General features: G+C 44.0%; 1 protein-coding gene across 1 annotated transcript; it reads right to left on the bottom strand.

Moving 5' to 3' along the window:
* Positions 1–28,436: 28,436 nt before the first annotated feature.
* On the bottom strand, positions 28,437–39,620 carry LOC141100495 (uncharacterized). The gene is made up of 12 exons (XM_073589045.1): positions 39,374–39,620; positions 39,201–39,275; positions 38,964–39,047; positions 38,729–38,749; positions 38,500–38,514; positions 38,322–38,405; positions 37,415–37,462; positions 35,191–35,265; positions 29,733–29,833; positions 29,371–29,542; positions 28,684–28,879; positions 28,437–28,573 (listed from the first exon to the last, which is right to left on the bottom strand). The coding sequence occupies exons 1-12, from the start codon at positions 39,618–39,620 to the stop codon at positions 28,465–28,467; spliced, it is 1,227 nt and encodes a 408-aa protein (XP_073445146.1). The 3' UTR covers positions 28,437–28,464.
* Between the last annotated feature and the right edge of the window lie 32,469 nt (positions 39,621–72,089).

Here is a 72,089-nt window from a genome sequence, read left to right as displayed (position 1 = left end):
CCTGACTGAATCCCACAGTGTCCTAAAGTGTAGAGACATTCCAATTCTCCACAGTCCTCTATACACCCTTCTAACAGCATAGAGAATCTGCCTGTCATATTGCGGTGTTAAATAAACAGGGCCTGACTGAATCCCACAGTGTCCTGAAGTGTAGAGACATTCCAATTCTACACAGTTCTCTATACACCCTTCTAACAGCATAGAGAATCTGCCTGTCATATTGCGGTGTTAAATAAACAGGGCCTGACTGAATCCCACAGTCTCCTGAAATGTAGAGACATTCCAATTCTCCACAGTCCTCTATACACCCTTCTAACAGCATAGTGAATCTGCCTGTCATATTGCGGTGTTAAATAAACAGGGCCTGACTGAATCTCACTGTGTCGTGAATTGTAGAGACATTCCAATTCTAAACAGTCCTCTATACACCCTTCTAACAGCATAGAGAATCTGCCTGTCATATTGCGGTGTTAATTAAACAGGGCCTGACTGAATCCCACAGTGTCCTGAAGTGTAGAGACATTCCAATTCTCCCCAGTCCTATATACACCTTGTACCTTGTTTTACAATACCAGAGAGTTGGTGTAAATTTGGGTAAATTTTTCTAAAAAATGAGGAAGTGTGGTGGAAGAGTCCGTGGAAGTGGGCGGGGGTTGGCAGCTGGTAATGATCGTGTTGGTGTTGGTGGTGGATCTGCTGGTAGTGGCAAAAGCAAAATAGCACCTAATACTGGAGGTGTTGAGGCTGCGTCATCGTCTGGCTCCACAAGGCCTCGAAGGCTCCCTTTTCTGGGAGTAGGTAAACCGTTTCTAAAGCAGGAGCTTCAAGAACAAGTTTTGGCTTACATTGCTGACTCAGCCTCCAGCTCTATCGCCTCCTCTTCTGAAGTTTTAAAAAATAAAAGCACTGAGTCGTCATTGGAGGCTCATGGTCATGAACCACACCTTTCCTTGTGTCCTTCACCCCTAACAAAATTGAAGGATGCGGTAGGCCACACTACAGATTACTCCATGGAGCTGTTTTCACATACCATGCCTGGGTTATCAAGTCAAATCGTGAATTACCCAGGTCAAGATGAATTTGACATGGAGTGCACTGATGCACAGCCACTGCTAGATTTATCTGCTGGTACATTCACTCAGAGCACTACATTGTCCTTGCAGTGTACTGAGCCAGAATCTGACCCTGATGAAACTCAGTTGCCCCCTCCCGCATACTATACAACCATACACGGTGACACAGAGGAAGGTGCACATGACATTGAAGAGGAGGTGATGGATGACCCAGTTGTTGACCCAGATTGGCATCCATTGGGGGTAGAGTGTGCCGCTGCCAATAGCTCAGAAGAGGAGGAGGAGCAGCCGCAGCGGGCATCGACATTGCAACAGTTGTTATCTGGCAGGCCCGGAGCAGTCCAAAAACGGGTTACAAAAACCCAAAAAATTGCAGGACAGCTTGGCCAGACGGTCAAAAAAGCACAGCGTGCAAGGCCTCAAACTGTCTTCCCTAGTAGGAAGAGTGCAGTGTAGCACTTTTTTGAACAAAATCCTATTGATCAGGCAAAGGTAATCTGTAAGAAGTAGGCAAAGACCTTTAGCCGAGGGAAAAATCTGAGAAATTTGAATACCAGTTGCATGCTAAGACATTTAACCACCATGCACTTGCAAGCGTGGATGCACTACCAAAACTCACGTACCACATGTGCTACTGCTCCCAAAGAAGGTAGTCAGCAACGCAACATTGTTTCCCCCACTGTAAGTCCACCGGTTAGCACACCACCAGCAGCAAATGTTGAGTTGTCGTCGCAAGGGCAAATCATTCAGGGAATCACACTGTTGTTGCAACGAAAGACTGAATCTAGGCCATCAGAAAGAACACCAACTCCATCACCATCATCAACCCTCTCTCAGTCCGCCATGTCCACCACTACTTCCACCATATCCAGCTCTCAAGTCCAGCTCACCCTACCAGAGACTATGAGTAGGACAAAAAAGTACTCATCCTCTCATCCGCGTACACTGGCTTTGAACACCCACATTGCCAAACTAATCTCATTAGAGATGATGCCCTATCAATTGGTTGAAAGCGCAGCTTTCCGCGAACTAATGGCCTACACAGTTACACGCTATGAACTACCCAGTCGCCACTTCTTTTCTCGCAAAGCCATCCCAGCCCTCCACCTTCATGTGAAAGACCGCATTGTCCATGCACTCAAGCTGTCAGTGAGTGGAAAGGTGCACCTCACAACTGATGCATGGTCCAGTAGGCATGGCCATGGCCGTTACGTGTCCATCACTGCGCACTGGGTTAATGTGGTGGATGCAGGGTCCACAGGGGACAGCGGTGGTGGCACAGTGCTGCCTAGCCCATGGTATAGGAAACAGTTAGCTGTAGGCGTTCGACCCTCCTCCTCCTCCTCCTCCAGAAGCGAAAGCTGGTCCACAGAGCGCAGTCGCACGAGCACTGCATCCGCAGTTGACAGTGTTGCAAACGAGGTGTCCCCCTATCAGCAAGTGGAAAGCGTCAGCAGGCTGTGTTGCAGATGATGTGTTTGGGCGACAGACACACCGCAGAGGTACTGGCCGACTACTTTCAGCGACAAACTGAGTCATGGCTGGGCAGTCTATATCTTGAGGCAGGCAAGGTAGTAAGTGATAACGGCCAGAATTTTGTGGCAGCCATAGCCCTTTCAAAACTCAGACACATGCCTTGCTTGGCTCACACCTTGAACCTGGTGGTGCAGTGCTTCCTCACTAATTATCTGGATTTAACAGGCCTGCTCCTTAAGGTTCGAAGACTGTGCTCGCACATCCGCCAGTCGCCGGTACACTCCAGTCGTATGCAGAAGCTGCAGCGATTGCTCCACCTTCCCAAGCACCGCCTAATTATCGATGTTGCAACAAGGTGGAAATCCACCCTGCACATGGTTGAGCGGCTGTGCGAACAAAGGCAGGCCGTAATGCATTTGTGGGAGGATACACAGGCAGGCACTTTGAGGGCAGACATGGAGTTGACAGGTGTGCAGTGGTCAAAGCTGAAAGACCTCTGTAAAGTCCTTCAGTGTTTTGAGGAATGCACACGGCTGGTAAGCGCTGACGACGCCATCATAAGCATGAGCATCCCACTTATGCGTCTGCTCATGCAAACTTTGACGCACCTTAAGGAGCAGGCGTCTGCAGCCAAGGTTGATGAGGAGGAAGAGGAGGGAAGCCTTGATGACAGTCAGCCATTGTCTGGTCAGGGAACTGTCGTGGACGAGGTGGAGGAAGAAGAAGAGGAGGAGGATGATGATGGGGATGATTATTTAGGGGAGGAGGATGCTTCTCGTGGGGCAAGAGAAAATGTTGGCTTTGCAAGGTCTGGTACAGGGTTTGTGCGTGACTGGAGGGATGTGGATTTGCCAGAAAGTGCTCCTCCACCCAGCACTCGCAGTGCATCATTGACACCGGGAACATTGGCCCACATGTCAGATTATGCCTTGCAGATCCTAAAAAGGGACATTGCCAAAATGATGAACGATGATGACTACTGGTTGGCCAGCATCCTGGATCCACGCTATAAAGGCAAATTCCAAAACATCATGCCACAGGAGAACCTTGACCTAATATTGGCTAACAAACAAGCTACTCTGGTAAACCGGTTGGTTGAGGCATTCCCAGCACACAGCAGCGGTGATGGTTCTCACATGAGCCGTAGGGGTCGGGGGCAACTTGGAAGCAGTGTTGGTGGTGGACACATCAGAAGTGGCGTTGGAGACAGGGGTTTCATGACCATGTTGTGGACTGATTTTTCAAGTCCCGCTCACACGACTGGTAATACTGCATCGATTGAAAGTGACAGAAGACAGCACTTGTCAAGTACTGTTACAAACTACTTTTCCTCCCATATCGATGTTCTCCCTCACAGGTCATTCCCATTTGACTATTGTGCAGCTAAACTGGACACCTGGCCTGAATTGGCACAATATGCCTTACAGGAGCTCGCATGCCCAGCTGCTAGTGTGCTATCGGAAAGAGTCTTCAGTGCTGCTGGATCAATACTGACAGAAAAAAGGACCCGTCTGTCGACCCAAAATGTGGATGATCTAACCTTCATTAAAATGAACTATGCATGGGTTTCCAAGGATTTTGTCCCACCTTACCCTGATGACACATAGGTTGCCAGAAAAATTGTTTTCTTTGGTCCGCCTGTTCCTGGGACTTGACCAATTTCGCCTTTAGCAGCAGGTGAATGTCCCACATCAACATATGCCATTTTGTAAACCTCCCTAACTGGTCAGCCTCCTCCCCCAAATGGCCGGGGTCACCACCGAGCTCACCAACCGTACGAGTGCCATTGACCTGGACCGGTGGGTGGGCCGACTCATGGGCGCGGGCACTGGCACAGGGTCCCTCATAGTGCAATCAAGTGTCTCTGACCGTGGTGGTGCACACCCGCCATCAGACACACCGCCGTACTATGAGGGGCCCAGTGCCAGTGCCGACACCCACGAGTGGGCCCCCTGGCTTGGGTAAGGCCCCAGCATTTGCAATGTTTACCTCTCCCTGCTCCTCCGCTGTGTAGTCTGGGCTGTCAAATCCATCACTGGGACTGACACTTCAAATTTGGTGAACTGATAGAAGATGATGGTTAAGACGTAGCGATGCCCTGTCCCGCTGGCCGGGATCCAGCTTCAGATGATCAATGGCTTCCATTTCATATGGACGTCGACTCATAATGAGATGCAGTGGTGGTTTCTCATCAGCTTTAACAGTTTTCCTACCCACAGATGTGTGACATTCCAGCGCACATTTTTAAATGTGCCCTCCCTCTCATGCCAATCCAATTGAATCGCCTACGGCCTGTGGCTTCTGTGTTTTGCACTCCAAAGTTACGTGACAGATCATGATAGGCAGTGAGCACCATGTTTACATATCTCCCTGTGATCAAAATTGGATGGATATGAGAATAACGCCGCCCGATCGCGAGTTGCCATAATTTATTGGTGGGAAGTACGACGGTATATGATCGTGTTCGTTTTCAGATTTTGGTTTTTTGGGTTTGGTTTTTACATTTTTAGTCCAGACTTTCTTGACTTCATAAGGGCATGACAAGCCTAGATCTGTGTCTCCTCCACCTCCTCCTTTTACTCCTCCACCTCTTTTGTAAATGTAGTTGCCCTTTTCCATATCTTATTTTTGGCTTCTGAGCATTTTGTCGGCTTTGGGACACCTTTTAAGGTGTTTTGTAATTGTTTTGTATGTGTTAGTATGTGTTTGTGTTTGCCTGCCATTGTTTTCAGTGTGGTTCGACGAACATTCGACGAACTTGCCTCCTGTGCGACGAACCAAAACACTAGTGGGGTGACTCAACACTACTCATGATATATAGACGTACATTGTTAATGTTTAAACTATGCTATATATACCTGCTATCTGATGATACTGTACACTTTGTCTACTTTTTATATTCTTGTCTAATCCATACTGAGCCTGGGAGTGTCTCTCTGTGACTGATGGAATATATATGGAGATTGACAATTATCCTTTGACTGAATAGAGCTGTACGCTTCTGATACAGTACCATATATGTGATGTTATTTTGTGTCTATTTTGTGCTAAATTTGGAAGTTTGGTGGAAGAGGCTGCGGACGTGGGCGTGGGGGGGCCAGCTGGTGCTGATGGTGGTGGTGCATCTGCTGGTAGTGGCAAAAGCACAATAGCAGCTAAGGCAGGAGGTGTTGATCCTGCGTCATGGTCTGTCTATGGAACGCCTGGAAGGCTACCTTTTCTGGGAGTAGGTTAACCGTTTTTAAAGCCGGAGCATGAGGAACTGGTTTGGGCTTACATTGCCGAAACAGACTCCAGCAAATATGCCCTCCTCTTCTGAAGTTTCAAAAAATGCAAGCACTGAGTCGTCAAGTGCTGGCTCCTGGTCAGGAAGAACCCCTTTCCTTGTTTCCTACACCCCCACCCAAAGTGAATGATGCAGCAGGCCACACTTCACATTAGTCCATGTAGCTCTTTCTATCATACCATGCATGGGTTATCAAGTCAAATCGTGAATTCCCCAGTCCAAGAAGAATCTGACATGGAGTGTGGGTGGCCAGGCAGGGCAGTGAGGTTAATCGGTACCGGGACGGTGTCTCCCTGGGATGTGTCACAGTGGTGGTGACCCGTTCCGTGGCCCTTGGCGTCCATGCAAAGGGGTGAATTACGTTTATAGGTGAATGATACTTGACGCCACCTAGAATCATAGAATCGTAGAGTTGGAAGGGACCTCCTGGGCCATCTGGTCCAACCCCATGCTCAAAGCAGGATTCGCTAAATCTTTCCAGTCAGATATCTGTCCAGCCTCTGTTTGAACACTTCCATTGAAGGAGAACTCACCACTTCTCGTGGCAGCTTGTTCCACTCATTGATCACTCTGTCAAAAAGTTTTTTCTAATATCTAATCTGTGTCTCCTCCCATTCAGTTTCATCCCATTGCTTCTAGTCTTTCCTTGTGCAAATGAGAATAAAGTTGATCCTTCTACAATGTGACAGCCCTTTAGATATTTGTAGACAGCAATAAAGTCTCCTCTCAGTCTTCTCTTTTGCAAACTAAACATTCCCAAATCCTGCAACCTTTCCTCATAAGACAGGGTTTGCAGACCGGTCACCATTCATAGAATCATAGAATCATAGAATCGTAGAGTTGGAAGGGACCTCCTGGGCCATCTGGTCCAACCCCCTGCTCAAAGCAGGATTCGCTAAATCATCCCAGTCAGATGTCTGTCCAGCCTCTGTTTGAAGACTTCCATTGAAGGAGAACTCACCACTTCTCGTGGCAGCCTGTTCCACTCATTGATCACTCTAACTGTCAAAAAGTTTTTTCTAATATCTAATCTGTGTCTCCTCCCATTCAGTTTCATCCCATTGCTTCTAGTCTTTCCTTGTGCAAATGAGAATAAAGTTGATCCTTCTACAATGTGACAGCCCTTTAGATATTTGTAGACAGCTATTAAGTCTCCTCTCAGTCTTCTCTTTTGCAAACTAAACATTCCCAAATCCTGCAACCTTTCCTCATAAGACAGGGTTTGCAGACCGGTCACCATTCTGGTCGCTCTTTTCTGAACTTGCTCCAGTTTGTTGATGTCTTTTTTAAAATGTGGTGCCCAAAACTGGACACAATATTCCAGATGAGGTCTGACCAAAGAGGAGTAGAGGGAAATAATGACTTCACGTGATCTAGACTGTATGCTTCTGTTAATACATCCTAGAATTGCATTTGCCTTTTTTGCTGCTGCATCACACTGTTGACTCATATTCAGTCTGTGATCTATTAGTATACCAAAGTCTTTTTCACATGTGCTGTCACTTAGCCCTATTCCTCCCATTCTATATATGCTTTTTCCATTTTTATTGCCCAGATGTAGTACTTTGCATTTCTCATTTGCATTTGCGGTTTTTCCGATTTCCTCTTTTCAGCTGCAACGGCCAAAACCCAGTGATCGTTGAGCTCGCGGAGACTCTTCACTTATCCCAGAAGGCACTGGGAATATGCAAATGATCTCCTCAAGACTCTTCCCCTGGTTTTCCGATTTCCTCTTTTCAGCTGCAACGGCCAAAACCCAGTGATCGTTGAGCTCGCGGAGACTCTTCACTTATCCCAGAAGGCACTGGGAATATGCAAATGATCTCCTCAAGACTCTTCCCCTGGTTTTCCGATTTCCTCTTTTCAGCTGCAACGGCCAAAACCCAGTGATCGTTGAGCTCGCGGAGACTCTTCACTTATCCCAGAAGGCACTGGGAATATGCAAATGATCTCCTCAAGACTCTTCCCCTGGTTTTCCGATTTCCTCTTTTCAGCTGCAACGGCCAAAACCCAGTGATCGTTGAGCTCGCGGAGACTCTTCACTTATCCCAGAAGGCACTGGGAATATGCAAATGATCTCCTCAAGACTCTTCCCCTGGTTTTCCGATTTCCTCTTTTCAGCTGCAACGGCCAAAACCCAGTGATCGTTGAGCTCGCGGAGACTCTTCACTTATCCAAGAAGGCACTGGGAATATGCAAATGATCTCCTCAAGACTCTTCCCCTGGTTTTCCGATTTCCTCTTTTCAGCTGCAACGGCCAAAACCCAGTGATCGTTGAGCTCGCGGAGACTCTTCACTTATCCCAGAAGGCACTGGGAATATGCAAATGATCTCCTCAAGACTCTTCCCCTGGTTTTCCGATTTCCTCTTTTCAGCTGCAACGGCCAAAACCCAGTGATCGTTGAGCTCGCGGAGACTCTTCACTTATCCCAGAAGGCACTGGGAATATGCAAATGATCTCCTCAAGACTCTTCCCCTGGTTTTCCGATTTCCTCTTTTCAGCTGCAACGGCCAAAACCCAGTGATCGTTGAGCTCGCGGAGACTCTTCACTTATCCCAGAAGGCACTGGGAATATGCAAATGATCTCCTCAAGACTCTTCCCCTGGTTTTCCGATTTCCTCTTTTCAGCTGCAACGGCCAAAACCCAGTGATCGTTGAGCTCGCGGAGACTCTTCACTTATCCCAGAAGGCACTGGGAATATGCAAATGATCTCCTCATTCTGGTCGCTCTTTTCTGAACTTGCTCCAGTTGGTTGATGTCTTTTTTAAAATGTGGTGCCCAAAACTGGACACAATATTCCAGATGAGGTCTGACCAAAGAGGAGTAGAGGGAAATAATGACTTCACATGATCTAGACTGTATGCTTCTGTTAATACATCCTAGAATTGCATTTGCCTTTTTTGCTGCTGCATCACACTGTTGACTCATATTCAGTCTGTGATCTATTAGTATACCCAAGTCTTTTTCACATGTGCTGTTGCTTAGCCCTATTCCTCCCATTCTGTATATGTTTTTTTCATTTTTATTGCCCAGATGTAGTACTTTGCATTTTTCCCTGTTAAAAACCATTCTTAGTTGTTGCCCACTTCTCCAGTTTATTTATATCTTTTTGAATCCTCTCTCTCTCTTCTCTAGTATTAGCTATCTCTCCTAGCTTTGTGTCATCAGCAAATGTAATCAGTTTACCCTCAATTCCTTCATCTAAATCATTGATAAAGATGTTGAACAATACAGGGCCCAGGACAGAGCCTTGTGTTACCCCACTTGAGACATTCTTCCAACTGGATGTGCAGCCATTTACGACCACTCTTTGGGTCCGATCACTAAGCCAGTTATGAATCCACCTAACAGTTGCCTTGTCCATTCCATACTTAGTCATTTTTTCAATAAGGATTGTATGAGATACTTTGTCAAATGCTTTGCTGAAGTCAATAAGTCAATATATATACAGCATTTCCTTGATCCACCCAATCAGTGATTCCGTCATAGAAGGAAAGTTAGTCTGACATGACTTATTAGTTACAAACCCATGCTGACTCTGTTTAATCACTTCATTCTTATCCAGGTACTGACATACATGTTGTTTAATAATTTGTTCAAAGATCTTTCCTGGTATAGAAGTCAGACTCACCGGCCTATAGTTGCCTGGGTCCACCTTCTTCCCCTTTTTGAAGATAGGAACAACATTTACTCTTCTCCAGTCTTCTGGGACTTCTCCTGTTCTCCAAGAATTTTCAAAGATTATGGAGAGGGGTTCAAAAATTTCTTCTGCTATCTCCTTCAGTACTCTGGGGTGTAATTCATCTGGACCTGGAGACTTGAATTCATTTACTGTAGGTTAGCTAAGTGTTTCCTCACTATCTTTCTGTTTATAGATATCCTGGATTCTTCTATTCCCTTAATAGGACAGTGAAGAACTGTTGATGTTACATTTCCTTTCTGAGAGAAAACAGATGCAAAATAGGAATTTAAAAGTTCGGCCTTCTCAACATCCTGTCTTACCATTTCATCATTTTCATCCTGTAAAAATCCTATATCATCTTTGACTTTTCTTTTACTTTTGACATATCCCCAAAATCCTTTATTATTGCTTTTGACATCTCTTGCAAGCCTCAAATCATTTTCAGCTTTAGATAATCTGATTTGTGCCCTGCAGGTTCTGCAGACAACATTATATTCTTCTTTAGATATACCTCCCTCTTTCCATTTTATAAACATTTTTTTCTTCCTTTTTAGCATGTGCTTAAGTTCTGAGTTCATCCATCCTGGTTTCCTTTAATGCTTCCTATTCTTCGCTCTTTTCGGAATTATTAACAATTGTGCTTTGAGAATTTCATTTTTCAAGATTTCCTATCCTTCCTGGACATTTTTGTCTTTAAGGATATCCAGCCATTGGATCCCTCCAATTCTCTTTCTGAATCCCTTAAAATCTGCCTTTCTGAAATCTAACCTTGACATCTGAGTCTTCACAGGTCTTCCTCCTCTAGTTATCCAAAATTCTAAAATAGCATGGTCGCTACCTCCTAAGGTCCCAGCCACTTTTACCTCCTCAACCATTTCCTCCCTGTTTATAAGGATTAGATCCAAGGTAGCAGTTCCCCTTGTTTTCTCCCCTACCTTTTGGAAGATAAAGTTGTCAGCAAGAGAGGAAAAGAATTTCCTTGACCTGTTAGTTTTGCCTGAGAGAGATTCCCAACAAATGTCTGGATAGTTGAAATCTCCCATGACAACTATGTCATATTTTTTGGAGAACTTGGCCTTTGATGCATAAAGAGTTCATCCATATCTTCAGCTTGCACAGGCGGCCTGTAGTAAATGCCTACAATGGTGTCCTTTCCATTGTTCTGTCCTTGTATTCTTACCCAAACAGTTTCCACAGAACTCCCAGTCTCTGAAGCTTCAATCTCTGTGCAGATATGCGCGTTTCTAAGATACAATGCGACACCTCCTCCTCGTTTATCAAGTCTGTTTCTTGCAAATAAGTTGTATCCTTCTAGTCTTGTATTCCAATCATGTGTATTGTCCCACCAAGTTTCAGTGATTCCAATGACATCATATTTCTTTTCCTGTGTTAGCAGTTCCAATTCTCCTTGTTTGTTGCCCATGCTTTGTGCATTAGTATAGAAACATTTTAGTTTGTGATTGGTTTCTCTTTCTCCAATATTTTTATTAATTAGATTCTTTTGTCTTTGTTCTTCCTTTCCACTTCTAATAGCAGAGTTCTCAATAGCATTTGTCAGGTGTATGGCTATTTCTGGTCTTTTGCTTCCCTTCCCACCTGTGGTTTCTGAGTAGATTGACCAGCGCTGCAGTGGCGCTTCTCGGGGACAGAAGTTGTGGTGCAGCTATAATGTAGAAGCCCTGCACAGGTATGGCCATTGTCACAGGGCATATGAAAGAGTTGGTAGATGGTGTGCAGTGCAGGATGTAGCAGAGCCGTGTGCCAGGCGCAGGAGAAAGAGGACAGACACAGTCGTGCAGTTCCTTTACCTGTACTTGGTAAGTGCCGTCCAGGACCCAGAGTACAGATGGAGGAGTTGGTCAGCCTGGAAGCCAATTTGGAATTCTCTCTCTGCAGATAGGTAGTGTGGCCTCCGTTCTAGCGCTTCTCTGAGGTACTCGCAGTGCTGAGTTCAATGAAGTTCCCCCCGTTGACTCTCTTTTGGAACTTTCTCGTATGGCAGGCAGCCATAGCCTTTTCCTTCTGGCTCCCACACGTCGCTGCTGGGGCCTCCGAGCATTTACAGCTGCTACTTCCTCTGGTTTCTGCTGCAGGAATGTCAGTGTCCCTACAAACTCGGAGACCGGAATCCGGACCATGCGCTCAAGCTAGGAGTGAGCCTTAACTCTGCTCATCCTCCAGCTCCCCTTCTCATGTCCACACACTTCCCCTTCCCTTCACAGACTGCCCTAACTTACCTCCTCCCGACCACAGACAGCAGCTCCTCAGCAGTCAGGTTCAGAGGTCTCCCTGCTGGCCTGGAGTGGGAAATGTGCTGTGTGTTGGTTTAACTGCTAGAGAGATCCTTCGTTGCTCCCAAGCATGACATCACACTCCCTAGGAGGAAGGTAATGCCACTGTGGTGACCGTATTCCTGGGGGCACCACAAGTGCACTGAGGCCCAGCCACTAGAGTTGAGCGACTTTTGGTTTTTTAGGGTCGCGTTTCGTTTCGTGAAACCCGACTTTTCCAAAAGTCGGGTCGAGCAAGATCGTCCGATTATAGGGAAAAGTCGGGGTCGTCCCGAAACACGAAACCCAATGTAAGTCAATGGGGAATAAAAGTCGGCAGTGAGAGGAGGACAGGAAACACACCTACAGTGCCCATTTGAATGCCAAAAGCATCAATTCTTCTTACTTAAGCTTGTCAACCTTAATTAACTTCATAATACAAGTTACGCACTGAAAAATGGGGGTTATTTGGCTAAAGTTGTGGGGGGGGAGGGCTGGCTGCAGGTTTTCATGTGCCCTGGGCGAAAGAGCGCCCCTTTAACACATACCACAACTCATCATGCTCCGATACGGCAGATAAATAGCGGTATAGTACAATGAAAAATACCTCACTTTTTACATCTCATTACGAGGCCCATCTATTTCTCCATACAGAATCATTGGTCCCATATAATGTTTGAAACAGTATATGATGAGCTCCACATAATGCTACAGTATATGTTGGTCCCCATGGATGAAGCTCCACTGTCTTATGGGCCCAAATAATGCTCCAAACATAATGGGCCCCATTTCTAATGCTCTAGTGTATAATGGGCCCTGTAAATGCTGCTCCAGTGTCTGATGTCCACCTTTGGAATGTTCCAGTGTATGGTGGGCCCCATCTATCATTCTCCAGAGTATAGTGCTCCCCAAAAATTGCTGTAACAACATTGAAAACAATCAAATAAGTCTCCTCGCTAGGGAATCCCTGTACTTGTCTGGACAGGTGCTGTAGCTTGCTTAACAGCTCGCCAGCCGTTCTCACGCCCAGTATGGATTGCACGTGATTGCACAAAGGTTAGAAAGGGTACCGTATCCCTGGATAACATGTATGGATAGCGTACACATTCAAAATATATGTCTCAGGAGGCAGGCTCAGACGGTGTCAGGCCCAGTATGGATTGCACGTGATTGCACAAAGGTTAGAAAGGGTACCGTATCCCTGGATAACATGTATGGATAGCGTACACATTCAAAATATATGTCTCAGGAGGCAGGATCAGACGGTGTCAGGCACAGTATGGATTGCACGTGATTGCACAAAGGTTAGAAAGGGTACCGTATCCCCGGATAACATGTATGGATAGCGTACACATTCAAAATATATGTCTCAGGAGGCAGGCTCAGACGGTGTTAGGCCCAGTATGGATTGCACGTGATTGCACAAAGGTTAGAAAGGGTACCGTATCCCCGGATAACATGTATGGATAGCGTACACATTCAAAATATATGTCTCAGGAGGCAGGCTCAGACGGTGTCAGGCCCAGTATGGATTGCACGTGATTGCACAAAGGTTAGAAAGGGTACCGTATCCCTGGATAACATGTATGGATAGCGTACACATTCAAAATATATGTCTCAGGAGGCAGGCTCAGACGGTGTCAGGCACAGTATGGATTGCACGTGATTGCACAAAGGTTAGAAAGGGTACCGTATCCCCGGATAACATGTATGGATAGCGTACACATTCAAAATATATGTCTCAGGAGGCAGGCTCAGACGGTGTCAGGCACAGTATGGATTGCACGTGATTGCACAAAGGTTAGAAAGGGTACCGTATCCCCGGATAACATGTATGGATAGCGTACACATTCAAAATATATGTCTCAGGCGGCAGGCTCAGACGGTGTCAGGCACAGTATGGATTTGACGGCCCAGATTACACAGCGGAGGAGCAGGGAGAGGTAAAGATTGCAAATGCTGGGGCCAATCGTGGGCGTCGGTACTGGCACTGGGCCCCTCATAGTACAGCGGTGTGTCTGACGGCGGGTGTGCACCACCACCGTCAGAGACACTTGATTGCACTATGAGGGACCCTGTGCCAGTGCCCGCGCCCAAGAGTCGGCCTACCCACCTGTCCAGGGCAACGGCACTCGCACGGTGTCGTGCGCTAGGTGGTGACCCCGGCCATGGGGGGGAGGCAGCACAGTTAGGGAGTTTTAGAAAGTGGCATATGTTGATGTTGGACATTCAGCTGATGCAAAAGGCGAAATAGGTGAAGTACCAGGAAGAGGTGGACCAAAGCAAGCCATTTTTCTGTCACCCTATGTGTCATCAGGGGAAGGTGGGACAAAATCCTTGGAAACCCATGCGTGGTTCATTTTAATGAAGGTTAGATCATCCACATTTTGGGTTGACAGATGGGTCCTTTTTTCTGTCAGGATTGATCCAGCTGCACTGAAGACTCTTTCCGATAGCACACTTGCAGCTGGGCAAGCGAGCTCCTGTAAGGCATATTGGGCCAATTCAGGCCAGGTGTCCAGTTTAGCGGTCCAATAGTCAAAGGGGAATGACCTGTGTGGGAGAACATCGATATGGGAGGAAAAGTAGTTTGTAACCATAGTTGACAACTGCTGTCTCCTGTCACTTTCCATCGATGCAGTATTACCAGTTGTGTGAGCGGTATTTGAAAAATCAGTCCACAACATTGTCATGAAACCCCTGTCTCCAACGCCACTTCTGCTGTGTGCACCACGAACACCTCTGCCAAGCTGCCCCCCGGCCCGTACGGCTCGTGTGAGAACCATCACCGCTGCTGTGTGCTGGGAATGCCTCAAGCAACCGATTTACCAGAGTTGCTTGTTTATTAGCCAATATTAGGTCAAGGTTCTCCTGTGGCATGATGTTTTGTAATTTGCCTTTATAGCGTGGATCCAGGATGCTGGCCAACCAGTAGTCGTCATCGTTCATCATTTTGGCAATGCGGGGGTCCCTTTTTAGGATCCGCAAGGCATAATCTGACATGTGGGCCAATGTTCCCGGTGTCAATGATGCACTGCGAGTGCTGGGTGGAGGAGCACTTTCTGGCAAATCCACATCCCTCCAGTCACGCACAAACCCTGTACCAGACCTTGACACGCCAACATTTTCACTTGCCCCACGAGATGCATCCTCCTCCCCTAAGTAATCATCCCCATCATCCTCCTCCTCCTCCTCTTCTTCCTCCACCTCGTCCAGGAGAGGTCCCTGAGCAGACAATGGCTGAATGTCATCAAGGATTCCCTCCTCCTCTTCCTCCTCATCAACATTGGCTGCAGACGCCTGCTCCTTAAGGTGCGTCAAAGTTTGCATGAGCAGACGCATAAGTGGGATGCTCATGCTTAGGATGGCGTCGTCTGCGCTTACCAGCCATGTGCATTCCTCAAAACACTGAAGGACTTTACAAAGGTCTTTCAGCTTCGACCACTGCACGCCTGTCAACTCCATGTCTGCTCTCAAAGTGCCTGGCCGTGTATCCTCCCACAAATGCATTATGGCCTGCCTCTGCTCGCACAGCCGCTCCACCATGTGCAGGGTGGAGTTCCACCTTGTTGCAATGTCGATAATGAGGCGGTGGTTGGGAAGGTGGAGCAATCGCTGCAGCTTCTGCATACGAACGGAGTGTACAGGCGACCGGCGGATGTGCGCGCACAGTCTTCGCACCTTCTGGAGCAGGGCTGTTAACTCCGGATAATTTTTGAGGAAGCACTGCACCACCAGGTTCAAGGTGTGAGCCAAGCAAGGTATGTGGCTGAGTTTTGAAAGGGCTATGGCTGCCACAAAATTACGGCCGTTATCACTAACTACCTTGCCTGCCTCAAGATGTACACTGCCCAGCCATGACTCAGTTTGTCGCTTCAAGTACTCGGCCAGCACCTCGGCGGTGTGTCTGTCGCCCAAACACATCATCTGCAACACAGCCTGCTGACGCTTTCCACTAGCTGCTCGATAGGGGGACACATCGTGTGCAACAGTGGCAGCTGCAGATGGAGTGCTCGTACGACTGCGCTCTGTGGACGAGCTTTCGCTTCTGGAGGAGGAGGAGGAGGAGGAGGAGGGTCGAACTCCTACAGCCAACTGTTTCCTATACTGTGGGCTAGGCAGCACTGTCCCACCACCGCTGTCCCCTGTGGACCCTGCATCCACCACGTTAACCCAGTGCGCAGTGATGGACACGTAACGGCCCTGGCCATGCCGACTGGACCATGCATCAGTTGTGAGGTGCACCTTTCCGCTCACTGACTGTTTGAGTGCATGGACAATGCGGTCTTTCACATGATGGTGGAGGGCTGGGATGGCTTTGCGAGAGAAGAAGTGGCGACTGGGTAGGTCATAGCGTGGTACTGCATAGGCCATGAGTTCGCGGAAAGCTGTGCTTTCCACCAACCGAAAGGGCATCATCTCAAACGAGATTAGTTTGGCAATGAGGGCGTTCAAACCCAGTGTACGCGGATGAGAGACTGAGTACTTTCTTGACCTACTCATAGTGTCTGGGAGGGTGAGCTGGACTTGAGAGCTGCATATGGTGGAAGTAGCGGTGGACAGGGCGGACGGAGAGAGGGTTGATGATGGTGATGGAGTTGGTGTTCTTTCTGATGGCCTAGAATCAGTCTTTCGTTGATATAACAGTGGGATTCCCTGACTGCTGTGGTCTTGCAACGACACCTCAACATTTGCTGCTGTGCTAACCGGTGGGCTTACAGTGGGGGAAACAAAGTAGCGTTGCTGACTAGCTTCGTTGTGATCAGTTGCACATGTGGCACTTGAGGTTTGGTGTTGTGTCCACGCTTGCAAGTGCATGCTGGTTAAATGTCTAAGCATGCAACTGGTATTCAAATTTTTCAGATTTTTCCCTCGGCTAAAGGTCTTTGCGCACTTCTTACAGATAACCTTGGCCTGATCATGAGGATTTTGTTCAAAAAAGTGCCACACTGCACTCTTCCTACTTTGGCAGACATTTTGCGGCCTAGCACGCTGTGATCTTTTGACCCTCTGGACAAGCTGTCCAGCAACTCTTTTGATGTTTGGAACCTGTCTTTGGAGTGCTCCGGGCCTGCCAGATAACAGCTGTTGCGATGTCGATGTCTGCTGTGGATGCTCCTCATCTGAGCTATTGGAAGCAGCACCCTCTTCCCCCAATGGATGCCAATCTGGGTCAACAACTGGGTCATCCATCACCTCCTCTTCTATGTCATGTGCACCTTTCTCTGTGTCACCGTGTATGGTGGTATAGTGTGCGGGAAGGGGCACCTGAGTCTTATCAGGGTCAAAATCTGGCTCTGTACACTGCGAGGACAATGTAGTGCTCTGAGTGAATGTACCAGCAGAATCATCCATCAGCGGCTGTGCATCAGTGCACTCCATGTCAGATTCATCTTGGCCTGGGTAATTCACCATTTGACTTGATAATCCAGGCATGGTATGTGAAAACAGCTCCATGGAGTAATCAGTAGTATAGCCTGCGTCATCCTTCAATCTTGGTTGGGGTGAAGGACACAAGGAAAGGTGTGGTTCATGAACATGAGCCTCCAATGACGACTCAGTGCTTTTACTTTTTACAACTGAAGAAGAGGAGGCGATAGAGCTGGAGGCTGAGTCAGCAATGTAAGACAAAACTTTTTCCTGATGCTCTGCCTTTAAAAGCGGTTTGCCAACTCCTAGAAAACTAAGCGTTCGAGGCCTTATGTAGCCAGACGATGACGCAGGGTCAGCACCTCCTGCATTCGGTCCTATTTTGCTCTTGCCACTACCATCAGATCCACCACCAACACCATCATTACCAGCTGCCAACCCCCGCCCAATTCCACGGCCTCTTCCAGCAGCCTTCCTCATTTTTGGTAGAAATGTAGACAAAATCCAACAAACTATATAGTAATGTAAAACAAGGTACAAGGTGTCTATAGGACAGGGGAGATTTAGAATTTCTGCACACACTTGTGGACAGTGGACACTTTTGGATTGTGTGAGGCCACTGATATCTGAGCGCTATGTGACAGGCTCGATGGCACAGCTGCCTGTGACCAAAGTGACGAGAGGATAATGGAGATTTTGAATCTCTGCGCACACTTTTGGACACTGGACACTTGTGGATTGTGTGAGGCCCACTGATATCTGAGCGCTATGTGACACGCTCGATGGCACAGCTGCCTGTGACCAAAGTGACGAGAGGATAATGGAGATTTTGAATCTCTGCGCACACTTTTGGACACTGGACACTTGTGGATTGTGTGAGGCCCACTGATATCTGAGCGCTATGTGACACGCTCGATGGCACAGCTGCCTGTGACCAAAGTGACGAGAGGATAATGGAGATTTTGAATCTCTGCGCACACTTTTGGACACTGGACACTTGTGGATTGTGTGAGGCCCACTGATATCTGAGCGCTATGTGACACGCTCGATGGCACAGCTGCCTGTGACCAAAGTGATGAGAGGATAATGGAGATTTTGAATCTCTGCGCACACTTTTGGACACTGGACACTTGTGGATTGTGTGAGGCCCACTGATATCTGAGCGCTATGTGACAGGCTCGATGGCACAGCTGCCTGTGACCAAAGTGACGAGAGGATAATGGAGATTTTGAATCTCTGCGCACACTTTTGGACACTGGACACTTGTGGATTGTGTGAGGCCCACAGATATCTGAGCGCTATGTGACACGCTCGATGGCACAGCTGCCTGTGACCAAAGTGACGAGGGGATAATGGAGATTTTGAATCTCTGCGCACACTTTTGGACACTGGACACTTGTGGATTGTGTGAGGCCCACTGATATCTGAGCGCTATGTGACAGGCTCGATGGCACAGCTGCCTGTGACCAAAGTGACGAGAGGATAATGGAGATTTTGAATCTCTGCGCACACTTTTGGACACTGGACACTTGTGGATTGTGTGAGGCCCACTGATATCTGAGCGCTATGTGACACGCTCGATGGCACAGCTGCCTGTGACCAAAGTGACGAGAGGATAATGGAGATTTTGAATCTCTGCGCACACTTTTGGACACTGGACACTTGTGGATTGTGTGAGGCCCACTGATATCTGAGCGCTATGTGACAGGCTCAATGGCACAGCTGTGACAAAAGTGACTAGAGGATAAGGGAGATTGGATTGCTTTTAAAAAAGCAGTTTGCGGAGCAGTGGGTAAACAGCAATGCCAGCGTGTCAGGAAGCCTTAAAAGGCAGCCCAACAACCAACACCACTGATACACCACAATATAGCCTCCCCTTGCACTGCACACACAGTGACTTGTGTGATGTGCAGGCCAAATCGCTAGCAGCAGAAGCAGTTTTTTTGTCTTCTTCCCTGCCTAACGCTCTCCCTACAGAATCAGCAGCAACCTCTCCCTATACTAAGATCGGCAGAAGTAAGATGGCGGTCGGCGTGCACGCCCTTTTACACCCCCTGTGACGCCCACCAAAGCAAGCCAATCACTTGCATGCCCTTCTAAAAGATGGTGGTGACCCGTGCCTAGGTCATCACGTTGCCCACAGTGTCCGTGGATCCTGATTGGCTGAAAAAGAGCGCAAAACAAACTTTTGAAACGCGACTTTGGCGCGTAAGTCGCCGACCTCGTGGCCGACCTCATCCTAGGGTCGGGTTTCGTTTCATGAAACCCGACTTTGCCAAAAGTCGGCGACTTTTGAATTTTTTCGACCCGTTTCGCTCAACTCTACCAGCCACTGCTAGATGATTCTGCTGGTACATTGACCCAGACCACTACATTCCCCTCGCACTCTACACAGCCTGAATGTGACCCAGATGAAACTCAGGTTACCCTTCCCATATACTGTACCACCTTACACGGTGACAAAAAGGAAGGTGCAGCTGAAAGTGCAGGTTCGGCCCACCCGCCGTTAGACACACCGCCGTACTATGAGGGGCCCTGTGCCAATGCTGTCGCCAACGAGTGGGCCCCCCTTGCTTGCTCTGGATCACAGCACTTGCAAGTTTGAAATACTTACCTCTCCCTGCTCCACCGCCATGATGTCTTCCGCGTTTCCTAACAGTGATATTCTGATCAGAGAGCGCAATGACATCACATCTGTACGCAAAGACTAGTACAGGGATTCCCTAGCGAGGAGACTTATTTGAGGAGACTTATTTAATTATTTTCAATGTTGGGACAGCAATTTTTGGGGAGCACTATACTCTGGAGAATGATATATGGGGCCCACCATACACTGGAACATTCCAAAGGTGGACATCAGACACTGGAGCAGCATTTACAGGGCCCATTATACACTAGAGCATTAGAAATGGGGCCCATTATATATAGAGCATTATTTGGGCCCATAAGACAGTGCAGCTTCATCCATGGGGACCAACATATACCGTAGCATTATGTGGCGCTCATCATATACTGTTTCAAACATTATATGGGACCAATAATTCTGTATAAATAAAAAAAGAGAAATTAATCCAGCTCACCGCACTGCCTTGCTGGTAGGATCCAGATCCTGCGCACGGATTTGACTAGGCAGTCAATCAATAATAGGAGAGAAAAAAGAAGTTCCAGCGCCAGGAATGGAAAATTAAAAATCCATTTTATTGTGCCATTGCATATTAAAATTCCAGCAGGTACAGCATATCTGTCGGGTGACTACAGAACAACGCGTTTCGACGCCTCAGGTCTTAATCATGTTCTGACATTAAATGCAACCAACTTCCTTTTGTTGGATTCTCCCACCTGAAAAAAATCAGAGGCACATGTGTGGACTGCTCCAAAGCAGCTCCTGCTATGGTAATTGTGGGAGTAGCAAACAAAGTAGGAAAAAAAAAACAGTCAGTGTAGACAACACAACATAAACGACATACATATTTTAAAAGGGAGATATATATACTCCTGATGTAAGGTAACAAAGATGAATATAAAGAATAATTCCAATGACATATTCCAAAATACATATCACATATTCAAATCCTATACATAATATTCTATAATTATACCACAATGGGGAAAGAGAAAAAAAAAAAAAAAAAAAAAAAACACCTATTCCCCTTTTTTCTTCCTTTCTCTTCTTGGTAGAGGAAAAGAGATAAGAAAAGAGGGAAAGAGGAAGAAAAGAAGAGAAAGGAGGAAAAAAGGGGAATAGGTGTTTTTTTTTTTTTTTTTCACATAAATCGGCCGATTTCGTTCGACCCGACTTTTGCGACCCGACTCGACCCAAAAAAAGGCAAAGTCGCTCAACTCTAGTCATGAAGACATCTGGGTTACCAGAGCTAAGAGACTTCCTGTCATGCGCAGTGCATGTCAGGAAGTCTCTCAGGTCAGTTTGCACTGAGTGCAGCGCTAACAGCTTCTATAGCATGCAGATGCTGCTTCATCTGCATGCTATAGAAGCGATCAGCCTGCAAAAAATGATTGTCCCATAGCGGGACAAAGTGTAAAAGTTAAAATGAAGAAAACATTTTTTTATAAATAATTGTAAAAATATTTAACAAAAAAATAAAAAATAACAATAAAAAATCAATATTTATTCCATCACTAAAGAAATATTTGAATGAAAAAAATCTAAACAATAAAAGTACACATATTTGGTATCACCGCGTCTGTAATGACCTGACCTATAAAACTGACTCCCTAACTAACCCCTTTAGTGAACACCATATAAAACAAGGCAAAAAACAATGCTTTATCATCATACTGCAGAACAAAATGTGGAATAACGCGCGATCAAAAAGATGGACATAAATAAACATAGTACCGCTGAAAACATTAACTTGTCCAGCAAAAAACAAGCCCCCATACAGCTTCATTACCGGAAAAATAAAAAAAATATATAGTTCTCAGAATAAAGCAATGCAGAAACAATTATGTTTTCTATAAAATAGCTTTTATTATATAAAAGCGCCAAAACATAAAAAAAGATAAATGAGGTATCGCTGTAATCGTACTGACCCGAAGAATAAAACCGCCTTATCAATTTTACCACACACGGAACGGTGTAAACGTCCCCCCAAAAGAAATTCATGAATTGCTGGTTTTTGATCATTCTGTCTCACAAATATGGAATAGAAAGTGATCAAAAAATGTCATGTGCCCAAAAATGGTACTAATAAAAACGTCAGCTCGTCTCGCAAAAAAGAAGAGCTTACATGACTTTGTTGGCTAAAATATGGAAAAATTATAGCTCTCAAAACATGGTGATGCAGAAACTATTTTTTGCATTAAAAAGTGTCTTTTAGCGTGTGACAGCTGCCAAACATAAAAACCCGCTATAAAGCCTCTTTCACACATTCTGATATTTCCGGTACCGGACATGTCAGTGTCCGTGTGTGTAATACTTGCGGCACACGTGTGGCATGTGTGTGCCCTATCAGCACCACACAGACGGGCGCCAGGGAAGACACACGGCTCTCATTATTCTCCCCTGTTCTGCCGGAGATTGTCGTGAGCAGGGGAGAATGATGAGAGTTACACTTAACCCCTTAATGACCACCGATACGCCTTTCAACGGCGGCAGTTAAGGGTACTTAAACCACAGCGCCGCTTTTTAACGGCTCTGAAGTTTAAGGTTATAGCGTCCCCCAACATTGGAAATTCTCTGGAGTCTCAGCTGCCGGGGGTATCCGAGACCCCAGAGAACTTGATTCAGGTCAGTTTTTTACCAACCCCAGTGTTGCGATTGCCTTTATTAACGGTATAATGGCAACCATAAAAAAAAGTCTGATTTTCCATTTAATTTCTCTCTACTCTGATTTGATCGCACAATAGGTTCCCCCAATCACCCCCTGGTACCTCCATTATCTCTGCAGGCCAGCCTGAAGTCCCCCAGGCTGCTAACTTCTTCTTCTGGGAGAAAATTGTGGGTGCATGCACAGTGCACCAACTGAGATCTGCACGCCGGCACCTACCAACAATAGATTTTTTCCTATTGGTTCATTTTGATCACTGTGATATACCCTATCACCGTGATCAAAATTAGAGATGAGCGACTTTGCCTTTGTTAGGGTTGAGTCGGGTTTCATGAAACCCAACTTTCTCAAAAGGCGAGTCGAACGAAATTGGCGGACTATCGGGAAAAGTCGAAGGTCCGACTGAAACACGAAACCCAATGCAAGTCAATGGGGAAGCAAAGTCGGCAGGGAGTGGAGGACAGTAAACACACCTACATGCGGAACGCTTTTTTAAAGTGCGTGAAAATTCTCTCTCTCCCCAGATGCTGCACATGTCAGTTCATTGCCCACAGTGTACGTCCTTGCTCAGTGGCTGAAAAAAGTCACGTGCAAGCATTCTGGGAAATTCGACTTTGGCGAAACCCGACTTTGCCATAAGTCGGCGACTTATGAATCTGGCTGACCTGTTTCGCTCAACTCTAATCAAAATAAAGAAAATAGTAAATCAAACCCCCCTTTGTCACCCCCTTAGTTAGGGAAAAATAATAAAATAAAAAAATGCATTTATTTCCCTTTTTCCATTTCGCCATTTCGGTTAGAGTTGGGCTAAAGTGAGTTGGGCTAAAGTTAGGGATAGGGTTGGGACTAAAGTTAGGGTTGGGGCTAAAGTTAGGGTTAGGATTGGGGCTAGAGTTGGGGATAGGGTTTGGATTAGGGTTAGGGTTGGAATTAGGGTTGGGTTTGTGGTTAGGGTTACGGTTACGGTTGGGATTAGGGTTAGGGGTGTGTTAGGGTTAGGGTTGGAGTTAGAATTGGGTTTCCACTGTTTTGGCACATCTGAGGCTCTCCAAACACGACATGATGTCCGATCTCAATTCCAGCCAATTCTGCGATGAAAAAGTCAAATGGCGCTCCTTCCCTTCTGAGCTCTGCCATGCACCCACGCAGTGGTTTACCCCTACATATGGGGTATCAGCATACTCAGGACAAATTGCACAACAACTTTGGTGGTCTAATTTCTCCTGTTACCCTTGGGAAAAAAAAATTTGGGGTCGAAAAGATTTTTGTGGAAAAAAATGATTTTTTATTTTCATGGCTCTGCGTTATAAACTTTAGTGAAACCCTTGGGTGTTCAAAATTCTCACAACACATCTAGATACCATATATACTCGAGTATAAGCCGAGATTTTCATCCCATTTTTTAAGGCTGAAAGTGCCTCTCTCGGCTCATACTCAAGTCATATACCAGGGGGTCGGCGGGTGAGGGGGAGCGTGGGGGTCTGATCATACTCACCCCCTCCTGGCATGGTCTCTGCAGCCCCTGCTTCGCCCATGGTCTAAGGCGCTTGTGTTCAGCGGTCACGTGATACCGCTCATTAAAATCGTGAATATGCGCATATTCATGACTTTAATGAGCGGTACCATGTGACCGCTGATTACTGGAAGAGCTGCAGTGCCAGCAGGGGCTGCAGAGACTGCTCCAGGAGGGGATGAGTATGACGGTATGGGGGCCAGGTGCCAGTGTCGCCGCTTGCTCAGGGCCCCGGCACCTGCGATATTCACCTGTCCCCATTCCACCGCCACACGCAGCTCTGTCCTCCATGTCCTTTGGCTGTGATGTTCAGGTTAGAGGGCGCAATGACGTAGTGCGCACCCGCTGTCTGAACAGTCACTGACAGAGTACCTGGAAGACAGAGCGGCGTGTGGCAGTAGAACAGGGACAGGTGAATATCACAGGTGCCAGGGCCCTGAGCCAGCGGCGACACCGGCACCCAGCCCCCATAGCGCTGGTGTCCCTGCCTGCTCAGGACACCGGCACTTGGCCCCCATCAAAGAGAGGTGAGTATGTCATTTTTAATTTATTCACAGCAGCAGCACATGGGGCCTATTCTGTGGAGCATCTTATGGGGCCATAACCTTTATGGAGCAGCATATGGGGCCTATTCTGTGGAGCATATTATGGCACCTTTTAAGGGGCCATAACCTTACAGAGCAGCAAATGGACCATAACCTGTAAGGAGCAGCATATAGGGCCATAACCTTTATGGAGCATCTTATGAGGCCATAACCTTTATGCAGCAGCATATGGGGCCTATTCTATGGAGCATCTTATGGGGCTATAGCCTTTATGGAGCATCTTATGGGGTCGAAACCTTTATGGAGCATCTTATGGGGGCCATAACCTTTATGGAGCAGCATATGGGGCATATTATTTTATGGAGCATCTTATGGGGCCATTATTAACCTTTGTGCAGCATTATATGGGGCGTATTTTGTATGGAGCATCTTATGGGGCCATCATGAACTGTATGGAGCATTATATGGGGCTCCTGATTCAATATGGATATTAAAAAATATTTAACCTACTGATGTCATGTCACAATGATTTTTATGGCAGAATTAGGGGCCTCGGCTTATACTCGGGTCGGCTTATACTCGAGTATATACAGTAAGTTCTTTGGGGGGTCTGGTTTCCAAAATAGGGTCACTTTTGGAGGGTTTCTACTGTTTAGGCATATCAGGGGCTCTGCAAATGCTACATGATGCCCGCAGACCATTCCATCAAAGTCTGCATTCCAAAACGGTGCTCCTTCCCTTCCGAGCTCTGCTATGCGACCAAACAGTGATTCCCCCCATATATGGGGTATCAGAGTACTCAGGACAAATTGCACAACAACTTTTAGTGTCCAATTTCTCCTGTTACCCCTGTGAAAATAGAAAATTGGGGGTTAAAATATCATTTTTGTGGAAAAAAAATGATTTCTTTATTTTCACGGCTCTGCGTTATAAACTTTAGTGAAACACTTGGGGGTTCAAAGTGCTCACCACACATCTAGATAAGTTCCTTGGGTGGTCTAGCATCCAAAATTGTGTCACTTTTGAGGGCTTTCCACTGTTTAGGCACATCAGGGGCTCTCCAAAAGTGACATGGCGTCCAATCTCAATTCCAGCCAATTCTCCATTGAAAAAGTTAAATGGTGCTCCTTCCCTTCCGAGCTCTGCCGTTCACCCAAACAGTGGTTTACTCCCCACATATGGGGTATTGGCGTATTCAGGAGAAATTGCATAACAAATTTTGTGTTCATTTTCTCTTTTTACACTTGTGAAAATAAAAAAAATGGTTCTGAAAAAAAGTTATATGTTCATTTTTTCTTTCCACATTGCTTCAGTTCCTGTGAAGCACCTGAATGGTTAATTAACTTCTTGAATGTGGTTTTGAGTACCATGAGTGGTGCAGTTTTTAGAATGGTGTCACTTTTGGGTATTTTCTGTCATGTACACCCCTTAAATTGACTTCAAATGTGATGTGGTCCCTAAAAAAATGGTTTTGTAAATTTTGTTGCAAAAATGAGAAATTCGCTGGTCAACTTTTAACCCTTATAACATATTAAAAAAAGAAGAAATTTTTCCAAAACTGTGCTGATGTAAAGTATACATGTGGGAAATGTTGTTTAGTAACTATTTTGTGTCACATATCTCTCTAATTTAAGAGTATAAAAATTAAAATTTAGAAAATTGCAAAATTTTTAAAATTTTTGCCATATTTCCATTTTTTTCTTAACTAAAGGCAAGTATTAGCAAAGAAATTTTACCACTACCATCAAGTACAATATGTCATGAAAAAACAGTCTCCGAATCAGCAGCATTAGTGATGGGCGAGTCCTAAATTACTCGGAATCGCTTGACTCTAGCGAGTCCGAGCCCGGGACTCGCTACTCGTTGCGAGTCTAGCGAGTCCAATGTTAAAGAATGGGGAAGCGAGTCTTAGCGAGTAATGTGCGATTTACAAATCGCAGATGTGTCTCGGAAAGCGCTTGCATTGGCGATTTGTAAACCCCACTCGCAACAGTTTGTTTCTGCTGTGTCCGAGTCCAAATTCGCATTTGTTTGTCTTATTTAGCGCCGATGAGGCGAGGGAAGTGATTTTCTCTAGCACACACCATGCTTTGAGCAAACAGGAAATAATCCGAGTCGAGTTGACATACGCACACACACACAGAGCAATACAGAGCAATCATGGCCCGTGTCACTGTCAACACGCTGCAGTTGATTGATCTGGTGGAGGCTCGGCCCCTGCTTTGGCTCCCCACTGACCCTGCCTATGGGCATAACATCCAGCAGACTACAGCCTGGAGGGAGATCACTCAAGTGATGTTCCCTGCACTGCTACGGGCACGACCTCGTCCCTTTGCAACCTCTTTTTTGGGAAATTGTGGTTTTTGTGACATTGTTGACAAATGCACAGTCACCGAGATGGAGTTAGGTGGTGCTGTAGGCGTCACTTGCTGGCGGGGTAAGTGTGTGTGCTTCACCTAGCAGTGAAGCTGCACACTAGTCCCTGCACTGTGCACTGCACTGTAAGGCTTGATCCTCCCTGCCTGCCTGCCTACAGTCTACACAGTACTCCTCTGTCCTCCTGGTAGCTCTCAGAAGAGCTGTTTGGGTTTAATATAAGGAATCTTGAAGTTTCCCTACACTAACTGACAATCCCTATGATCTGCTCAAGCATCTACCTCACCCTGCTCTATCTCAGATCTCTCAGGAATGTAGAGGAAATGGCGGTGGAAAAGGCTTATATACAGCCTCGCCTCTCATACATGACATAGGCATCACGATGGACAGAAGCCAATCATAGTCCTGCCACAACCAACATTACTGAATATGATTGGCTAACATGCTTGTCCATCTAAAAAAGTTTTCTGACCTAACACGCTAGGCTGTCTCGGAAGCTTTGTAGGAACATAACAGATTCTATATTTGCGAGTCCCGAATCCAGTATACAGGACTCGGAATCGTAGACTCGCTCAGACTCGCTGTTGACAGTGATGTGATATAGCGAGTCTAGCGAGTGAGAAAAAAAAACTCTGACAAAACTAGGATTGCCATTGACTTGCATTGGACTCGTTACTGTGCGAGTAATCACTGGGAGACTCGCCGAGTAACGAGTCCAGCGAGTCCCTTACTATTCGCCGAGTAACGAGTCCTAGCGAGTAGACTCGCCCATCCCTAAGCAGCATCCATTAAAGCGTTCCAGAGTTATAACCTAATAAAGTGACAGTGGTCAGAATTGTAAAAATTAAGTAGCAAATTGGCTCTCTCACTAAGGGGTTAAACTTTTTTCAACCTTTGAAACATTGCGGCTGCTTATGGATGGTATCTGAAATAAAATGGTTACTTAAAATTCTAGATCCCTTTACTCCTAACTACATGCTTCTGTTTTCCACTTCTTAGCCTTCAGCTCTGTAACGGCCCTTGTACATGATAAGAGTAAAACTTGTTCCCAATTGTCGCCAATGCAAACATGCCGGCAATCTCCCCACGAATGAGAACAACGTTCCTTCATCAAGTAATTGGGTTTTTGTGCATGTAGAAGAGTCCTTGCTGCACATCGCCCCGTGTAACCAGCTGGTGTGTCACCGATAACATGTGCTGTGGATGGAGACAGGACAACGGTATTAGTGATCGTCCTGTCCCCATCATTGCTTTTCTCCCCGAGTAAAGAATCCAGACACTAATGAATAGAAATGCCGCAGTCATTAGATGGTTAATCTCTAATTTATTTTTGAGGAAGGGGAATAAGGAAAGGAAAGATTGTATAGTAACATAGTTATTAAGGTTGAAGGAAGACTTTAAGTCCATCTAGTATAACCCATATCCTATGCTAACCTGCCCTAACATGTTGATCCAGAGGAAGGCAAAAAACCCCATGTGGCAAACAGTAAGCTTCACATTGGGGAAAAAAATTCCTTCCCGACTCCACATACGGCAATCAGACTAGTTCCCTGGATCAACGCAATTTTCTTTTTGGGCTATGATCAGACAGGTGGATAGGGTGGCGCTTGGCTTTCTGCCTTCTGTCCCGGGTCTTTTTCCTGAGCCGATTGATGTTTCCATTCTACAATCCGCATTATGCAGATGAAAACGCTGAAAAAAAAAGCAGTATATACTTTGTAATATCAGCTATATACACGTAACTGTAAGATCTCTCCTACAGACACAGAATTATTATTTGTGGATTTATAAAGGATAAATACCATATTGCAACAGTCAGTGCGATGATGATGCAGCTGACCGCCAAGAATATTATCAGGGATTTCTTCTCAGGTGTCATGTCCGTAGCAGGAGTCATGTCCTTAATAGGTGTCGGCTGAGGCATGGTGAGGTCAAGCACATGAGGAAGTGTAGGACGAGGCTTGTATTTTTCGGTCGTCCTTCCAGATCCTGTGATAACTAAAATAACAGAAATATTTATTAGTTTATTCCATCTAAAGAATAGGACATTAACCCTTTCCCGACATAGGATGCCATTGTACCTCCTACTTTGGGTCTCCATGTATGTATCGAGCTCAGGAGCTGAACCCGCACCATACCCGGGAGATACATCGGCCAGAGCTAGCTCCGATCTCTGCTGTTTAACCATTTAAATGTCGTTGTCAATTACTGGCCCTTAGGCCTTAATTGTGGGCTGCCAATGAGTTGCCAGTCATTGCAGCCAGGGGCATGCGCATGTCCTCAATGGCTGCCATCTCAGTCCTCCTGTGAACCCCTCAGAGTTGCACCAAAGTTTAGACACTTTTCAACGCTTTTATGACACTTTTTTGGTATAAAAGTTTTGATGAATCGAGTCGTAGATCTGTACATAATAATCATCTCCAGATAGATCTGAATCCCAGATATCTAAATATTAACATTCAGCAGTGTCAGTGATAATATGTCCTCACCTTTCACATTATATGTGATCGTACTGACTGGCACATCAGACTCCAGAATGGTGGTGCACTTGTACATGCCTTCGTCAATCTTCTGGATGCCCTTGAACTCTACATAGGGCTCCGCAATGTCTCTTGATTCAAGTTCAAGCAAGTGTGGAAATGGAAGACTGACCGGCACAACCTGGAAAGATAAATGTCAGAGTTTTAGAAGTCACAATCATTTACCATTAAGATTATTTCAAGCATCATTATTATCAATGTGGCAATTAATGCCAAAATATTATGGTCGTATGTACAATGATAAAATCATTATTATAATCTCATCTAGGATTTTTAACCGTATCCTTTAGATATTCTGCCTTTATACTTACACTAACGAACTTTAATTTACGTGACTGCTCTAGCCTGGTATGCCAGACAAATCTACAGTCCAGGATTAGATCTTCATCCTCTGGAACTTCTATATTTCTCTCTAAATAAAAATGTAAAAAGTTACATAAGAAATCGTCTAGCTATTCTTTCCCTGTACGTAAAGCATTTAAAGGGAAGGATCAACATAACTTCAAGCAACTCTTCAGAATAAACTGAAAGAATAACATTGTATCTGGATATTATATGACTTGTACCCTGCATTTGTCACAAACTGTCTTCTTTACAGGCTCTATCTTTAGGGGTATGTGCCCACAATCCACGAGATGCTGCGGGATTGACGCTGCGTGCCTGCAGTGGCCAGCTGTGACAGCATAGTGGGTGGGATTTCAAGAAATCCCATGTCCACTATGCATCCACAGACGCCCGTGGCTCACCTGTGAAGAATGACATGTGGCGTGTCTTTTCAGACCGCAGCATGTCAATTTTTCTTAAGAAAACTCTAGTTTCCGCAAGAGAAATTACATCAATAAAATATATTGAATGTGCTGAATCCGCACGGTTAAGTGAGCACATGCGGATTCACCAGCATGTAATAGAAGGCAGCACTTTGGACACAGCGAGCGTGCGCTGCTAGTTCTGGATCGTGGGCACCCAGCCTTAGTCTGCTATCCACTCTGAGCTGGTGTGAGCAGACTAGCTGTGCACACAGCCCTAGTCTGCTATCCACTCTGAGCTGGAGGGAGGAGACTAGGTGTTGTTATCTCTCTTATATACAGCACAGCACACAGAAACAGAGATGTATTGCTGCTCTACACACAGTAGGAAGCAGAAAGATCATGTATGAAGTTATAATGCAATGCTGAGCTGTATGGATGTGAATCAAGCTCTGATTTGAGGTAAAAGACTTGATAGAAAGCTCCGCACAATGGTTCTGTGTCTATCTCTACCCGGTTTCTCTCCCTGCTCCTCACTCTTCCTTTGTCTCCCATCTACTGAGAGTATAATGGGCTGTGAACATGTCCCCTGTCTTGGGTAAGGAAGATGGATTTGAACTGTTTGAACGAACAAGTTCAGGAGGCAGTGGGGAAGCGAAAAAGTGTCTTATAAGTGGGAAAGAAGCAGTTTTCTCTGATAAGATATAACATTACTGAGAATTCTCTTTACCATTGAATTATGGAAACTGTGTTGAAAGTATAGTTCTACGCAGCGTCGGACTGGCCCACCGGAGAACCGGTGGATTCTCCGGTGGGCCCTGGCATCTGGTGGGCCCTGGCACCTGCTGGCATACAGGGCCAGCAGTTGCCTAGGGCCCCCGCTGCTCCAGGGGCCCCCAGCCAGTGGTGTGTCGCACACTATGCAGCTGCTATGGGGGCCCGTGCCAGCGGAGCAGCAGCGGGTGTCAGGAGGCAGGAGCCCCTGTCCCCGCTGCTAAAGAGAAATGAATATTCACTGCGAAGCAGTGCATATCATTTCAGGTCTCCACACCCCCAGAGGCCCCGCCCCCAGCCCAGTAAGCCGCTCTGCATCAGGGCCGGCGCCGCCCTCAGTCCTCTCTGCTCCTGGCTCACAGCCAGTGCGCGATGACGTCACTACATCGCGCACCCGCTGTGTGTCTGGCAGAGGGGGCAGCTCCTGACACTGAAGCCGGGATCAGCGTGGGAGCGAGGAGGAGAGGTGAGTATTGTGTTTTGTTTTGTTTTTTATATCTCTCTCGCTCTCTCTAGCTGTCTCTCTCTCTCTATCTATCTATCTCTATATATCTCTCTCTCTATCTTATATCTATCTATCTTTCTATCTCTATCTATCTATATCTATCTATCTCTATATCTATCGCTCTATCTTTATATCTATCTTTCTATCTCTACATCTATCTCTATATCTATCTATCTCTATATCTTTCTATATATATATATATATATATCTCTATATCTATCTATTATGTCTATCTATCTATCTCTATATCTATCTATCTTACTCTATCTATCTCTATATCTATTATCTCTATATTTATTATCTATCTAGCTACCATCTATATCTATCTATCTTTATCTATATATATATATCTATCTAATATCTATATCTATCTATCTATCTCTATACCTATCTATCTATTTATCTATCCGTTATCTATCTCTATATCTATTATCTCTATATTTATTATCTATCTAGCTGCCATCTATATCTATCTATCTTTATATATATATATATATCTATCTAATATCTATATCTATCTATCTCTATACCTATCTATCTATTTATCTATCCGTTATCTATCTCTATATCTTTTCTCTGTATCTATCTATCTCTATATCTATATCTCTCGCTATCTATCGCTCTATCTCTATATCTATCTCTATATCTATATATATCTATCTCTATCTATCTCTATATCTATCTTTATATCTATATCTATATATCTATCTCTATCTATCTCTATATCTATCTCTATATCTATATATATCTATCTCTATCTATCTCTATATCTATCTTTATATCTATATCTATATATCTATCTCTATCTATCTCTATATCTATCTCTATATCTATATCTATTTCTCTCTATCTATCTCTATATCTCAATAGCTATCTATATATCTCTATCTATCTCTATATCTATCTCTCTGTATATCTATCTTTCTATCTCTATATCTATATATATCTATCTATCTTTCTCTATCTATTTATCTCTATATCTTTTCTCTGTATCTATCTCTCTCTATATCTATATCTATCTATCTATTTATCTCTATCTCTATATCTATCTCTCTGTATATCTATCTATCTATCTATCTATCTTTCTATCTCTATATCTATCTCTATATCTATCTATCTTTCTATATCTATCTATCTATTTATCTCTATCTATTATCTATATCTATCTCTATCTATCTATAGCTCTATCTCTATATCTATCTTTCTATCTCTACATCTATCTCTATATCTATCTTTCTAGCTATCTCTATATCTATATCTATATCTATATCTATCTATTATGTCTATCTATCTAGCTATCTCTATTATCTATATCTACCTATCTCTATATCTTTCTATCTTACGCTCTCTATATCTATCTGTTATCTCTATATTTATTATCTATCTATTTCTATCTATTATCTATATCTATATCTATCTATTTATCGATCTCTGTATCTATCTCTCTCTATATCTATCTCTCTCTCTATCTACCGCTCTCTCTATCTCTATCTATCTTTATATCTATATCTATCTATCCCTATATCTATCTATTATCTCTATATCTACCTATCTATCTCTATATCTATCTCTATATCTATATCTGTTTCTCTCTATATCTATCTCTATATCTCTCTCTCTATAGCTATCTATATATTATCTCTATATCTATCTATCTATCTATCTATCTATCTCTCTATATCTATCTATCTATCTCTATATCTATCTATCTCTATATCTATTTGTTATCTCTATATCCATATCTATCTCTATATCTATCTCTATATCTATCTTTCTATCTAACACTATATCTCTATATCTATCTCTATATCTCATTATCTATCTATCTCTATCTCTCTCTCTTTATCTATCTATCTATTGATCTATCCATCTATCTCTATATCTATCTCTATATCTATCTATTATATCTATCTATTATCTCTATTATCTATATCTATCTATCCATCTATCTATCTAGCTATCTCTATCTATCTCTATATCTCTCTCTCTATATCTATCTATCTTTCTAACTCTATATCTATCTCTATACATATCTCTATATCTAGCTATTATCTCTATATCTATCTTTCTATATCTATCTGTCTCTATATCTATCTCTATATCTATCTCTATATCTATTATCTCTATATCTATCTATCTCTATATATATCTCTATATCTATTTTTATTTATAGCCATCTATCTATATATATTTATCTCTATATCTATCTATATATGTCTATATTATTATTATTATTATTATATCTGTATATCTCTATCTATTATCTATCTCTATCTATTATCTATCTCTATCTATATATCTATCTATCTCTATATCTTTCTATCTATAGCTATCTATCTCTATATCTATCTATCTATCTATCTATCTATCTATCCATTATCTATTTTCTATCTATCGCTATATCTATCTACCTATCGATCTATCTATCTATATTTCTTTCTATATCTATCTTTATATCTATCTCTATCTATCTCTATGAATCTTTCTATCTATATCTATCCATTATCTTCTTTCTATCCATTATCTACTATCTATCTCTATATCTATCTATTTCTACATCTATCTTTCTATCTATATCTATCTAACTCTATATCTATATAGCATTATACCCTATGAGGGGGTGCATTATTCCCTATGAGGGGGGCAGTATTATACCCTATGAGGGGGCAGCATTATACCCTATGAGGAGGCAGCATTATACCCTATGAGGAGGCAGCATTATACCCTATGACGGGGTGCATTATTCCCTATGAGGGGGGCAGTATTATACCCTATGAGGGGGGCAGTATTATACCCTATGAGGGGGCAGCATTATACCCTATGAGGGGGTGCATTATTCCCTATGAGGGGGGCAGTATTATACCCTATGAGGGGGCAGCATTATTATACCCTATGAGGGGGTGCATTATACCCTATGAGGGGGTGCATTATACCCTATGAGGGGGGCAGTATTATACCCTATGAGGGGGGCAGTATTATACCCTATGAGGGGGGCAGTATTATACCCTATGAGGGGGGCAGTATTATACCCTATGAGGGGGTGCATTATACCCTATGAGGGGGGCAGTATTATACCCTATGAGGGGGGCAGTATTATACCCTATGAGGGGGTGCATTATACCCTATGAGGGGGTGCATTATACCCTATGAGGGGGGCAGTATTATATTCTATGAGATGGCTGCATTATATTCTATGAGATGGCTGCATTATATTCTATGAGGGGGCTACATTATATTCTATGAGGGGGCTACATTATATTCTATGAGGGGGCTGCTTTATATTCTATGAGGGGGCTACCCCAACTCCTGCTACATAATTAAGACATGTACAACCTTATATTATACCTGGATATTAGCGTGTTTTACCGCACAATTGGTGGTCTGGTATTTAACTCTATGCAGCTACATAGTGGGCCCCAAGAATGATTTTCTCTGGTGGGCCCAAGGTGTTCCAGTCCGACGCTGGTTCTACGTGTGAAGGGCTTGTCTCCTAATACAGCTCCTTCCATATGTCATGTTGAGGAATATAGCAAACCCCTTCCTACCCCAGTTCTGTCCATTTTGGAGGAGCTGGTCAAATCAGGCAGGAAACTGCCAAAACTTGCAACATTTTTGCATAACCTCGCATAGTGCAAATATTTTGTGACTTTTTTCAGTTTTTTGCATTAGATTTCTGACTGAAACACTTTGATGATTTGGAGCCTACACCTAAAAGTAACTGGTCACATTACAGTATCTCCTCACCTCCACAGTCTAAAGTCTGAGAAAGATATTTCTCCTGGTTTCTGCATGGAGAACACCAAAGTCCGGTTTTCAAATCTGATAATAAAAAAAGAAATCAATTAAATATGAAGTTAGCATTAAACATGTTCTATTATATTAAAATAAGTCTAATAATGTCCTGATGTGTAACCCCCACCTCAGTCACCAGCACATGGGGCGACACACGGACCCTTAGATTCTGCTTATAGAACCTGAAGGAATCTAATTATTCGGAATCATATTCAGACATTTCAAGATTGTCTGCCATGATCTCAGGCCTATTGGAAGTCTTCTGAAACTTGTGGTTTACTACGCTGTGTGCACAATTATTAGGCCACTGAGTATTTTGACCATATCATCATTTCTATGAATATTTTAAATCACATGTTGTATAAACTTGATTAGCCTGAACAGGGGCATATGTATCAGCAACGCCAGTGCCTACAAAGAATGGGAAACATTGTACCGGAAAGCAGCCTAGGATGAGGGACATTATTCCAGGATGCCCAGGATGTGGCATTGTACCATGAAGGGTCCAATCATGGGGGACGTTATTAAATAATGGTGCTCAAGATGGGGACAAAATTAGAAGAAGGGGTCAGAATGGGAGACATTATTCAAGATAAGAGACAGGTTGGGAGACTATATTACAGAAAGAAGTCTGGAGGGGGCAATAATACAGAAATAAGGTAGGATGAGGGCCATTATTAAATAAAGGAGCTAGGATGGCGCACATTATTACAGAAAGGAGCCCAAGATGGAGACATTATTAAATAAAAGAACCACATTTGCCTTCATAGGACACTACAGGATTCATACAACTAACCAACAAGCAGTTGGGGGACACTACAGGATTCATATAACTAACCAACAAGCAGTTGGAGTCCAAGGTCTAAATTTTACACTGAGGCCCATTGAACTCTAGTTACGCCCCTAGATCTGAAGCAGATCCGGGGATGTGTATTTGTGTAATGAGGGAGGATGTGGGCTAACAATATCAACCCCCTCTTAATTTGTGCATAATTATTAGGTAGCTCGTTTTCCTCAGGCAAACTGGTGCAAAAAAAAATGTTAAAAGTCTTACAGAGGGATGCAGCACTCTAAAATTGCTAAAATATTGATGCGTGATCACAGAAACATCAAAAGTTTTGTTGCAAATAGTCAACAGAGTTGCAGAAAATGTGTTGAGAGAAAAAAAGATGCAGATTAACTGCCAAAGGTTTGAGAAGAAGGAAACATGAAGGAACCAGGAGCCAATCTTTAGCATAGGCTGCGCAGACCGTGCGCTGGCCGTGCACTAGTAGGATTTTTGCGTGCGCTGCGCACTTTTGAAGGTGCGCCAAGTGCACGAAAATGCAACATGGTGTGTTCGGCGCACATCTTCAAAAGTGCGCAGCGCACGCAAAAATCCTCCTAGTGCACGGCCAGCGCACGGTCTGCGCACCCTATGCTAAAGATAGGGTGTGCAGATCGCATGCAGCCGTGTGCGATAGTAGGAGGAAATGACCGGACGGGGCAGGCTGGGGGCGGGGCTTAGCGGCGCCGTGCGCTGCATGTAAAATGCGCTAGTCTGAAACCAGCCTAAGGGAAGCTAAAACCAGACCACTACTGCACAAGACACAAGTGGAAACCTCAAGACCAGGACAAGAGATATCTGAAGACAGATTTTCCAAAGATTATTTGGACTGATGATATGGGTGTGACTCTTGAAAAAGCAGATGGATTGATGTTGTGTCTTGATCAGTAACTGGCACACACCTTCACTCTGACTCAGATGCCAGCAGATTGGAGGTGTGGAACTGCTATGGGTTGGTATTACTAGTTGTGGACTTTTTCAGAATGAAGAGGGGCTCAAAATCTACTCCCAAACCTATGGTCCTTCCAATTTTTAGAACACACTTTCTTCAAACAGTGGTAAGGGAAAAGGATGGAAGGCTTATGGCAGTTCTTGTAAGGAAGAGGCTGGGCTAGATTGCTCACTGATGTTTCATAGTTGCCTAATAATTCTGCACACATAGATATTCTTCTTAGAAACACAAAGCCTCACTTTTCTTATATATTCTGGTTTCAGGTTTAATAACCTTTTGGATTGACCGATAGCGCTGTAGTTGTTCCATTAGAAAAATAATGAAAAATACAAAATTGCCTAATCCTTGTGCACACAGGGTATCTAGATGTATATATAGGACGTAGGATGATACTTTACCGGTACATTTGTTTCCAATGCACAAACAGCTGCATCCATCGAAGAACTCTGTGAAGAGAGGAGTAATCATACAATAAATCCCATCATCCAGTCAGAGGAAAGTTGTCACTACTTCTTCTCATAAGTACATTGTTATAATATCTAACCTCTCGTGAAAGATTGCGCGTATAGACAGTGACCTGAGCTGTAATGGCGCCATATATTGGAGTATTCTCTCCATCCTGCTACTGGATCTAATCAGCTCTCCAGATAATATTTATTAGTGGCTCTAATTAGTACAGGCGTTATATATGGGGTGTTACACAATATAAATATATGCCTCTCTGTGTTACAGTGCGGGCCGCAGAGACCCCAGAAAGCGCCAACCACAAGGTGTGTCCAACATACACGTGTACTATATATATGTGAGTAACCAGTCACAGCTTTCTCCCGGCAGAGCGCAATGAAAATATTTTACAAGTATAATTTACATATATAACAATGGCTCCGACTCATCAAGGAGGGCGCTTATAGGCGTCGGAAGCTCCTCATTCATTAAGAGGTGCATATCTACTAATGAATCAGGAGCGTCTGACGAGTGGTGTGTGCCTCTGTGCACCTTGCCACAAATCTAACTCTAGTCATCGACTGGAGTAAGATGTCCCACGTAATGAACACCACAGTAAGTCATCAATTAGATGATCTGTGGCATCACGCACCCATCCTGCCCCAGCTTCACCATTTTAGTGGCTCTGGGAGGAACTGAGATGAAAACGCCAAAAGTCGCAACATTTTTATGCAATTTTGAGTTGCTCAAAATTTTTGCGAATTTTCAAAGCCATTTCTGACAGAATTCTGGTAAGATGACTTTGATGAATTGGGGTCTATATATTTTCTCTGACTAAAAAAAATAAATTTTTTAAAGTACCTTGATTTTCTGCATGGCCACCGGCACAGATGATGTTCTCCTTGAGGCAGGTATCACAGTGGGTAACAGATTGTATCATTAAACCTGGAGAAATGCACAGACAGTATTAAAACCTTCTAATGATACAGACAATGATAACATCAATCAGGAGCTGAAATCAAGTATAAAATGGACTTACCACAACTGTTCGCACCTGAAAAATGAGAAAGGACAAATTACTGAAAGTTTTGGCTGTCAGACTCCTACAGTAACAGTAATGTCCCGGACTGGAAGACATTACAGACTAGTGAGGGGAAGGAAATAAGAGGAAGGATTGTACAGGTGGCTATGGGGAAACCCAGAGTTGGTGTCTACTAGTATTTCTACAGGAGGCTGGGAAAGGCTTGTAGAACTGTATCAGAACTTACCATGTTTATTTGGGCACCTGCCTATAAAAGAGAATTAAAGAAATGCAGAATTATTAATTAAAAACAAAAGAGCAGTGAAATACAATATATAATGGGGAGAAATAAAACCCATTCCCTTCTTGCACTGCTATTACTTCCAATACCTCAGTATTGGGAGATCTCTGTACATGGGACATGGGGAAATGCTTCTATTCCAGGCACAGCCTGGCTCCACAAGAAGAAATATCTCACTTACTGTCGTTATATTCCTCCACAATTTTCCGCACTTTCTGTAAAAGCCGGTGGAAATGAAGGCCGACGGTTTGAAGGAGTTGGACCCCTACAATATATAAAGAGAAGGATTAATGACAGATATTACAGGCGACTCCGTCTATTAGTGTTACCCCCACATCAGCCCCCAAAAAACATTATTATCAATTTTGCATTAGTAGCAAAAAGTGAATTTTTATCTACATGGAAATGTAGAATTTACCTGTAAAGTCCGAAAACTCAATCAGGTCCACACATCTCTTGTATTCAGACGCTATTTCTGATATGGCGAAATTATCTGTAATGGAATAAATACAATCATTATCGGTGTCAGATCCATCCATCCATCCTACATGAAGAGATGTAGGAAATGTAGTGAATACATGAGAGAATTACCCAGCATCTGAACGTCGTCTTCCAGGTATTGCACCGCTGCTCGTTCAGCAGATCTGGCATACCGCTTGATGGTCACAAATTCATCGATGTTTTCATTGACTTGGCTATTTATATAAATTTTAAACTTCTCCATAGCCTTTTCGCCTCTGCGGTTACATTGAATGCAGCCGAGAGATGGTCCAATGAGGAAAGATGTCACCAGGCACAGTTGGAAAAGCCATGGTTTGGTCTGGATAAAACCAGACATTTTGAAATAAAATCAAACTAATCGCTTCTAGTAGTCGCTAGTCGCTAAGTCGCAGTAGTAGTCGCAGAGAAAACAGAACTGTATCCCACAAAGAGAAAACAGCACTGATGCAGTTTAGAACCTCACACAGTGTCTTATTGGAATCTGCCTTTATGACATCACAAAGGGACAGTGATGTCATAAGGAATATGCAAATCATGCTCAGTGACACATGAGCTATTAGGAAGCCCAGAGGATGCCTTTATGACATCACAAAGGGACAGTGATGTCATAAGGAATATGCAAATCATGCTCAGTGACACATGAGCTATTAGGAAGTCCAGTGGAAACAAATATGTATCACACATCACATATGGAAATAATGTCCAGAAACACATAAGATATCGGAAGGGCTGAATAGTATGTTCACACCATTCCCATGGTAAATGCAGGGAACTCTTAACCCTTGGGCAATGGGCAGATCAGTCACTGGGAATGGACCATTAGTCTCATAGTCGAGGATTCATTGTAATTGAAGCTGTAGGAGTTTTATTTCCAGGCCTCATCTTGTAGATTTTTACAGATATGAAGAGACATCACGCATACGTCATACACATATATACACATTCTTGTATATATACTGTTACGTGTTACAGAACCACTCAGCACCCAGAATATGTTGTGCAGTTATATGTATGTACTAGCTGAAGAGCCCGGCGCTGCCCGGGCATAGTAACTAACTGTGGTTAGTTATAGAAAATTATAATTATCCTCCATCCCATAGTCCCGTGCCCATATACCCATCATACATATCCATGATCCCATAGGCCCATGCCCATATACCCATCATACATATCCTCCATCCCAAAGTCGAGTGCCCATATACCCATCACACATCCTCCATCCCATAGTCCCATGCCCATATACCCATCATACATATTCTCCATCCCATAGTCCCATGCCCATATACCCATCATACATATTCTCCATCCCATAGTCCCATGCCCATATACCCATCATACATATTCGCCATCCCATAGTCGAGTGCCCATATACCCATCACCCATCCTTCATCTCATAGTCCCGTGCCCATATACCCATCATACATATCCTCCATCCCATAGTCGAGTGCCCATATACCCATCATACATATCCGCCATCTCATAGTCCCGTGCCCATATACCCGTCATACATATCCTCCATCCTATAGTCCAGTGCCTGTATACCCATCACACATCCTCCATCCCATAATTCCGTGCCCATATACATATCCACCATCCCATAGTCTCGTGCCCATATACCCGTCAAACATATCCTCTATATTCCATAGTCCAGTGCCCATATACCCATCACACATCTTCCATCCCATAGTCCCGTACCCATATACATATCCGCCTTCCCATAGTCCCGTGCCCATATACCGTCATACATATCCTCCATCCCATAGTCCAGTGCCCATATACCCATCACACATCCTCCATCCCATAGTCCCGTTCCCATATACCCATCATACATATCCTCCATCCCATAGTCCCGTGCCCATATACATATCCTCCATCCCATAGTGCCGTTCCCATATACCCATCATACATATCCTCCATCCCATAGTCCGGTGCCCATATACTCATCACACATCCTCCATCTCATAGTCAACCATTATGACATCATAATGAGCGGCGGCGGGGCTTGCAACCTTTGATGACATCAGCGTCGCCATGGCAACCATTGTGACATCATAATGAGGGGCGGGGCTTGGCGCACACACACTGCTTCCCCAGTATGCAAATAGGGGCATTTCTGGATCACGGAGTGAACTACTTATACGATGGACTACTTGCTAGAGATGGGGTGCACCTTACGAAGACTGGAAAGCAGGTATTTGGAAGTCGCCTTGCTACACTTGTAAGGAGAGCTTTAAACTAGAACAACATGGGAAGGGAAGTAAAAGACCAGAAAAAGCCATACACCTGACAAATGCTACTGAGAACTCTGCTATTAGAAGTGGAAAGGAAGAACAAAGACGAAAGAATCTAATTAAAAAAAATATTGGAGAAAGAGAAACCAATCACAAACTAAAATGTTTCTATACTAATGCACAAAGCATGGGCAACAAACAAGGAGAATTGGAACTACTAACACAGGAAAAGAAATATGATGTCATTGGAATCACTGAAACTTGGTGGGACAATACACATGATTGGAATACAAGACTAGAAGGATACAACTTATTTGCAAGAAACAGACTTGATAAACGAGGAGGGGGTGTCGCATTGTATGTTAGAAATGCGTATATCTGCACAGAGATTGAAGCTTCAGAGACTGGGAGTTCTGTGGAAACTGTTTGGGTAAGAATACAAGGACAGAACAATGGAAAGGACACCATTGTAGGCATTTACTACAGGCCGCCTGTGCAAGCTGAAGATATGGATGAACTCTTTATGCATCAAATGGCCAAGTTCTCCAAAAAATATGACATAGTTGTCATGGGAGATTTCAACTATCCAGACATTTGTTGGGAATCTCTCTCAGGCAAAACTAACAGGTCAAGGAAATTCTTATCCTCTCTTGCTGACAACTTTATCTTCCAAAAGGTAAAGGAGAAAACAAGGGGAACTGCTACCTTGGATCTAATCCTTTTAAACAGGGAGGAAATGGTTGAGGAGGTAAAAGTGGCTGGGACCCTAGGAGGTAGCGACCATGCTATTTTAGAATTTTGGATAACTAGAGGCGGAAGACCTGTGAAGACTCAGACGTCAAGGTTAGATTTCAGAAAGGCAGATTTTAAGGGATTCAGAAAGAGAATTGGAGGGATCCAATGGCTGGATATCCTTAAAGACAAAAATGTCCAGGAAGGATGGGAAATCTTGAAAAATGAAATTCTCAAAGCACAGTTGTTAACAATTCCGAAAAGAGGGAAGAATAGGAAGCATTTAAGGAAACCAGGATGGATGAACACAGAACTTAAGCACATGCTAAAAAGGAAGCAAAAAATGTTTATAAAATGGAAAGAAGGAGGCATATCTAAAGAAGAATATAATGCTGTCTGCAGAACCTGCAAGGCACAAATCAGATTAGCTAAAGCTGAAAATGAATTGAGGCTTGCAAGAGATGTCAAAAGCAATAATAAAGGATTTTGGGGATATGTCAAAAGTAAAAGAAAAGTCAAAGATGCTATAGGATTTTTACAGGATGAAAATGATGAAATGGTAAGACAGGATGTTGAGAAGGCTGAACTTTTAAATTCCTATTTTGCATCTGTTTTCTCTCAGAAAGGAAATGTAACATCAACTGCTATTCACTGTCCTATTAAGGGAATAGAAGAATCCAGGATATCTATAAACAGAAAGATAGTGAGGAAACGCTTAGCTAACCTAAATGTATTCAAGTCTCCAGGTCCAGATGAATTACACCCCAGAGTACTGAAGGAGATAGCAGAAGAAATTTTTGAACCCCTCTCCATAATCTTTGAAAATTCTTGGAGAACAGGAGAAGTGCCAGAAGACTGGAGAAGAGCAAATGTTGTTCCTATCTTCAAAAAGGGGAAGAAGGTGGACCCAGGCAACTATAGGCCGGTGAGTCTGACTTCTATACCAGGAAAGATCTTTGAACAAATTATTAAACAACATGTATGTCAATACCTGGATAAGAATGAAGTGATTAAACAGAGTCAGCATGGGTTTGTAACTAATAAGTCATGTCAGACTAATTTAATTTCCTTCTATGATGGTATTACTGATTGGGTGGATCAAGGAAATGCTGTAGATATAGTATATCTTGACTTCAGCAAAGCATTTGACAAAGTCTCTCATACAATCCTTATTGAAAAAATGACTAAGTATGGAATGGACAAGGCAACTGTTAGGTGGATTCATAACTGGCTTAGTGATCGGACCCAAAGAGTGGTTGTAAATGGCTGCACATCCAGTTGGAAGAATGTCTCAAGTGGGGTACCACAGGGCTCTGTCCTGGGCCCTGTATTGTTCAACATCTTTATCAACGATTTAGATGAAGGAATTGAGGGTAAACTGATTAAATTTGCTGATGACACAAAGCTAGGAGGGATAGCTAATACTAGAGAAGAGAGAGAGAGGATTCAAAAAGATTTAAATAAACTGGAGAAGTGGGCAGCAACTAACAGAATGGTTTTTAACAGGGAGAAATGCAAAGTACTACATCTGGGCAATAAAAATGAAAAAAGCATATATAGAATGGGAGGAATAGGGCTAAGTGACAGCACATGTGAAAAAGACTTGGGTATACTAATAGATCGCAGACTGAATATGAGTCAACAGTGTGATGCAGCAGCAAAAAAGGCAAATGCAATTCTAGGATGTATTAACAGAAGCATACAGTCTAGATCACGTGAAGTAATTATTTCCCTCTACTCCTCTTTGGTCAGACCTCATCTGGAATATTGTGTCCAATTTTGGGCACCACATTTTAAAAAAGACATCAACAAACTGGAGCAAGTTCAGAAAAGAGCGACCAGAATGGTGACCGGTCTGCAAACCCTGTCTTATGAGGAAAGGTTGCAGGATTTGGGAGTGTTTAGTTTGCAAAAGAGAAGACTGAGAGGAGACTTAATAGCTGTCTACAAATATCTAAAGGGCTGTCACATTGTAGAAGGATCAACTTTATTCTCATTTGCACAAGGAAAGACTAGAAGCAATGGGATGAAGCTGAATGGGAGGAGACACAGATTAGATATTAGAAAAAACTTTTTGACAGTTAGAGTGATCAATGAGTGGAACAGGCTGCCACGAGAAGTGGTGAGTTCTCCTTCAATGGAAGTCTTCAAACAGAGGCTGGACAGACATCTAACTGGGATGATTTAGCGAATCCTGCTTTGAGCAGGGGGTTGGACCAGATGGCCCAGGAGGTCCCTTCCAACTCTACGATTCTATGATTCTATGATTCTATGATTCTATGACATCACAATGAGGGGCGGGGCTTGACGCGCACACACTTTTTCCCCCAGTATGTAGATAGGGGCAAAATTGTTTGGTGAATTGGAACGCGCGGGGTTAAAATTTCGCCTCACAACATAGCTTAGGACTTTCTCAGGGTTCGGACGTGTGACTGTGCCAAATTTTGTGGCTGTAGCTGCGACGGTGCTGATGCCTATCCCGGACATACAAACAAACATACACACACATACACACATACATACACACATACACACTTTGAGCTTTATATATTAGATAATAGGTTCCATGTGAGATGCATGTCCCTAATGCATCAGTTCACAGACTGCGCCCCTGGGCAGAGGGGACATGATATTCTCCTTTTGTGGACCCCGTTACACTGGTGGCTGGAGCCTGCCGATGTTTACTGTGGGAATTGCAAAGGTGGGGGGAGGGCGGACGAAAGGAGAATATCGTGTCCCCTCTGCCCAGGGGCACAGCCTGTGAACTGATGCATTAGGGACATGCATGTCACATGGAACCTATTATACATACAAATAACTGCACAACATATTCTGGGTGCTGAGTGGTTCTGTAACATGTAACATATACTTAAATATACTTACTGTACAGCCTGCATGGACACAATCACTTTATATATGCTGCACACATACAGTATACACGTACAACATATATACACTTACACTATATACAGGCTAGGCAATCATCATGTACATATAAATATGCTACTCACAAATTTACACGTTCACTATATACACAGGCCACAAACATATATACACTTACACTATATACAGGCTAGGCAATAATCATGTACATAGATATACACTACCGTTCAAAAGTTTGGGGTCACCCAGACAATTTTGTGTTTTCCATGAAAACTCATACTTTTATTAATCAAATGAGTTGCCAAATGAATTTAAAATCTAGTCCAGACATTGACAAGTTTTGAAAAAAAGATTTTTATTTGAAATAATAATTTTCTCCTTCAAACTTTGCTTTCGTCAAAGAATGCTCCGTTTGCAGCAATTACAGCATTGCAGACCTTTGGCATTTTAGCAGTTATCTTGCTGAGCTAATCTGGAGAAATTTCACCCCATGCTTCCAGAAGCCCCTCCCACAAGTTGGTTTGGCTTGATGGGCACTATTTGCGCACCATACGGTCAAGCTGCTCCCACAACAGCTCAATGGGGTTGAGATCTGGTGACTGCGCTGGCCACTTCATTACAGATAGAATACCAGATGCCTACTTCTTCCCTAAATAGTTCTTGCATAATTTGGAGGTGTGCTTTGGATTATTGTCCTGTTGTAGGATGAAATTGGCTCCATTCAAGCTGTGTCCACAGGGTATGGCATGACATTGCAAAATGGAGTGTTAGCCTTCCTTATTCAAAATCCCTTTTACCTTGTACAAATCTCCCACTTTACGAGCACCAAAGCAACCCTAGACCATCACATTACCTCCACCATGCTTGACAGATGGCGTCATGCACTCTTCCATCATCTTTTCAGTTGCTCTGCATCTCACAAATGTTTTTCTGTGTGATCCAAACACCTCAAACTTGGATTCGTCTGTCCATAACACTTTTTTCCAATCATCCTCTGTCCAATGTCTGTGTTCTTTTGCCCATATTAATCTTCTCCTTTTATTAGCGAGTCTCAGATATAGCTTTTTCTTTGCCACTCTGCCCTGAAGGCCAGCATCCCGGAGTCGCCTCTTCACTGTAGATGTCGACACTGGCGTTTTGCGTGTACTATTTAATGAAGCTGCCAGTTGAGGACCTGTGAGGCGTCGATTTCTCAAACTACAGACTCTAATGTACTTGTCTTGTTGCTTACTTGTGCAGGGGGGCTTCCCACTTCTCTTTCTACTCTGACTAGAGCCTGTTTGTGCTCTCCTCTGAAGGGAGCAGTACACACCATTGTAGGAAATCTTCAGTTGTTAGGCAATTTCTCGCATGGAATAGCCTTCATTTCTAAGAACAAGAATAGACTGTCGAGTTTCACATGAAAGTTCTCGTTTTCTGGCCATTTGGAGAGTTTAATGGAATCAACAAATGTAATGCTCCAGATTCTCAACTAGCTCAAAGGAAGATCAGGTTTATAGCTTCTCTAATCAGCCAAACTGTTTTCAGCTGTGCTAACATACTTGCACAAGGGTTTTCAAGGGTATTCTAACCATCCATTAGCCTTCATACACAGTTAGCAAACACAAAGTACCATAAGAACACTGGATCGATGGTCGTTGGAAATGGGCCTCTATAGACCTATGAATATATTGCACTACAAACCAGACATTTGCAGCTAGAATAGTCATTTACCCCATTAACAATGTGTAGAGTGCATTTCTGAATCATTTAATGTTAGCTTCATTGGAAAAAACTGTGCTTTTCTTTCAAAAATAAGGAAATTTCTAAGTGACACTAAACTTTTGAGCGGTATTGTATATGCTACTCACAAATTTACACATTCACTATATACACAGGCCCAGTGGCGTAGCAACTGTTTGTGGCGCCCGGGGTGGTCGAAAAATTTGCCACCCCTTTGGTCGTTGATAATCCGGAAGCATCCGAAGAGCCCACACTACACTCAAAGATCTAATTTTTAGTCTCCTACTAACTCTGCTTTTATTATTTCTACATTTCTAGACTTTCATCTTCTTGCAGTTCTCTATATATATGTATGTATTAGCTTGATGATGCTGGATGAAGACCTAATGGCTTTTCCATGTGTGGTAAGATTGATAAGGCCGTTTTATTATTTGGCTCAGTACTATTACAGTGATACCACATTTATATCTTTTTTTATATTTTGGTGCTCTTTATTCTGAGAGCTATAACTCATTTTTCCGCTAATGGAGCTGTATGACGGCTTATTTTTTACGTGACACAATTACGTTTTAAGCGATACCATTTTTATGTGCATTCGTAATGGCCCGAAATTCCCTTTTCACACTGTAACCTATTGGGTCAAAACTAAGGGCTCATAGTCACTTGCAAGAGACTCACGATTCTCATGCAAGTCTCTTGCATGAAAACCTGGCAATGCTGCTGGCACTGGGACCGGAGCGTGCAGCTACATGCATTTCTATGCAAGCGCACGCTCCGGTCCAAGTGCCGATTGCAGTGCCAGGTTTTCATGCAAGAGACTTGCATGAGAATCGTGCGAGTCTCTCACAAGTGAGTATGAGCCCTAAGGCTTCATTCTGTCCACAACGAGCACATTCAGAATTCGAAAATTTCCATGAGAACATATCTACAATAAATCTTCCTTGCTTAAAGACTTTTTTTTTTCAAACATACTGATGCACAGATAAAAAGAAAATTAAAGATGTAACTTCAGCATACACCTGATAAGCTGGCCATGTGCATTGGAAAAATACCCAGACATACCACCACTAGAGTTGAGCGATACCGTCCGATACTTCAAAATATCGGATCGGAATGGATCGGCCAATCTTTAAAAAAAAGTATCGGTATCGCCGATGCCGATACCGGAAGTCCCATTCAAGTCTATAAGACTTCCGGTATCGGAATTGGAAAAACCCTTTCCTGCCCTTGTACAGCCTCTCGGGGGTCTGTACGGGCCTTCCGGGGGTCTCTGCCGGCCTGCCGGGGGGCTATGCCGGCCTGCCGGTGGGCTGTGCGGACTGCCCGGGGTCTGTACCGGCCTGCCGGGGGGCTGTGCCGGCCTGCCGGGGGGCTGTGCTGATGTCCGGGGGTCTGTACAGGCATCGTCCGATGGGACTACACGTCCCATCGGGCGATGCCTGCTACCATGACAGTGATTGACACATTAGCCAATGATGGGACAGTAGTAGTCCCATCATCCGGCTAATGTGTTAAATGTTAAAAAAAAACAAAAAAAAAACTACATACATACTACATGCATGCTACATACATACTACATGCTACATACATACCACATATATACTACATGCATGCTACATGCTATATACATACTACATATATACTACATGCATGCTACATACACACTACATGCTACATACATACTACATACATACTACATGCTACATACATACAACATACATACTACATATATACTACATGCATGCTACATACATACTACATGCTACATACATACTACATACATACTACATACATACTACATGCTACATACATACTACATACATACTACATATATACTTCATGCATGCTACATACATACTACATGCTACATACATACCACATATACACTACATGCATGCTACATGCTACATACATACCACATATATACTACATGCATGCTACATGCTACATACATTCTACATATATACTACATGCATGCTACATACATACTACATGCTACATACATACTACATGCATGCTACATGCATGCTACATACATACTACATATATACTACATGCATGCTACATACATACTACATGATACATACATACTATATACATACTACATATATACTACATGCATGCTACATACATACTACATGCTACATACATACTACATATATACTACATGCATGCTACATACATACTACATGCTACATACATACCACTTATATACTACATGCATGCTACATACATACTACATGCTACATACATACCATATATATACTACATGCATGCTACATGCTACATACATACCACATATATACTACATGCATGCTACATACATACTACATATATACTACATGCATGCTACATACATACTACATGCTACATGCATGCTACATACATACTACATGCTACATACATACTACATACATACTACATATATACTACATGCATGCTACATACATACTACATGCTACATACATACCATATATATACTACATGCATGCTACATGCTACATACATACCACATATATACTACATGCATGCTACATACATACTACATACATACTACATATATACTACATGCATGCTACATACATACTACATGCTACATACATACTACATACATACTACATGCATGCTACATACAATACATTCATACAATACATACATAGACATACAGTACATATAACATAGAGTAACATACTTACCAATACTTGTCACATTGTTCCCCGAAGCCATTGTCTTTTACGGAATAAATATTAACATAACAAACCACAAAAATACTCACCCATGATCCGAAGCAGTCCACGAGTGTGTCCCACGACGATCTTGGGTAGAGAACTGCAGCATCAGCTGATGCTGCCACTCTCTACGGGCTGCAGGAATCCAATGACGGAAGGTAGGTATCCTTCCGCACTGTATTCCTCCGCCACTTAAAAAAAAAATAGTCCCTAGTCTCACTTTTGACATTGCTGTGTGAGAAAGTTCCCACGCAGCTTTTGCCATAAAGTGAGACTAGGGACTTTTTTTTTTTAAGTGGCGGAGGAATACAGTGCGGAAGGATACCTACCTTCCGTCATTGGATTCCTGCAGCCCGTAGAGAGCGGCAGCATCAGCTGATGCTGCAGTTCTCTACCCAAGATCGTCGTGGGACACACTCGTGGACTGCTTCGGATCATGGGTGAGTATTTTTGTGGTTTGTTATGTTAATATTTATTCCATAAAAGACAATGGCTTGTATGTATTGTATGAATGTATTGTATGTAGCATGCATGTAGTATGTATGTAGTATGTATGTAGCATGTATGTAGTATGTATGTAGCATGTAGTATATATGTAGCATGCATGTAGTATGTATGTAGTATGTATGTAGCATGTAGTATGTATGTAGTATGTATGTAGCATGTAGTATGCATGTAGCATGCATGTAGTATGTATGTAGTATATATGTGGTATGTATGTAGCATGTAGTATGTATGTAGCATGTAGTATGTATGTAGCATGCATGTAGTATATATGTAGTATGTATGTAGCATGTAGTATGTATGTAGCATGCATGTAGTATGTATGTAGTATATATGTGGTATGTATGTAGCATGTAGTATGTATGTAGCATGTAGTATGTATGTAGCATGTAGTATGTATGTAGCATGCATGTAGTACATATGTAGTATGTATGTAGCATGTAGTATGTATGTAGCATGCATGTAGTATATATGTAGTATGTATGTAGTATGTATGTAGCATGTAGTATGTATGTAGTATGTATGTAGCATGTAGTATGTATGTAGCATGCATGTAGTATATATGTAGTATGTATGTAGTATGTATGTAGCATACATGTGCATGTAGTATGTATGTAGCATGCATGTAGTATATATATGGTATGTATGTAGCATGTAGTATGTATGTAGCATGCATGTAGTGTATATGTAGTATGTATGTAGCATGTAGTATGTATGTAGCATACATGTAGCATGTAGTATGTATGTAGCATGCATGTAGTATATATGTAGTATGTATGTAGCATGTAGCATGCATGTAGTATATATGTGGTATGTATGTAGCATGTAGTATGTATGTAGCATGCATGTAGTATGTATGTAGTATTTTTTTTTTTTTTTTTAACATTTAACACATTAGCCGGATGATGGGACTACTACTGTCCCATCATTGGCTAATGTGTCAATCACTGTCATGGTAGCAGGCATCGCCCGATGGGACTTGTAGTCCCATCGGACGATGCCTGCACAGACCCCCGGACATCAGCACAGCCCCCCGGCAGGCCGGTACAGACCCCCACAGGGTGCACAGACCACCGGCAGGCCGGCACAGCCCCCCGGCAGGCCGGTACAGACCCCGGGCAGTCCACACAGCCCCCCGGCAGGCCGGCAGAGACCCCCGGAAGGCCCGAAATGACGGCGCATCATGATGCGCACACACCGTGCATCATGATGACGTCATTTCGGCTTTCAATCAACTTTGAACTTCCGATTCCGATGCCCGATATTGAAAAAATATCGGATGTCGGTATCGGAATTCTGATACAGCAAGTATCGGCCGATACCCGATACTTGCGGTATCGGAATGCTCAACACTAACCACCACCAATCTAATGTAACCACCTAGACTGGAACGAGGGCTCGGCCGACAGTTTTCTAACATGTAAAAGATTTGTTCCAGAGGCAATGCCTTGTCTGACTCCCTCAACTACAGTGGCCACAGAACTCAGCTGACAGGTCCATGCCATTACATGGCAGCCATTCAGAATGATTCTGATATAGCACATATATGACTCAAAACCATCAGAATGGAAATCAATTGTATATAGTGGCTCTCTCTGCTGCATCATATTGGTGGGTTCGAAGTGAGGACCTCCTCTATGATGTTCATATGCATTAATAGGGTATATAATCATCCGTCACCTTCATTAGACACCTCCTATAAGTGAACTTGGAGATACATTCAGACACAATAGAGACAGATACTGCACGCATCTCCAAGTCCCAGAGGTGACCATCGCCTCCAAGGCATGTATATTGTATAGTCTCATAATGCACAGGTGGGGCCAACACTCACTACAGTGGCTTCCTATTTACTCTAAACATTACAGTACAGGTGACAATTCCTGTGGATATTCCAGAAGAGGGAAGGTGGGAATGACCTCTAAAGTCCATCACCTCCCCCAATGGGTCGACCTCGCACACCCAGGGCAGCGGGGTACTCGGTACCGGGCCGGTGTCAAGGCGGGAATGTGTCACAGCAGCGGTGACCGGGTCCTTGGCCCTGGGCGCCCAATATCAATGGCGGTGATGTTAATGGTGTAATAGTTTATTAGGTAGTTTGTGACGCCACCCGTGGTGTTTGGCAAGTAAGATGTTGAGCCAACGCTGCATACAGATCCGCTGGGACTGATGGTGTGGTGCAGCAGAGATGGTATAGCTCCCCACAGGTGGAGCTGTAGTCCCAGGGCAGTGTAGGTGCAATCGATGAGGAGAGGCACAGAATGGTATGGATGCTGGTACCCAGGTGTAGTGGTGCGGGAATAACTGGAGGACACCAGGGTGTGCGGTTCCAAAGTTTTACTCACTGTTTGCAGTTCACACAACTGCCTGCCTCCATACTGTGTTCTCCAGGTCAGGGCTCCAGCCAACCTCCAGGCCGGATAGGATTCTCCCTTCCACACTCCGCCAACATGTACCTTACTGAAAGACTCCTCCAATGCGCCTTTAGGTGCGAAGCACTCCAGTACTTAGTTAATGGAATGCCTCTCTCTAGGTGTTCCTAGTCTTTACTTGTATGACAGACAGCTGTAGCCTGCTTTGGGGACTCCTCACTGCGTCCCGGCTCTCTATTCAATTGCTGTTGTGTCCCAAGTCTATGATGGGAGCAAGGCGTTAGCGGCTCACTACTCCTCCGGTGTCTGTTGCCGGACATAAAGATCCAATCAACTTCGGGGACCGGGCCCTGGCCTTTGCTCTCTGGTGAACTGGAAGGGTTATCTCTCTTTCTCAACCTGCTTCCCACCACCCTTCTGTTCTCCTTCGTTCCGATCTGTTCTATCTCTCTTATGGAATCTGTAGTCTCCAGTCTACGTCTCTTTCTCCTTCTCTTCCTTCCCTGAGGAGCTCGTTCCACTAAGACCAGTCCTCAGCCTCTCCTGACTGACTGCCTTCCTCCGCCTTGAGCTCCTCTCAGGCTGACCCGCTGTCAGCCTGCTCTCTCCTTCTCTCTGGGACTCACCCCAGACTGACCTTCTGTCAGACTGACCTGAAATCCTACACCTTCCCTCTCTTTTATATCTAACTCCACCCGCCTCCCCAGCACCTCTCGTGTTACGAAGCCAGGGACCACAAAAGGCACCCTATGACCTTTCCAGCATAAAGCATGGATGGGTCCCTGCTGAACTATCCTGTGTGTGGGGTGCAGGTGTTGAAATGCGGAAAGGAGTTCCCAGCCTACCTGGATGGTGGGGCACTACACCTTAGGAGAAGGTGCAGTACCTCTGGCGACGGAAGCCTCAGGGGCGCCACACCAACGCTCCAGCGGACCTGGTACAGAGTCCATCAGAGAGGCCTTATGACCTTGCGCTGTGCGGGGGATTTCCATGCTGAAATAGTTTACCATGATGGGAATTCCTGTCCTCTGTGTAACACTAGTGGCGGGGAACGTTCTCATCTTTATAAACGGGATTCTGTTGTATCCTCACTGTAGAGCACTTGGCCGTACACGCGTTCCCATTGGGTGGAAACATTATTTAACCATTTCCCTGTAGAAACTATTTCTTCAGTCATTCATTTTAGCTTTGGTGATCTGGGATTGTGATGTTGACAAAAGATCAGAGGAATTAGTGTACCACCGGGCTGAGAAGCAAACAACCGCTTAAAGGGGACTGATCACATTCTATGCACAGACCGATCTCTGGACAGAATGGTAAACTATTTATATACTGTATACACACACACACTGAGCAGAATTATATATGGGTTTGTTGAAGAAGATCCAGTATAGCTTGTATTTATTCATTAAATCCTTGGTGTCTGTACACATGGGTCCTTCCTATGCATGGAGTGACAGCTATCCACATGCAGTAATACAGGTCGGACTGTCAATCACAGAGTAGGACCGCCCACCAGACTTGCACAAACATCAGGGATGTCAATGAATAAAATACAAGTTATTATGGAGATCGCCCCATACAGATGCACATCTGACCAGCTCCTGGTCTATACCACCCTACCTGCAGATAAGACACCATTTTCAACATGACAGGATCCCTTTTAAGGGATCACATCCCCACAAAACCCCCAGTGGCTGTGGCGGCCCTGAGGTGGGTGACTAGCACAGACCTCACATTGGCAGTGCCCATGGGATGCACTAGATGGGTGGTGGGTTAGAAGGACAGTGATTCTCGCACACAGGCTGGGGGCAATCCACACTCACCTGTGCTGAGGATGGCGGAGGACACCTGCACACAGCTCCCAGCCATCACGTCATCACTCACTGCTCCTCGGCTCAGCACTGTCACCCGGAGCCTTCACCTGTTCATCACTACATCACTCCCACTGCACCGTCACGTTCCTCCACTAAATCACATGTCCACATTCTATGTAAATGAGGCGGCGGGACAGGTCCTGCTGGCTGCTGCTGCACTGTACCTCTGCGCTTCTCCCACAGAGGAGAGGAATTGCTGCTGCCGCACCGCCTCCACACACGTGCCGCCTGGGGCGGACCGCCCCCCCCCGCCCCCCCACCCTACGCCACTGCACAGGCCACAAACACATACACTTACACTATATATACAGGCTAGGCAATCATCATGTACATCACATATCTGCTACACACATAAACATAAAGCATATATGTGCTACTCACAAATTTACTCATTCACTATACAGGCCACAAACATATACACCTGCATTATAAATATACTACAAGCATAATGTTTATGCTCTTGAACTTTATATAGTCTACATTAACATTGTGTAGATAAACAGACACATACACTATATATGCGTGAGTCACATACAGTAGGTATGGAATGTATTCAGACCCCTTTAAATTTTTCACTCCATTTCATTGCAGCCATTTGGTAAATTCCAAAAAGTTTTTTTCTCATTAACCCCTTTAACCCCAAAGGGTGGTTTGCACGTTAATGACCGGGCCAATTTTTACAATTCTCCCCACTGTCCCTTTATGAGGTAATAACTCTGGAACGCTTCAACACAACTTGGCAATTCTGAGAATGATTTTTCGTGACATATTGTAATTCACGTTACTGTTAAAATTTCTTTGATATAACTTGTGTTTATTTGTGTAAAAAATGGAAATTTGGTGAAATTTTGGAGAATTTTGTAATTTTCAAAATTTGAATTTTCATGCCCTTAAAACAGAGAAATATGTCACACAAAATAGTTAATAAATTGCATTATCCACATGTCTACTTTACATCAGCACAATTTTGGAAACTATTTTTTTGTTAGGAAGTTATAAGGGTTAAAAGTTGACCAGCGATTTCTGATTTTTATAACAAAATTTACAAAACCATTTTTATAGGGACCACCTCACATTTGAAGTTACTTTGAGGGGTCTATATGGCAGAAAATGACAAAAAGTGACACCATTCTAAAAACTGCACCCCTAAAGCTGATCAAAACCACATTCAAGAAGTTTGTTAACCCTTGAGGTGTTTCACAGGCGCAGAAGCAACGTGGATAGAAGAAATGAACATTTAACTTTTTAGTCAAAGAAATGATCTTTTAGCAACAATCTTTTTTATTTTCACAAGGGTAAAAGGAGAAAATGGACAGATAAAGTTGTTGTCCAATTTGTCCCCATATGTGGGAGGGAACCACTGTTTCGGTGCATGGCAGAGCTCGGAAGGGAAGGAGCGCCGTTTGACTTTTTCAAACCACAATTGGCTGGAATTGAGATCGGACTCCATGTCGCGTCTGGAGAACCCCTGATATGCCTAAAAAGTAGAAACCCCCCACAAGTGACCCCATTTTGGAAACTAGACCCCTTAGGAAACTTAACTAGATGTGTGGTGAGAACTTTGAACCCCCAAGTGTTTCACTAAAGTTTATAATGCCTGGCCGTGAAAAAAACAACAACTTTTTTTTCCACAAAAATGATTTTTTTAGTCCACAATTTTTTATTTTCCCAAGGGCAACAGTAGAAATTGGACACCAAAAGTTGTTGTCCAATCTGTCATGAGTATGCTGGTATTCCATATGTGGGAGAAAGCTACTGTTTGGGCACAAGTCGGGGTTCAGAAGGGAAGCAGTGATGTTTTGGAATGCAGACTTTGATGGAATGGTCTGCGGGCGTCATGTTCCGTTTGCAGAGCCCCTGATGTGCCTAAACAGTAGAAACTCCCTAAAAGTGACACCATTATAGAAACTAGACCCCCTAAGGAACTTATCTAGATGTGTGGTGAGAACTTTGAACCCCCAAGTGGTTTACTAAAATTTATAATGCCCGGCCGTGAAAAAAAAAATTCCACGAAAATGATTTTTTAGCCCCCAATTTTTTATTTTTCCAAGGGTAACAGGAGAAATTATACCTCAAAAGTTGTCCAATTTGTCCTGAGTACGCTGGTGCCCCATATGTGGGAGAAAACTACTGTTTGGGCACACGTCGGGGCTCGGAAGGGAAGTAGCGACGTTTTGGAATGCAGACTTTGATGGAATGGTCTGTGGGCGTCATGTTCTGTCTGCAGAGCCCCTGATGTGCCTAAACAATAGAAACCCCCCACAAGTGACCCCATTTTGGAATCTAGACCCTCAAGGAACTTATCTAGATGTTCCAAAACTGTGGAAATGCCCAACAAATGCCCCCTTTTTGGAAGCTAGACCCCCAAGGAATTTATCTAGATGTGCCTAAACAGTGGAATTGCCCAACAAGTGCCCCCTTTTTGGAATTAATCTACTGTTTCCTGTTATGTAAATTTAAGTAAATTAGTAGTGCATGGAGGTGTTGTACAGTTTGAAGTATTCTTTTACACACAGGCCAGGTTTCTTGAGGCAGGTGTTGCATTGATAAATAGTGTCCTTGCGTATTCCCCTTTTGTAATACACTTGGCACCTTTTTTGCAACTTACCTTTTTTTCAGTTTGAGGGACCTCCCCTGGGAAATTCTGACCTGGTACATACGAACACCTTCAGTTCCAGAAGTATGGGGGCCCACTCCTTCCTGAGTGCCAAATATCAGAGCTTTAACTACTACCACTTGTAACTGAAGGTATGACATATTGGTGTGGCCTGCACATTGTGACAACAGGAAACCACTGAGCATTGCCATCTGTACGATGTGCACGGCCAGGTTTTGTACCACACCTTGGCCTTTCTCAAAGCACTGTATGGTTGGCGGAATTGATCAGAGAGATTAATGCCCCCCATGTTTTTGTTGGACCCCAGTACACAGTCCGGTTTGCTGACCTGTGCAGAGATACCTCGTACAGTGCCGAGGGCACTGCCATCACCGTGTAAGGTGGTCAAGAAAAAGACATCCCTCTTGTCCTTGTACTTGACCACCAGCAAGTGGTCGGTACATTGGGCTCTGCTGTCACCCCTTCTCAGCATATGCCCAATTAGCATTTTTGGGAGGTCTATGATTTTTGAGGACAGTACCGCAGGCTGCGGTACCTCACGCAGACAGGGATTTGAAGAGTGGGATGCTTGTATAAAAGTTATCCGTGTAGAGGTAGTAACCTTTATCCAGCAGTGGGTGCACCAAATCCCACGCAATTTTCACACTCACTCCCAGGACAGGAAGACATTCAAGGGGTTCAATCTGGGTGTCCTTCCCTTCGTAAACCCTAAACCTGTGGGTGTACCCTGAGGTACTCTCACACAGCTTATAGAATTCAATTCCATACCAGGTCCTCTTGCTGGGCAGGTACTGACGGTATCTGAGCCTTCCCTTAAAACTAATTAAGGATTCATTCATGCAGATGACCCTTTGGGGAACGTACACTTCAGCAAACTTTTTGTTGAAGTGTTTGATGACCGGCCGAACTTTGAACAGACGGTCAAAGTTGGGGGTTATCTCGTGGGGGACACTGCGCATTATCGGTATAATGCAGGAATTTGTGGATGGCCTCAAAACGTGTCCCGGCCATGACCATTCGGAACACTAGAGTATTGTATAAAACATCAACACTCCAATATTGCCGAAGTCCTAGCTTCTTCAGGGTACTCATGTGAAGAACCAGGCCCCAAAACTGCATCATTTCAACTGCGTCTGCAGGAGACCAGTTAGAAAATGATGAACCTGGGTTTTGTGGCAAAAATTGATGAGCATATAAGTTAGTTTTGGCCCACCATGAGGTTAACAAAGTCCTCAGAGAAGAAGACTTTGAAAAGGTCTAGTTTTGTGAGGCCGGTGGTGTCAAACTTGATTCCTGAATCTGCCACAAAATCAGGAATCAGTGGTTCATATTTTTTGGGGAGCGAGTTTCATACGGGGTCCATAATGGGGTGCGCTGGTTCATCTTCTGGAATGGTGGGCGCTTCTTCATCTTCTCTCCTGGGACATCTGTGAGGCAGTTCAGCAGGACCTGAGGAGGAAGATGAGGAGGAAGAGGATGACAAATCTGAGACACAAAGAAATATGGGTTCCACTCCCTCACTATCAGTGTCGGAGGCAAGAAAGGCATATGCCTCCTCCACTGAATAGCATTGCTGGGAGGAATGGGACAGGAGAGATGACTTTTTTATTAATATGGTGATTGTGTCATTACTTTATTTTTAACGGTTTGTGTGTGGGGGGATAGTGCTTGGTGTAAACTTTTGTCTGAAAAAAAAAAAGGGCTAAAAGAAAAAAGCACAACCAGGGAGAAAAAAATGTCTGTGAAAAGAAAAGTGTAAAACAGCAGTCATGAGCTCTGATGAGTGAACTGCGTCACTAATCAAAGCTCGGCAGCTGCGGGATGTGCGCACGGGGGTGGCGCAAAAGGAGATGATAAAGAAAAGTGTAAAACAGCAGTCATGAGCTGAAAAGCAAGGCAAGAAAAGCATATGCCTCCTCCACTGAATAGCATTGTTGGGAGGAATGGGACAGGAGAGATGACTTTTTTATTAATATGGTGATTGTGTCATTACTTTATTTTTAACTGTTTGTGTGTGGGGGGATAGTGCTTGGTGTAAACTTTTGTCTGAAAGAAAAAAGCACAAACAGGGAGAAAAAAATGTCTGTGAAAAGAAAAGTGTAAAACAGCAGTCATGACCTCTGATGAGTGAGCTGTGTCACTAATCAAAGCTCGGCGGTTGCTGAATGTGCACCTGGGGGTGGCGCAAAGTGAGGTGGAAAACAGCAGACACAAGTGCTGATCGTTGAACTGTGTCACCAATCAATGGGATCAGGGATCAAAACACTTTCTTCTGTTTTGTCTTCTTTCTTTGTTCAGCAGAGATTGTGGTATCACAGGCTTCTGTGGCACCAGAAGGCCCTGCACAGCAGCAGATTCTGTAGCGTGACCGCTCTGCAGGAATCCTCAGCTAGTTGACCTGCAGCGCGGTTACAGACAGGTCATACCGCTGCTGTGCCCTGTCATTGATGCGATTGATGATGATGTTGATCACACCAATCAGAGCTGGCCCTGGTGACGCAGGCGTAGCTACGCACCGGCCTAGGATCGGTGCTCTTACAGCTCCGATCCTAGGCAGGTCACTAGCACGGCACAGCACGGTTACACCACAGCTGTGCCCTGTGATTGGCGCGATTGATGTGATCGTCTATCGCGCCAATCAGTCATTTTTGTTAATGCCTGGCGTTGCCAGGCACCAGCCTAGGATTGGTGCATGATCCTAGGCCCAGACACCAGTGTTTCAAGCTATCTGATTGGCTTAAGCACTTAGGCTACTTTCACACATCAGTTTTTTGCCGTCAGGCAGGATCCGGCTATTTTTAGAAAAAACGGATCCGGCATAAATTTTGGAGAACTGTAGAAACGGATCCGTTTTTTTGCTGAATCCGTCTAGCAGGTTATATCTGTTTCTGGGGGCTGGCCAATTGGATCTGAGCATGCGCAGACTTAAAAAAACGGATCCGGTGGCTGGATCCGTCTTTTTCTGGATCCGGCGCATTCCGGCGCCCATAGACTTTAATTGTAGCAAAAAGCTGGAAGCGCCGGATCCGGCGCTTCCGGCTTTTTCGCCGGAGACAAAAAACGTTACAGTAGCCGTTTTTTCCAGACGCCGGAATGAGACAAGTAGCCGGATCCGGCAAAAAACGGATGAAACGCAATGCCATCCGGCGCAATCCGGCGCTAATGCAAGTCAATGGGGAAAAACTGGATCCGGCATTGCATTTTGCCGGATCCGGTTTTACAAAAAAAAGCCGGATCGCGCCTGACGGCAAAAAACTGATGTGTGAAAGAGGCCTTAGAAATGCTGCAACTGGCTGTGCAGAATTGAACAGCCAATCACAGCAATCGTGGGTGCGAGTGGGCGGTGACACCCTGAGGATGATGGCGTCAGAATTTTAATGTGATCAACGCGACTTTGGTCCGTCCATGGTCAAACATTCCCAGGTCACATGGACGGAATATTACATCAAATGACAGAAAGGCGTTAATGTACACGCTGCGTCCCATCTTGACAGAAAAAAAAACAGAAATGTAGAAATTTTTGCAAATTTATTGAAAAAGAAAAACTGAAATATCACATGTTCATAAGTATTCAGACCCTTTGCTCAGACACTCATATTTAAAGTCAAATACTGTCCATTTCCTTGTGATCCTCCTTGAGATGTTCTACTCCTTCATTGGAGTCCAGCTGTGTTTAAGTAAACTGATAGGACTTGATTTGTAAAGGCACAAGCCTGTCTATATAAGACCTCACAGCTCACAGCGTCAGACCAAATGAGAATAATAAGGTCAAAGGAACGGGCCAAGGAGCTCAGAGACAGAATTCTAGCAAGGCACAAATCTGGCCAAGGTTATAAAAGAATTTCTGCTGTACTCAAGGTTCCCAAGAGCACAGTGGCCTCCATAATCCTTAAATGGAAGAAGTTTGGGACAACCAGAGGTCTTCCTAGACCTGGCCGTCCATCCAAACTGAGCAATCGTGGGAGAAGAGCCTTTGTTAGAGAGGTAAAGAGGAACCCCAAGATCACTGTGGCTGAGCTCCACAGATGCAGTAGGGAGATGGGAAAATGTTTCACAAAGTCAACGATCACTGCAGCCCTCCACCAGTCGGGCCTTTATGGCAGAATTGCCCAACGGAAGCCTCTCCCTAGTGCAAGACATATGAAAGCCAGCACAGAGTTTGTTAAAAAAAACACATGAAGGACTCCCAGACTATGAGAAATAAGTTTCTCTGGTCTGATGAGACGAAGATAGAACTTTTTGGTGATAATTCTAAGTGTTATGTGTGGAGAAAACCAGGCACTGCTTATCATCTGCCTAATACAATTCCAACCGTGAAACATGGTGGTGGCAGCAACATGCTATGGGGGTGTTTTTCAGCTGCAGGGAAAAGACGACTGGTTGCAATTGAAGGAAACATTAATACGGCCAAGTACAGAGATATCCTGGATGAAAACCTCTTCTAGAGTGCTCTGGAACTCAGACTTGGCAGAAGGTTCACCTTCCAATAAGACAATGACCCTAAGCACACAGCTAAAATAACAAAGGACTGGCTTCAGAACAACTCTGTGACCATTCTTGACTGGCCCAGCCAGATCCCTGACCTAATCCCGATTGAGCATCTCTGGAGAGACTTGAAAATGGCTGTCCAGTGCCCACCAATGTTCACCATTCAACCTGATGGAACTGGAGAGGATCTGCAAGGACAAATTGCAGAGGATCCCCAAATCCAGGTGTGAAAAACTTGTTGCATCATTCCCAAGACGACTTATGGCTGTACTAGTTCAGAAGGGTGCTTCTACTCAATAATGAGCAAAGGGTCTGAATATTTATGACTATGTGATATTTCAGTTTTGCTTTTTTAATAAATTTGCAAAAATTCCTTCATTTCTGTTTTTTTTTATCAGACAAGCTGGGGTGCAGAATGTACATTAATGAGAATTAAAAGAACTTTTTTTGAATTTACCAAATGGCTGCAATGAAACAAAGAGTGGAAAATTTACAGGGGTCTGAATACTTTCCGTACCTACTGTGGTTGTGTATCCCCTCGATAAAGCTACTGTGGTGTAGCGAAACGCGCGTCGGGGTGTCCCGGGCAGTCGCCGCTGTACCAATTATGTGAGTATCTACTCCCTTTTCTCTCCCTCGTCCATGATTGATTTACCGGTTTGTTACTGTTCACTGGGGTATGGTATATATTGACCTAGTTAGGGCATATGGTTGTCCGAGTTCTAATTCATTGTTAACCCCTTTTTGACATAGCATATCTATTATTCATGGGAGAATCTTTGCTGTTATCCTACAGCATGGCGTTATGCATTCCAGATTCATTGGTGTCTTTACATGGTCTATGTTTGTTATGCCGCTTTTATTCTTGTGTATATTAATAAAGATTGTTCATGTTTTTACGCTACACTCTGTTTGCTCTCCTGTTTCGTCTGATTCGTTGGCAGAGTGGCTAACTGCACTGACTTGGGTGTTAGTACGCCCGGTGCAGTTTATGATGAGTCTGGTTTTTGTTTCGCTGTCAGAATACTGTACGGATAGTAACATGGGTAGTTGACTCACAGACAGGGGAGGACTGACAGTATCGGAGGCCTACTGCTACAGGCAACACACATGAAGGAGACCCAACCAGGAGTGTTCACAGTTCCAAAATTAGTAGTGGCATTGTAAGGAGCCTACTGTGTGCCACCCTCACACCAGGGCACATAGTCCTGTATTATACTGGTGGTATTGTACAGAGCCGGCTGTGTGCCACCCTCACACCAGGGCACATAGTCCTGTATTATACTGGTGGTATTGTACAGAGACGGCTGTGTGCCACCCTCACACCAGGGCACATAGTCCTGTATTATACTGGTGGTATTGTACAGAGCCGGCTGTGTGCCACCCTCACACCAGGGCACATAGTCCTGTATTATACTGGTGGTATTGTACAGAGACGGCTGTGTGCCACCCTCACACCAGGGCACATAGTCCTGTATTATACTGGTGGTATTGTACAGAGACGGCTGTGTGCCACCCTCACACCAGGGCACATAGTCCTGTATTATACTGGTGGTATTGTACAGAGACCGCTGTGTGCCACCCTCACACCAGGGCACATAGTCCTGTATTATACTGGTGGTATTGTACAGAGACGGCTGTGTGCCACCCTCACACCAGGGCACATAGTCCTGTATTATACTGGTGGTATTGTACAGAGACGGCAATGTGCCACCCTCACACCAGGGCACATAGTCTTGTATTATACTGGTGGTATTGTACAGAGCCGGCTGTGTGCCACCCTCACACCAGGGCACATAGTCCTATATTATACTGGTGGTATTGTACAAAGATGGCTGTGTGCCACCCTCACACCAGGGTACATAGTCCTGTATTATACTGGTGGTATTGTACACAGCCGGCTGTGTGCCATCCTCAAACCAGGGCACGTAGTCTTGTAATATAGTGGTACCATTGTATGTATGGCTGCTGTATGCCACCCTCACACCAGGGCAAATAGTCCTGTATTATAGTGGTCCCATTGTGCGGAGCCTGCTATGTGCCACCCTCAGACCAGGGCACATAGCCCTGTAATAGAGTGGTGGCATTGTACGTATGGCTACTGTGTGCCACTCTCACACCAGGGCACATAGTCCTGTATTATAGTGGTCCCATTGTATGGAGCCTGCTCTTTGCCACCCTCACACCAGGTTACATAGTCCTGTTTTATAGTGGTGCCATTATACAGAGCCTGCTGTGTGCCACCCTCACACCAAGACACATAGTCCTGTAATATAGTGGTCCCATTGTATGAACCTGCTATGTGCCACCCTCACACCAGGGAAAATAGTCCTGTATTATAGTGGTGGCATTTATGGAACCTGCTATGTGCCACCCTCACACCATGGAACATAGTCCTGTATTAAAGTGGTCCCATTGTACGGAGCCTGCTGTGTTCCACCCTCACACCAGGGAAAATAGTCCTGTATTATAGTGGTGGCATTGCATGGATGCCTGCTGTTTGCCACCCTCACAACAGGTCACAGTCCTGTTTTACAGTGGTGCCATTGTAAAGAGCCTGCTGTGTGCCACCCTTACACCAGTGCATATAGTCCTGTATTACAGTGATGATATTGTACAGAGCCTGCTGTGTGCCACCCTCACACCAGGGCACATAGTCCTGTATTACAGTGATGATATTGTACGGAGCTAGCTGTTTCTCACCCTCACACCATGGCACATAGTCCTGTATTATAGTGGTTGCATTGTACGGCGCCTGCTGTCTGCCATCCTCATACGAGGACACATAGTCCAGTAGTATAGTGGTGGCATTGTAGGGAGCCTACTGTGTGACACCCTCACACCAGGACGTATAGTCCTATACTGTGTTATAGTGGTGGCATTATACGGAGCCATCTGTGTGCCACCCTCACACCAGGGCAAATAGTCCTGTATTATAGTGGTGGCATTGTACAGTGCCTACTGTGTGACACCCTCACACCAGGGCACATAGTCCTGTATGATAGTGGTGACATTGTACGGAGCGTGTTGTGTGTCATCCTCACACCCTCACACCAAGGGCACACAGTTCGGTATTTTTGTGGTGGCATTGCACGGTCTGCTATGGGCCACCCTCACACCAGGTCACATAGTCCGACATTATATTTGTTGGCATTGTATGGAAGGACCCTGCTGTGTACCACTCTCGCACCAGGGCACATAGTCTGGTATTATATTGGTGGCAATGCATGGATCCTGCTGTGTCTCACACTCACACCAGCGTGCATAATCCTGTATTATAGTGGTGACATTGTACGCAGCCTGCTGAGTGCCACCCTCACACCAGGGCACATAGTCCTGCATTATAGTGGTGACATTGTATGTAGACTGCTGTGTGCCACCCTCACACCAGGGCACATAGTCCAGTATTATAGTAGTGGCATTGTACGGAGCCTACTGTGTGACACCCTCACACCAGGGCATATAGTCTGGTATTATAGTGGTGGCAATGTATGGAGCCTGCTGTGTCTCACCCTCACACCAGCGTGCATAATTCTGCATTATAGTGGTGACATTGTACGTAGCTTGCTGTGTGCGAACCTCACACTAGGGGACATAGTCCAGTATTATAGAGGTGGCATTGTACGGAGCCTGCTGAGTGCCAACCTCACACCATGGCACATAGTCCTGTTTTATAGTTTAGACATTGTACAGAGTCTGCTGTGTGCCATTCTCACACCAGGGCACATAGTCTAGTAATATAATGGTGCCATTGTACGGAGTCAGCTGTGTGCCACCCTCAAACCAGGGCACATAGTCCTGTATTACAGTAGTGGCATTGTACGGAGCCTGCTGTGTGACACCCTCACAGCATAGCACATAGTCCTGTATTACAGTGGTGGCATTGTACGGAGCCAGCTGTGTGCCACCCTCACACCAGGGCACATAGTTTGGTATTACAGTGGTGGCATTGTACGGAGCCTGCTGTGTGCCACCCTCACAGCATAGCACATAGTCCTATATTACAGTGGTGGCATTGTACTGAGCGAGCTGTGTGCCACCCTCACACCAGGGCACATAGTTTGGTATTATAGTGGTGGCATTGTACGGAGCCTGCTGTGTGCCCTCCTCACTCCTGGGCACATAGTCCAGTATTATAGTGACTGCATTGTGTGTAGCCTGCTGTGTGCCACCCTCACACCAGGGTATATGGTCCTGTATTATAGTGGTGCCATTGTACAGAACCTGCTGTGTGCCACTCTCACAACAGGACACATAGTCCAATTTTATAGTGGTGGAATTGTAGGGAACCTGCTGTGTGCCACCTCACACCAGGGCACATAGTCCGATATTATAGTGGTGGCATTGTACGGTGTCTGCTTGTGCCAATGTCACTGTCATGTCCTCACTAAATGAACGGGATTCATATAGTTTAACAAGCAGCTAAACCGCTATACCGGGGTCCAATAAGGGAGACTGTAGTTGAGTCTGTGGTTTATTGAACGTAGATATAGATGTGTATGGTAAAACTACAAACAGAAACAGATACATAGGATCAGTATTGGGTTCATGGAAATATACATTATACATAACATACAATCTGAACTACTAGCTGAGCAGGGGTTGTAACTAAGCTAGCTAATATAAGGCAGAATATACAGAGAGAATGATTACATACCACCGATGCTAACACAAGGGGAAACAGAGCGATGAGGAGCTTCCAGTATGCAAGCAGATTGAAAATGGAGGACTGGACAGGGAAATGGGGCTGGATTAGACAATAATCCCTTGCAAATTTACCCATGATACAGTGGGAGTTGGAGGGAAAATGAAACGAAAACAGGAAGAGAATAACACTGCAGTTATTATTTTTGGACACTAGATGGAGCTGGAAACAATGCACATCAAACTGTATGGCAAACTGAGCATTATCACTGAATTTATGTAATAGAAATAAACATTTAAGAGTCATTATTTATGTCGGAGACAGAACACTCCCCATCTGGCATTGAACAGATGCCACCATTCTTATCCTCCGAAGATAATAACAGAACCAGCTCAGTCACTGGTCTGGAGTATGTCTCAGGTCCATCTCCTTTGGCCATTCCTGAGTTCAACTTTGCGGTCATGGCCATCTTTACTCGGGAACGTAGCAGTAACTAGTCCAAGTGGCCACTGGTTCCGATGGGCCTGGCAGTCTTTAACAAGGACGAGGTCACCAATCCAAAGATTAGGCCTGGAAGATTGCCACTTTGTCCGTGGCTGCAAGGTAGACAAATATTGTTTGCACCACCTGTCCCAGAATGTATTGGCAAGACTTTGTACCTGCCTCCATTGTCGCTTGCAGAGGTCTTTAGTGTCGAATCCTCCTGGAGGGGCACTGGATAGTCCAGTTTTCTGGGTTAGAAGAGTAGCTGGAGTCAATAACAAGTGCTCCTCAGGGTCATTAGGAACTGGAACCAAGTACCTTGCGTTGATTATACAGTCATATGTAAAAGTTTGGGCACCCCTATTAATGTTAACCTTTTTTCTTTATAACTATTTTGGTTTTTGCAACAGGTATTTCAGTTTCATATATCTAATAACTGATGGACTCAGTTATATTTCTGGATTCAAATGAGGTTTATTGTATTAACAGAAAATGTGCAATCTGCATTTAAACAAAATTTGACCGGTGCAAAAGTATGGGCACCCTTATCATTTTCTTGATTTGAACTACTTTTTACTGACTTCCTGAAGCACTAAATTGGTTTTGTAACCTCATTGAGCTTTGAACTTCATAGCCAGGTGTATCAAATCATGAGAAAAGGTATTTAAAGTGGCCACTTGCAAGTAGTTCTCCTATTTGATTCTCCTATGAAGAGTGGCATCATGGGCTCCTCAAAACAACTCTCAAATGATCTGAAAACAAAGATTATTCAACATAGCTTTTCAGGGGAAGGATATAAAAAGTTGTCTCAGAGATTTAACCTGTCAGTTTCCACTGTGAGGAACATAGTAAGGAAATGGAAGAACACAGGTACAGTTCTTGTTAAGCCCAGAAGTGGCAGGCCAAGAAAAATATCAGAAAGGCAGAGAAGAAGAATGGTGAGAACAGTCAAGGACAATCCACAGACCACCTCCAAAGACCTGCAGCATCATCTTGCTGCAGATGGTGTCACTGTGCATCAGTCAACATTACAGCGCATGCATAACGCCTTTTTGTATGACCAAACAACTCAATCTTTGTTTCATCAGTTCACAGGACCTTCTTCCAAAATGTAACTGGCTTGTCCAAATGTGCTTTTGCATACCTCAGGCGACTCTGTTTGTGGCGTGCTTGCAGAAACGGCTTCTTTCGCATCACTCTCCCATACAGCTTCTCCTTGTGCAAAGTGCGCTGTATTGTTGACCGATGCACAGTGACACCATCTGCAGCAAGATGATGCTGCAGGTCTTTGGAGGTGGTCTGTGGATTGTCCTTGACTGTTCTCACCATTCTTCTTCTCTGCCTTTCTGATATTTTTCTTGGCCTGCCACTTCTGGGCTTAACAAGAACTGTACCTGTGTTCTTCCATTTCCTTACTATGTTCCTCACAGTGGAAACTGACTGGTTAAATCTCTGAGACAACTTTTTGTATCCTTCCCCTGAAAAGCTATGTTGAATAATCTTTGTTTTCAGATCATTTGAGAGTTGTTTTGAGGAGCCAATGATGCCACTCTTCATAGGAGAATCAAATAGGAGAACTACTTGCAAGTGGCCACTTTAAATACCTTTTCTCATGATTTGATACACCTGGCTATGAAGTTCAAAGCTCAATGAGGTTGCAAAACCAATTTAGTGCTTCAGGAAGTCAGTAAAAAGTAGTTAGGAGTGTTCAAATCAAGAAAATGATAAGGGTGCCCATACTTTTGCACCGGTCAAATTTTGTTTAAATGCAGATTGCACATTTTCTGGTAGTACAATAAACCTCATTTGAATCCAGAAATATAACTGAGTCCATCAGTTATTAGATATATGAAACTGAAATACCTGTTGCAAAAACCAAAATTGTTATAAAGAAAAAAGGTTAACATTAATAGGGGTGCCCAAACTTTTACATATGACTGTAGCTGCAGCTTCTGCCATGAAGGTGGTTAGACTTTCGTGGGTAATTCTCACTGCTCCTTCCGGAAGAAGAGTAGAGTCAAGAATTCTTCATACTAGACCAATCAATCATTCCCAAGATCCACCCATGTGTGAGGAGTGAGGTGGGTTGAATGACCATGTGCAACTTTGGTCAGTGAGGAACTTCTCGGGAGTCTTATGGTCTAAATTTGAAGGTATGCCCAATTCATTTGCTGCACCAATGAAGTTGGTATCTCTGTCTGAACGTATATGCTTGATAGGACCACGGATGGCAATGAAACGTCTCAAAGCGTTGATGAAGCTTGAGGTGTCAAGTGACTCAATGAGCTCTATGTGGACGGCTCTGATTGACAGACAAGTAAACATGACGGCCCAATGTTTACTATTGGCTTGTCTGCCTCTCGTATGACGAGTAACAACTGACCAAGGTCCAAACACATCGAAACCAATGTTGGTAAAAGGAGGGTCTGGGCTGAGTCTATCTGCTGGTAGGTCAGCCATCTTTTGGGTTTGAGTGGAACCACGAAGCTTACGGCAGGTAATACATTTGTAGATGACCCTACAGATGAGTTTCTTTGCACCGATAATCCACAGGCCAGCAGTTCTGATGGCTCCTTCTGTAAATAGTCTTCCTTGGTGTTTGACCAGATTGTGGTAGTGATGCACGATTAGGTAAGCAACATGACATTTTCCAGGGGAGCTGATCGCGGCTGGGTGTCACAGCTGACACCCAGCACTATGTGCCAGGAGCAGTCACAGACCACCCCCGGCACATTAACCCCTGGCACACTGCGATAAAATATGATCGGAGTGTACCGGGGGCACAGGGAAGAATCGCGCAGGGAGGGGGCTCCCTGCGTGCTCCCCTGAGACCCTCGGAACAACGTGATGTGATCGCGCTGTTCCGAGGGCCTCCTCCTTGCAGGCCCCTGGATCCAATATGGCCACGGGGGCCTTCGGGGTCATGCAGGAAGGGGGCTTTCTCAGTGCCTGCTGAGAGCAGGCGCTGAGAAAGCCTCCTCAATACCTGTCAGATCGCTGCAGTGATCTGACACTTTATTATATTGTCCCACACTGGGGTATCAACCTACTCAGGACAAATTGGACAACAACTTTTGGGGTCCAATTTCTCTTGTAACCCTTGTTAAAATAAAAAATTAGGGGCGAAAAGATAATTTTTGTGAAAAAAATATGATTTTTAATTTTTACGGCTCTACTTTATAAACTTCTGTGAAACACTTGGGGGTTCAAAGAGCTCACCACAAATCTAGATAAGTTCCTTAGCGAGTTTAGTTTTCAAGATGGTGTTGCTTGTGGGGGGTTTCCACTGTTTAGACACATAAGGGGCCAGCCAATTTTGTGCTGAAAAATGTAAAACAGCAACCCTTCTCTTCCAAGCTTTGCCATCCACCCAAACAGTGGTTTACCCCCACATATTGGGTATCAGTGTACGCAGGAAAAATTGCACAACAACTTTTGGGGTCCAATTTAATCCTGTTACCCTTGGGGAAAAAAACACTGGCGGCGAAAGATCATTTTTGTGGAAAAAATATGATTATTACAGCTCTACGTTATAAACTTCTGTGAAGCACTTGGGGGTTCAAAGTGCTCACCACACATTTAGATAAGTTCCTTAGGGAGTCTAGTTTCCAAAATGGTGTCACTTGTGGGGTGTTTTCACTATTTAGCACATCAGGGGCTCCCCAAACGCAACATGGCATCTGATCTTAGTTCCAGCCAATTTTGCGTTGAAAAAGTAAAACGGCGCACCTTCTCTTCCAAGCTCTGCCATGCACCCAAACAGTGGTGTACCCCCACATTTTGGGTATCAGCATACTTAGCACAAATTGCAAAACAACTTTTGGGGTCCAATTTATCCTTTTAACCTTGGGAACAAAACATTGGGGTGAAAAGATCATTTTTGTGAAAAAAATATTATTTTTTATTTTTACAGCTCTACGTTATAAACTTCTATGATGCACTTGGGGATAATATCCACAATATTCCTTTCATTCTAATTTTGATATGGTCACTTGTTGACCCATGGATCTGCTGCAGCTGACATTTCCCTGTTAATTTTCGCTCTATTAATGGATGTATCAGGTTAGTATAATCGGGGCAGATATTTGCAATATCCACCTGATAAGACCCTATTTTGTGCTGATTTTTCCCACAGGTTCATCGTTGCAAAGTTAAAGATGACACATTTACAAAATATATGTTGTCATTTTTTACATTTTAAAAATTACAAAAAGGAATAAATGGGCAGATATAAAAGTTTGGGTACCATTGGAGATTTGTGTGTTCAGATAACTTTGACCAAGGTTTCAGACCTTAATTAACCTGTTAGGGTTATGGCTTGTTCATTATCATCGTTAGGTAAGGCCAAGTGATGGAAATTTTCCATCTTTATAAAAACCCAGCCTCCTCTAATCTTGTGCCAATAAACAGCAGCCGTGGGTTCTTCTAAGCAGCTGCCTAGCACTCTGAAAATAAAAATGGTGGAGGTCCACAAAGCAGGAGAAGGCTATAAGAAGGTAGCAAAATGTTTTCAAGTTGCCCTTTCCTCAGCTCGAAATGTAGTTAAGAAATGGCAGTTAACAGGAACAGTGGAGGTCAAGGTAAGGTCTGGAAGACCTTATTTCAGTGAGAGCTGCTAAAGAGGAAAATTAGAATGACCGCTTCACTGCAAAAGATTTTCAGAAAAATTTAGCAGACTCTGGAGTTGTGGTACATTGTTCTTCTGATCAGACACCTGCACAAACATGGCCTTCATGGAAGCATCATCAGAAGAAAACCTCTCTTGCGTGCTGACCAGAAAATACAGCATCAGAGGTATTTATTTTTTGCAGCATGCAGAAGAACAACTAAATAAGCCTGACTCATTTAGTAAACAAGTCCTGTGGACCGGGTTAAAATAGAACTCTTTGGCCACAATGATCAAACGTAAGTGTGGAGAAAAAAGGGCACAAAATTTAAGAAAATGAAAATCTCGCCAACTGTTAAGCATGGGGGTGAATCACTCATTTCTTGGGGTTTTGTTGCAGCCAATGGCATGGGGAACATTTTGCAGGTAGAGGGAAGAATGGATTCAATGAAATTTCAACAAATTCTTAATGCAAACATAACACCATGTATAAAAAAGCTGAAGTTGAAAAAAGTATGGCGTCTACAAATGGATTATGATTCTAAACACGTCACAATCCACAATAGACTACCTCAAAATATGTAAGCTGAAGGTTTTATAATGGCCCTCACAGTCCCCTGATGTGAACATCATTGAAAATCTGTGGCTATACCTCAAAATAGCAGTGCAGGCAAGACGACCCAGGAATCTCACAGAACTGGAAGAATTTTCCAAGGAAGAATGGATGAAAATCCCTCAAAACAAGAATTGAAAGACTCTTGACTGGCTACAAAAAGCGTTTACACGGTGTGATACCTTCAAAAGGGGATGCTACTAGGTACTAACCATGCAGGGTGCTTAAACTTTTGCATTGGCCCATTTTCCATTTTGTGATATTTAAAATGTAAAAAATTAACAAATTTAACTTTAGCCCTTTT

This window comes from Dendrobates tinctorius, unplaced genomic scaffold, assembly GCF_039654945.1.
Source record: "Dendrobates tinctorius isolate UK_male_01 unplaced genomic scaffold, ASM3965494v1 ptg000011l, whole genome shotgun sequence".
Lineage (NCBI taxonomy): Eukaryota > Metazoa > Chordata > Amphibia > Anura > Dendrobatidae > Dendrobates > Dendrobates tinctorius.
Note: the sequence above shows the minus strand (reverse complement) of the source record. Positions and strands in the feature narration are given on the sequence as shown.

Bases quoted from the DNA above. Each gene is read 5' to 3' on its own strand.
- LOC141100495 (XM_073589045.1), bottom strand. From the start codon at position 39,620: ATGTCTGGTTTTATCCAGACCAAACCATGGCTTTTCCAACTGTGCCTG. The intron at 39,048-39,200 runs GTAAATTCTACA...TATATATTGTAG, and splicing joins TGAGTTTTCGGACTTTACAG to GGGTCCAACTCCTTCAAACC. The intron at 29,543-29,732 runs GTAAGTATAAAG...TTATCTTTCCAG, and splicing joins GTAAATTAAAGTTCGTTAGT to GTTGTGCCGGTCAGTCTTCC.